Source organism: Panthera pardus, unplaced genomic scaffold (assembly GCF_024362965.1).
Source record: "Panthera pardus isolate Hobbes unplaced genomic scaffold, ASM2436296v1 HiC_scaffold_6, whole genome shotgun sequence".
Taxonomy (NCBI): domain Eukaryota; kingdom Metazoa; phylum Chordata; class Mammalia; order Carnivora; family Felidae; genus Panthera; species Panthera pardus.
The window spans coordinates 46,190,635-46,262,723 of record NW_026526991.1 but is presented as its reverse complement, the minus strand read 5'-3'; positions in this window follow the sequence as shown (position 1 = coordinate 46,262,723).

Sequence of the window (72,089 nt, the reverse complement as noted above, 5' to 3'; positions counted from 1 at the left end):
AATCTCAATTGAGTCCTGTATAGGTGGAAACACCCAAGGCCATAGATAAATTGCATATAAATTGGAATAAAAAATAAGTATATAAGCATGTAGATTAAAAAGGAACAAATAAAGTCGTTTACCTAGAACCACATGGACTAATGCAAAAGCTCAGGAAGCTAATCAGACAGAAAATAAGCATACAGAGATTAATAGTTTTCCATCAAACAAACAAAAAAATATTAGGTAAAAGATTCCATTTAAAAAAGCAGTAATGCCTTTATCAAAGTATAAATATATAACCGAGTAACAAGTTATGACATAACCTATAAAACTTTACTGCAGTGTCTAAAACAAAAACTTACTAAGTGGAAAATAAACCATATTTATACGTAGGAATGCTCAATATCGTAAATGTCTTAATAATCCAAAGTAGCCTATAAATTAAGTGACATCTCAATCAAAATCTCCACCAGATATTTCATGGAACTTGATAAAATGGTTTTATTTATTTATTTTTTCAAATTTTTATTTAAATTCTAGTTAGTTAACATACAGTGCAATATTGGTTTCGGGAGTAGAATTCAGTGATTCGTCACGTACGTACAATGTATGTGATTTCATGAAGTGATTTTAAAATTCATGTGGAGGAACAAAGGCTTAAGAATAACCAGGAAAATCTTGAAAAGGCAAGAAGCAACTGAATGATGCGTTCATCTTAACACCAAAACAGAGTATAGAACTAAAATTAAAATAGTGACAGAGCGGGAATAGTACAAGACAACATGGATTAATCATATATAGCTGAGTGAAGTTCTGAACTTTCCCCTGTGGAAATGTGGAAAATCCAGAACTTCACTCAAGCATGGGTGGTAATTTAACATGTGATATAGGCCAGCATTTAAAACCAGTGGGAACTGATGAGCTCAATCAATGTTCTAGGAAAATGAAAATGTATAGAAGAAGAGTCCTGCTTCAAATCATTAAATGAAATAAATTTTGGCCGGTCTATAAACCTAAATAAAAATATTAAGGTATTAGTAATGAATATGGTCAAATGTGTTTATGGTGGTGGGGAGAGGAAGGGCTTGAGTAGCAAAACACAAAAAACAAAAGCTAAAGGAAAAGGTTGACAAGCTTAAATTCAAACTAAAAGTAAAGAATGATTATTACTTTGGAAGCTAGTATTTACAGCCTGTATAACATAATCAATTAATATCCGGGAAAATGTGAATATGTTATATAATTTACATAACATATATACCCTTCAAAATTAATAAACCAAAAACAAAACAACTCAGCAGAAAAATAGGTGAGAAATATAAACAGATAATAAGAGACCAATAAACATAAAAATATGTTCTACTTTGCTAAAAGAAAAATGGATTAAGATAAAATGATTTATCAGTTTTTGATCTTTATAGATAGGCAAAATGTTAAAGTTTAATAATATCAACTGTCAACTAGAGTGTAAATCAATACATGCTTTTTGCATTGCAGATGGGAATGTGAGTTGGCATAGCCCTTTTGGTGGACAACTTGGGAGACTGTTAAAATTGAAAATGTGAAAACCCTAGCTTTGTTTATAAAATGGAAAATTGGAAAAAGATGAATGGCCATTACAGTGAGCAGTGGAACTATGGAATTAAGCAGATTTTTATATACTAGCATGACAAAAGTCTTAAGCTGTGACTAGGTAAACAATAAAGACAAACGATCAAAACAAGAAAAAAAAAAGATTGCAAATTAGTACATTGCAATGTGCTATTTTGGGAAAAATCCAATGAAAAACAAAACTGTATAATGTTACAGATGTAAATATAGAGGAAAATTCTAAATGGCTGCTCATGAACTTCATAATAATGTTATTTCCACGGAGGCTGAAAGGGGACCAGGACATGGGAGAGAGCCAAATAGGGAGAGACTATATCCTGGGATGTCTGGGACAGTTCACATTTATTCCTGTTTTAATCATCGGTTGACTTACCTATACTCAAGTTGTTTTTCCTTTCATACCTTTAATCCTAGATTACACTTTTGGAATAATAACAATAGTAAACAATGTTCATTAAATCGTGCCAGGCATTATTCTAAAAAGTACTCCAGATTAATTTATGTACCTTTCTTATGGAGATTGTGTTTTCCAAGGTGGTTACAGTATCTCATTCCATATGCTCTTACAACGTAACACTTACAGCCATCCCATTGAGAAGTGGGATCTGTATTTCTTTCCCTTGAACATGAATGAGTCTGTGACTACAGTGGAAGAGACACAATGCAGCTTCCAAAAGGAGGTCATAAAATGTGACACAGATTTCACCTGGCACTCTTGAGATATGTGCTCTTGAAATTTGGCTACCATGCTGTGAGGAAGTCCAGGGTACAGGAAGAGGCTACCACCAGCTGTTGCAGCTAAAACGTCAGCCGATCAGAATCAATTATGCATTGTTTCACAATAAATCATGCCAAAATGTAGCAGCCTAGAAGAGCAACAATCATTTTATTATCTTTTATGGTTTTGGACATTGGCTCAAATTACTCTGTGGTTCTTACTCAAGATCTCTCATGCAGTTGCAGCCAGACAGTGCCTGAGCTAAAGACATCTCACAGGTTTCCTCACTTGCATATCTGGCACTGAATGGTGGCTCATTTAAGGCCGTCTTCTAGATTACCTACATGTCAAGGCTTCCTATGTGACAGGGATCTAAGAGTGAGCATCCCACAGGAAAGCCAGGCAGAAACTGTATAGCTATTTATGACCCATTCTTGGAAGTCACATAGCTCCGCTTGTGTCATACTTGAGGCAGTTAAAGAGTTCTTCCCAAGGACAAGGAGAAGAGATATAGATTCCAACTCTTAGACAGGAAGTGGCAAAATCACACTGTAAGAACATGTGAGATGGGAGATGCTATTCCAGCAATCTTTGGAAAATACGATTCGCCACAGCCCTCAACAGTGCTATTATCATCCCCATTTTACAAACAAGAAAAATGAGGCACAAAAAAAGTAAGCTAACTTGTTCACCAGCACATACACATGGAATGTATTAGAGCTAAGATTTGAATTCAGGCTGATTCCAGGACATAAATTCTTGACCTTTATTCTATGCCATGCTGCTCCTCTCTAATGAAAGTATATTCTTGTGTGTGTCTTTGAGACAACTTAATTTTTCATCTGGAGATAGTGTATACAAAACATTTATAAGTGGCGTTGGTACTCATACTTTTTAATGAATATTAGTTAGTTCCTAGCTGGGAAATGGAGATGCTTGCTATATATAAGTATATGTGGGAGATGGGGGGAGAGGCATGAAGAGGCAGAGGGATGCTCCAAGTAAAGAAGAATGGTCTTAAATTGGTTTCAAGAACAGAGGAGTTTTGATTCCTTCATGCAACTCTTCAGGAGGCTGACATTCCCCTTAGTAGAGCCAGAACCACCTTTGGGCATACTGGCCAGAGAAGAGGAGATGGACATTTTTGAAACACCTATGTTGTGCCAGGCACTGAGGTAGCTGCTGAACATTTATCTACCTCAATCAAGAGGAGAAATGGGAGGCTTCTAACAACAAAGATATTCTGATAGTGTATGCACAGCTTAACTTCAAGAAAAAGAAAATCGGGGGATTTTATATTTCATTGATCCTACCGGCAAGAATTAACATCTTTAAAATTTTTAAGTTATTTTTATTAGTGAACTATAGTTGACACGCAGTGATCTGTTAGTTTCACATAGCGGTTCAACAACTCTATACATTACTCAGGGCTCGCCGCAGTAAATGTGGTCACCATCTGTCACCATACAATATTATTGCGCTATTAGTGACTGAATTCCCTGTGTTGTACTTTTTTCCCCTGACTTATTTTATAACCAAATTCATGCCTCTTAATCCCCTTCACCTGTTTTGCCTATCACTCTCCTCTCCTTCCTTCTGGCAGGCACCAGTTTGTTCTTTGTGTTGATTAAATCTGTTTCTGTTTTTGTTTTGTTTATTTATTTTGTTCTTTAAGTTTCACAGATAAGTGAAATCATATGGTACTTGTCTTTCTCTGTCTGCATCTGACTTATACCATTTAACATAATACCCTCTAGTTCCATCCATGTTTTTGCAGATGACAAGGAGTCATTCTTTTTTATGGCTCAGTGGTATTTCATTGTGTGTATGTATGTGTGTATATGTAATCACCATATATGTGTATATATATGTACATACATTTATATATATATATATATATATATTCATATATATCACATTTTATTCATCTATTGGTTGACATATCAAGTAAGGGATTAATAGCCAAAGTATCTAAAGAACTTATTTCAACACCCAAAAAACAAATAATCCAATGAAAAATGGACAGAGAACCTGAGTAGGTATTTTTCCGAAGGACACATTACAGATGGCCAACAGACATATGAAAAGATGCTCAACGTCACTACTCATCAGGGAAATGCAAATCAAAACCACAACGAGATGTTACCTCACACTAGTCAGAATGGCTAGTATCAAAAAGACAAGAAATAGCAAGTGTTGACAAGGATGTGGAGGAAAAGGAACCCTCATGGACTATTGGTGGAATATAAATTGGTGCAACTACTGTAGAAAGCAGTATGGAGGTTCCTCAAAAAATTAAAAATAGAACTACCCTACGACCCAGCAATTGCACCACTAGGTATTTACTGCCCCCCCCCACATGAAAACACTAATTTTAAAAGGTATATGCAACCCTATGTTTATTGCAACATTATTCATAATAACAAAGATATGGAATATCAACATCTTTTAATGACTTTACAGCACTTTATTTGTGCCACTATAATTATAGTGTTGTTTTTTTTTTTTTTAATTTAGCATTTATATATAGCTTGATCTCCAACAGGGCCAAAAAAAAAAAAAAAGGTTTATTCATCTTCATGTCGCTTACAGCGTCTTGAATATAGTTGAGGCTGGATTGAAAGAAATTAAAACATTGAATAAAATGCTTGGTTTTGAGCATAAACTTGCATGTTCAATTAATATATCATTTCTGCTGCAGAAGAGCAAATTCTAAGTTATACAATTGCATCCTGCCAATAACAAGCTTATTTAAGAAGACTTGAATCTCAATTCGTAGCACTGGCTGGAAATTTATGGCATATTCTGCATTACCAGATGTACGGAAGTGTCATCTTTTGATAATTTACTCAAACTTGTAGAGACACAATTCCTGGCACACTGAAGTCTTTTTTTTAATTTTTTATTATTTTTTTGTTTGTTTATTTTTGAGAGCAAGAGAGACAGAGCACTAGCAGGGGAGGGACAGAGAGAGAAGGAGACACAGAATCTGAAGCAGGTTCCAGGCTCTGAGCTGTCAGCACAGAGCCCGATGATGCGGGGCTCGAACTCACAAACCATGAGATTGTGACCTGAGCCGAAGTCAGAGGATCAACCGACTGAGCCACCCAGGCGCCCCTCTGGCACACTAAAATCTTAATGCAGTGCTAGGTGTGTTAGATTCTTACCCTTTCTTTTTCTTTTGCTTTCTCTTTCTTTGTTTCTTTCTTTGTTTCTTTGTTTCTTTCTTTCTTGCTTTCTTCTTTCTTTCTTTCTTCTCTTTCTTTCTTTCTTTCTTTCTTTCTTCTTTCTTTCTTTCTTTCTTCCTTCCCTCCTTCCTTTCCTTCCTTCCTTTCTTCCTTTCTTTCTTTCTTTCTTTCTTTCTTTCTTTCTTTCTTTCTTTCTTCCTTCCTTCCTTATAAAAATTCTTACTGACAATGAGTATGAACTCCAATTAAAAACAAAAAAAGATTGAGGTGTTGCAACAAGGGCTGAGTTACCAAAAATCTTTCCATGGGATTTGTACAAACACTTATCTCTACTAAGACTAGTTTCCACACTGTCGAAACAAGTAATAGCACTAAGTCTAGCATCCATTCTTTGGTGCTGAATTCAAACACAGTGTGAAATCTAGGATGATTTCCTCATCTCTCTTACCAGTGAAATAGTATGTGGGCCATTTAAAACAGGTAATGATCTTCATCTTGGCCAATATAATTAAGTAGCAACTGTGCAGAATTATTATATTCTCCAGTTAATTTTATGGGTGTATTGCTTAGCTGAAATAATCAACAATGATTTTAATGAATTTTTAACAAGTGAAAGAAATGTGGTAGAATGAAAATAGCACCAAGTTGGAGATCCAAAAATTTGCCAGTTCTGGTATTCCTCTACCAACGACTCCCAATGCAGCCTTAAAATGTTGCTTAATTATGCTATTTTCTAATGTATAGAGAGAATATGTGCTTTCACAAGTTTTTTGAAATTATCTTTAATCCACTTTAATGAGGTAAATAAAAATTCACCAAATTTAACTGTACAAATCTGTTTGACAAATGCATGTAGAAGACATTTAACAACCAACACAAACAAAATGCAGAACATTTTCATGGTCCCCAAAAAGTTCATTTGTGCCCTTTTCCAGTAGATCCACTCAAAGCCCCTAGCACAGAATTTTACTTATTAGGATTTTGTTTAGAATTTTTGCAACTATTGGGATGCCAGGGTAGCTCAGTTGGTTGAGCGGCTGACTTTTGATTTTGGTTCACTCATGGCCCCAGGGTTGTGGGATCGAGCTCCGTGTTGGGCTCCATGCTGAGCATGGAGCCTGCTCAGGATTTTCTGCTTCTCTCTCTCTCTCTCCCTAAAATAAAATTTAAAAAATTTAAAAAATAAAAGAAATTTTGCATCAATGATCTTGAAAGAGATCGGTTTATAATTTTGTTTCTTGTAATATTCTTGTCAGTTTTGGTCCTTAGGCTATGCCGGGCTTATTAAAAGAGTTCAGCTACATTAAAATTAAGAACTTATATTTTTCAAAAGATATCAGAAAGAGAATGAAAAGAAAAACTACAGGATGGGAGATAACACTTTCCACATATATAACTAATAAGGGACTTAAACCCTGAACAGAGAACTTTTGCAAATCAATAATAAAAACAAAATGAAATGGGATTATGGAGGAAAAATTGTGAGTAGGCAGACCACAAAACAGAAAATCCTATGACCAATAAACACATGATAAAATAATAAACTTCATTAACTTTCTGGAAACAATGAAGTTTAAACTAAACTAAGATACCAACTACTGCATATATCCTCCAGATTGGAAAAATATTTTTAAACTCTGAAAATATCAAGTATTAACAAAGATATGGAATAACAGAAATTCCCCTTCATTGTTGGCAGGTAGGTACAGGAATTGATACAACTATTTTGAGACGTTAGCAACATGATCTATTAAATGTAAACATATCCATGCTTCATAACTCAGAAATTCCAATCCGGAGTGTATAGCATAGAGGAATAACATTATATGTGCACCAGAAAATATGTATAAGCATCGGCTTTAATGTAAACAAACTGAAAATAACACAAATATCCATCAACAGTAGAATGAATAAATACACTTGTGGTAAAATGCCAAACAAATGAATATTATAACGTAAAAAAAAAAATGTCAACAAATTAAAGCAATACACAATAATGGAGATGAAATTAACTAATATAATGTTTAATGAAAGAAGAAATTCTCAAACTAATGGGCAATGGATATGTGGAGTGAGACTTCAAAGGTACTTGTGATGGTTTATTTCCAAGCTTTGATCATTCCACGAATGCTCACTTAGTAACTGTGCGTCATGATGTACATTGTAATGTATTTTTCTGCACATATGCTATATTTTACATCTTTAAATGTTTATAAACATTTTGAAGTGAAAATAATTCCCATTACACAGGTCTTTATGGAAGCAGATATTGACTATCACTTTCTGAAATTCCAAGATTTCATAACAAATATGATTGTGTCTGAGAATCTAGGTTTTCAGCTATTTGTGGTAATATTCAATGATTTTTTTTGCACACGACATTGTTATATCATGATTTAAGTGACAGTAAACTTAAAACACGATGTAATTTAGAGTTCTTTAAAAGACTTGCACATTTAAAAGTGAAAGACAATAGACTTGGTAAAACTCCAAATGTATGAATAATAGTTCATGATATCATTGTTATCTCAATTACAATCGACTTAGCTCATCTATTATGAGAGAAATACTCATTATTATTTCATAAATATAAGTTAATTAGATAAATTAACCATTAGGGAAAGGATGTTTTCTATAACTCAATAAAATATGAGACAGATTAATCTTATTAGTCTGAGAGAGGCCACTATGTAATTTTAGCCATTTATTCTAGAATATTTTGTGTTTTTTGGCAGTAGATGACTAGGAATGTAAGTAAAGAGAGACATTTTTACAGTTCTATTCAGTCAAAATAAAATTGTTTCTCCCCCCTTAGAATTGACTAAATGATTAGTGATATATATGTATTGAGATGTGTTTCTGTATAGTTCAGTGTGCTTTTTTGGAAAGATGAGAAATATTGCAGAAAAAACATCAACTTTGGAATTATGTAGAATTGAGTCTGGGCAAGTTACTTCATTTTTCTGAGCCTCAGCTTCTGTATCTATAAAAAGGGGAATAATACTAGGAAACTTCCAGGTTTGCTGTGGGTATTTACCCTGAAAAAAATAATTAATGGCATATGGTAGACATACAATGAATGTCAGGTACCCACTTTCCAGTTAAGATCTTTTCCAAACCTATGACTCTATATCTAATTTAAATGTAAATCTATTTAAAATTTAGTATATTTATATTATGTAAAAATCTTTCACCCAATCTTGTTTTAGAAATATTAAAAATAAGGAATACCATATTGAAGAGAAACTCATAATGTTACAGTCAGTATTTTTGCAAATAAAATACATTGACATACATTGATCAGTGGTATATATTGATTACCATGTTCTTCCCTCAGGGTATTTAGGAAAAAGGCAAAAATCTGTCTTGAGAAAATCTGATGAGCCTCAAGTCTAGGACTAACAGTGATATGTAGAAAAAACAAACCAAAAAATCCCCACAAAAATCAGCACAGTTTCTAACGTAATGATTCCACCGACTAACTACATGACCCTGTATTGGTCATGTGTCTTCTTTGAATATTACATTTCTTAACTGTAAAATGACACTAATACCTGCCTTGCCTCTTTCACAAAGTTCTTATAAGGACCCAAAGGGAAGAGAGTAAAAACAACACCTGATTAAGAATCTAAAGACCTTCGATTTAATTAAAGGAATAAAAGATATCTGGTAATATTGGACAAGAGGAAAAAAGGGGGCACTCATTTTAAATATCCAATGAATCTCCTTCTGAAAAGTCTTTTCTAAAATACAGGAATAATAATACTAATATGAAAGATCAAACCCTTTGTATCAGCAAACCTTCCAGATTTCAGAGCAGAAAAGCAAGCCTGACCCTGGGAAATTCACAAAGTCTCTCTGAACCTGAGTGTTTCATCTGCAAAATAAAAGGACTTGAATAAAATTTCTCCAAAGTTCTTTCTAATTCAAACTTTCTATGATTTCACTTGAGGAAAAGATTTAGTAATTGGATAAAGACCTGCACTTTACATCAGCATAATAAGGTCTCTTTGTGAACCAGAAGGCAGGATAAAATAAGTGAGTGAAACAGAACCTGAAATATTAAGCTAGTTTAATCAGAATTAGAGATTTTAATGATTGCATATCCACAAAACATCTGTGCAAAGTTTCTCTCTAAATGAAACAATCTACGTGAAAGGCTTTTGGAAACTGTAAGATGCTATGCATCATCATCCTCTTCTTTACTTGAGCCCAGAGACTTGGCAGAAGTAGCCTGACATACATTTCATATATTTCAGCTATGACCAATCACCCAGGGTGGCCATGGTGGGGAGAGAGGAAGAGGAAAGAGGAAGAGGATTTGCTTTCCCGGTTTCTAACATCCCCCTTGTTCCCTGAGCATGTAGGTATGTGATATAATACATGCATTTTCCCCCAAGTGTTAAGAGATAGGTATTTCTTAATAGCTAGATAGAAAAATAGTTAGGTCTTTGGTGTATTTAAGGTTAAGGAAATAGATGCTCATTTCTTGATTTGAGACAGTTTTAGACAAAGCAGGTGGGATAGCATGTATTTTGCCACTGTGTCCAATATTTTGCATATACCAGCTTATTTCTTTTCTAAAATAAGCTATGATTTGTATAATTGGGAAGTGCTTGAAAATAAGAATTGCGAGTTACGAGTCACTGCAATGATGTTAGACAACCTGGCAGTATTACTTGCATTTGGCCGTGAGAGACGCCGAGGGGTTGAGACAGAGGTAGGGCAAGAACTAGACCTCCAGGGCTGTCTGCAGAATGCCAAATCTCTGGGAAAGAGTCGTAGAAGGATAATTTGGAAGATGCCTGAAGACGGACAAACCTAGCTGCATAGAAACCTAAAAAATCTTAGTAGATGAATTTGTGCTGTCTTAAAATCTTATGACCTGGCTCAATAGCATATTGTAAATTGCTTGTTTAAATTGAATGCTAATTTGCAAGAACCTTTTGGGAAATCATTTTGACCGATTATGAACTAGATTGTTAAGAAGGAAAGCTGGGCTAGCTCTCGCCTGAGGTTGTATTTTCATCTGCTCTCATCTTGCTCCTAAGAGGATAATTGGATAAATAGTGCATCTTGGCCTGCAGATAGGGGGTGGAGTGGGGATTGGAGAAAATTTTGCCTTTACTTTTTTCCCTCTCTGATTTCTAGCCATTATAGGCTTGGCTAAGCCATTAGTCAAACTCCCTCATGGTACAAGAGGGATAATGTCAATGTGAAAAGCTTCAGAGCCAATAAATAACATATTTATTTCCCTACAGTTTTCCCAAAACTAACTGCTCAGCTCAGCTCAGCTCAGGATAGAGGATTTGCAGCATGACAAACAGGTTTTTCTCAAACTCAATTTGAGAATTTCCCATGTACCCTCTGATAATTATAAAAGGAAATCAACTCGTATGCTGGAAGGCACATGATTAAACAGTAATGTTCAGAGCTTCTGTGGCCTGGAGAGGTTTTAATGGCATTACACACAGCGAGTGCCATAGTCCAGCCCAAATGCAAAAGGGAGATTAAATTGCTGAGTGGGGGAGGAGGGTTGTTTTCAGTTGGAACCGCAAGCAAAAAATCTCTTTCTGCTGTAAGAACTTCAGTCCTTCACAAAGGCACGGAAGAGAAGGGTGAACAGCCAGTTATATGGTAGCACAAAGAATTACATCGTGATTCCTGGAAAAAACAAGAAAGGTCCAAGAAGCATCAGTGACAAGGTTTTGAAGCAAGAGGTGGACATTCCCACACAGAGTAGGTAGGGAGAAAAGGGGAACCTAAAAAGCAGACCTAAGAAGACTGAATCAAGGTGATTGAGAAACAATGCTATCAGAACCCACTGCGTTCTTAAGATGGCTTATTGTGCGCTAAGAGTACATATGTAGCAAGGTAAAAAAAAATTTTTTTTTAATTGTTATCTTAATAGTAAGAACTGGGGGGTGGGGGGAAGAACAGAAAATTACTCATATGGAGAGAATTGCCTTTGTTAAGAAAATAAATCACATGGTAACTCACTTTGGGTGTGGAAGGTGAAGCCTTACCAGCAGCTGGAAGCCGGCAGCTGAGCACAGGGAACCACTTTGCACAAGAAGTTTTAGGAATTTGTGATCCTGGGAATCGTGAGCGGGTAAGGAAAAGGTTTTAGAGGTGAGCCTGAGAAGACTAGACCACATGGTAGGAAACTAGGGCGAAAAGGGGTCCAGTAAGAACCCCTGCAGGGACATGGAAGATTTCCAAAGACCTATTGAGAACAGAGATGCTAATAATCAATTTAAAGTTATTTGAGGCTTCTCAGGCTCCATTATCCTGAGCCTTTGATACAGTCTGCTAAACACATTTCCTTGTGCAGGAGGTGTGTGTGTGTTGGGCAGGAAGATACAGGACTCGGATGGGGAAGCAGGGTAACACAGAGAGTGGAGCAGGGCAGAACAGTGAACACAGGACCTCAGAGCCAAGAGGACTGGGTGCAATGTAAGTGCATTCTCCCTAGACTTCCGGCACCCCAAAGAATCTCTGGGGCAGTGACAGTTTTCACCTCAAGTATCCCAGTCTCTTTTCCCTGCACAGCAAGCGTGCAGGTACCACTCCTGGTGCAACTCTAAACTGGGGGTGGGGTGGGGTGGAAGTGGGTGGATAAATGCCTCAATCTTCCTTTGTCTCCTCTGGAGAGAGCATTTATTTTTATGTTTCTTAGAAAGCACGAATGGGGGACGGGGAGAGAGAGAATCCCAAAAAGGTTCCATGGTGTCAGTGTAGAGCCCAGCTCAGGGCTCGATCTCATGAACCGTGAGATCATGACCTGAGCCAAAATCAAGAGTTGGACACTTGACTGACTGATCCACCCAGGAGCCTTGGAGAGAACATTTTGAAATATGTTTCACGTAGTTTCTGAATGAGTCCCCTTGAGACTGAGTACTGTTTGCCCACAGTGTTAATATACGCTCTTTATCATACTCTTTGGCTTATCTTCTTTCCTTGTTTCACTTTCCCCAAGTCTGTACTTGTGCTTCCTGCCATGAACTGTCATGAATACCTGCACTTGAATTGTTATTTTCTTCTCAAATTTTATTTAAGTTCTAATTAGTTCACATACAGTGCAATATTGGTTTCAGGAGTAGAATTCAGTGATTCATCACTTACATGCAACACCCAGTGCTCATCATAACAAGTGCCCTCCTTAATGCCCATCACCCATCTAGCCCATCTCCCACCCCCTTCCCTCCAACAACCCTCAGTTGGTTCTCTATGTTAAGAGTCTTTTGTGGTTTATTTCCCTCTCTTCTCTTGTTTTTCCCCCTCTCATATGTTCATCTGTTTTGTTTCTTTTTTTTCTTCCAGGAATAGAATTTAGTGATTCATCACTTACATATAGCTCTCAGTGCTCATCCCCAAAAGTGTCCTCCTTAATACCCATCACCAATTTAGCCCATCCCCTCCACCCACCTCCCCTCCAGTATCCCTCAGTTTGTTCTCTGTGTATAAGAGTCTATTATGGTTGTCTCCCTCTCTGTTTTTAATTTATTTTAGCTTCCCTTCCCTTATGTTCATCTGTTTTGTTTCTTAAATTCCACATATGAATGAAATTATAAGATATTTCCTTTTCTCTGATTTATTTCACTTAGCGTAAGACACTCTAGTTCCAGCAACATTGTTGCAAATGGCATGATTTCATTCTTTTTGATTGCTGAGTAATATTCCATTGTATATATACACAACATCTTCTTTATCCATTCATCAGTTGATGGACATTTGGGCTCTTTCCATACTTTGGCTATTGTTGATAGTGCTGCTATAAACATTGGGGTGCATGTGCCCCTTCAAATCAGCACACCTGTATCTTTTGGACAAATACCTAGTAGTGCAATTGCTGGGTCATAGGGTAGCTCTATTTTTAATTTTTTGAGGAACCTCCATTGTGTTTTCCAGAGTGGCTGCACCAGTTTGCCTTCCCACCAGTAGCTGCACTTGAATTCTTAACTCAGTGTCCATTTTGGGGGGAAACAAAAGTAAGACACCTTCCCACCCTTGTCCCCAGGTACACTCTGTTAATCTCAGACACAACCACTTCTACCAGTTTCTTTTTTTCCAAAAGCATCCTTTGCTTAGGTAAACATTTACATATATATATGTGTGTGTGTATATATGTACCTATCTCAATTATCCAAAGTAGAGGAAACAATTCCATATCCTAGGCAACAGTTTAAGGGATCTTTTATAAAAGGTACATCTCTATTTAAAAGAGAATACATCATATAATATCAGTCACATTTAAAAATCATGCATAATGCATATCAGTTAGTTTGAATTGTGTTGCCAGGGAGTACTCAAGGGCTCATCATTCGTTAGTGGCTTGCCATCCACCACACTTACCTTACATTGGTGCCTTCGTATTTTGTTGCATGAACACACAAAATACAGGACCTCCAAGCAAAGTAGTTCCTATAACTTAAGTAATAATTTCAAATATTTAAATATTTGTTGTAAAAATAACCCCCTGAAAATTAACATAAAGTTGTCTTAAACTTAACAAAATTTGACGTTAATGGTGCTACGTCTTAAAATTATTTTAGCGTTCAAATGTTCTGTTTGTTGTGTTGGCTTTCCATGTGCCAAACTAGCAGAATTAAGTTAATTCTTGGTAACTTAACTATTTCTTCTGTTGGGACATGTGGTTTTCTCCAACATATGGATGTAATATTAACTATTACACTTAATACTTCTTACTGTTAAATTGGAAGAGATTTGTCTCTTCTGATGCTAATTTGACCTACTACTGCTTGCCTAGAGTGGAAGATAAATCTTTCTAAAGGCTTATTAAACTATGACTAATATGCTGTGATGACTTACAAATACACACACACACACACACACACACACACACACACACACATTTCCATGGGAACTCACAGTGGAATGGGTATCAATTGAACCAGCAATGCAAGAATAACAACTAGTGGATTTATCTTTTATTCTTCAGTTATATAGACACTATTTGCATTCAATGCAATTATATTTAGATGATTGAGTATCATAAAAACTACTTTTCACCTTAGAATGACTCAACTTATTTTAGAAGGGGATGTACAAAATCAGCTATGTGATCATTATTTCTTGGCTTCTTTGCATTCTTGCAAAATACTTCTGTATCTTCAGATATATCTTCATTCAGTTTTTAAATGCCAAGCATAACATAATAGCTGCATTCAGAAATAAGTATTAGGACCTCTTTTTAGTGTCCTGCCTATCACAGTCAAACATCTCAAACCATGTATTATTTTCCATCCAGAAAGGCTTTTTGGCCCTGCCTCTCTAATTAGCAATTTTAGTGGCATCCCTTCTTCACCCTCCCACTAATATATTCTGTGCACTGATTTCACCCCAGCCTTCCTTATCAAAGCTCACTCTTGAGAAATGAATCTGGGCCTAATTCACTCCACTATATAACTTAGTGATATCACTTGTTTTTCTGGAGAATTGGGAGCTGTGGGGGAAAATTCTATTTCGGACAAAAAAAATAGGAAGCTTGCAGCAAATTTTAAATTTATGTGTAATTGTTTTATTGAGTAGCTTCAACATGGATTTATAACATGAAATGTTTTTCTTTTTCTCCAGTCACTGTTTTCAATTGTGCTCTGTCAAATGTCACTTCCCTATTCCTTAAGGACATCTTGGAAGTATGCCAGACCTTTCACTAAAAGTCTAGGTCTGTTTAAGACTCTCATCTCATATGGGCTTAAATCACATTTGCTACTCCTCCTACCCACACCTCCTCTGTCTCCCCAGTAGATCAGGCGTTTGGCTAAAAGATTTGGAGTCAGGAGAAAGAATGACCTGATCCTGGTTAATTCCTTCTCTTCCCAATTTCAAAGCTCAGTTCTTCCAATTTGGGAGACCGGCGGGGCGGGGGGGGGGGGGGGTGAGGGGGGGTGGGGAAAGGAAGGCAAAGATCTTTGGAGTACTTGGTCACCTGCTGGTAGTGGGGATGCAGCCAAGGTCTCAGGCAGGCTCAGGTCAATTCTGTGTGCTCTTCCAACATAAGGGTCTCCACGGAAATTCCATGCATGGCTCTCTTGGGAAGGATTTCATTTTCTCTCAGCCTCCTCAGCCACTGGAACCCTCAAAGAGGGGAAATCTTGTCTCCTTTTAGTCTCTCCTGCGTAGTCCATGTCCCAGTGCTCCTCAGCATGGTACGTCTCCTCACTCCCTCCCTGATAGCATTGGAGAACTCGAATGGGGGTGATTCTATCCTCTTCTAAAGCATACCACACCACCATCTGTTATTGCTTCTCAGCTGTCAAATATTCTCTCCAGTCTTCTGCTTTTGCAGAAAATATGCTGGCACCAATAATGATTTTTACATATATCCACAAGTTTCAGGGAAAATTCATCAGACCCTCCTCCCAGGACCTCCCCTACTATGCTCTGCTGTTGCCCAATGGCATCACCAAGGTAGGACTGCAGTAAGAAATGAGATTCTTGTCTTCCCATCTCAGACAACTTCTGACTGTATTTACAGAGCTTCAAAGACACCTCCCATGGTATCTTTTGTGGTAGGCTGAATTCTCAGGTGACCCCCAGGATTCCTGCCTCTTGTACATATGCCCTATGGATACTCTCCCCTTGAGTGGACAAAACTGATAAGTATAATGGAATATTACTCCTTGGATAGGTTATTAATTAGTTGATTTCAAGGTCATCCAAAGGGAGATGTCTGGATGGGCCTGATACAATCAGATTAGCACCTAAAAAGAACTGGGCTTTCTCTTCCTGAAGGCAGAGAGATTGGAAGTGTGAGAGGGTCAATGTCAAGGGCCATGTGAAACCAGAATGGTCTAGAAGCTGAAAGTAGATCCAGGAACACAGCAAGCAAGACAGAAAGACAATAGGGACCTCAATCCTACAAGCATACAGAAATGAATTCTACAAACTTTCTGAGGAAGCTTGAAAGCAAATTTTCCCTAGTTGAGACTCCAGATGAGAACACAGTCTGGCTGGCACCTTGATTTCAGTCTCAGGAGACTGAGCAGAGGATTCAGCTAACTTGTAGCCTGGGAAACTTAAAGATAATATATGTATGTTGTTTTAAGCCATTAAGTTTGTGGCTATTAAGCCATTTGTTATGCAGAAATAAAAAAGTTGTATACCCTCTCTTTTCCCTTTCTGTTTCTCTTACACCATCTTGAATTGGGAGCTCAGTGCTAGGATTATATCTAGAAGATAGCAGGGCCAGTTTGGCAATCTTATGGCAGGGCTAGAAATGTCTGGCTTAATTTCTTGATGACTTTCTTCAGAATGGCAGAGATGGGAGATGATAAATACTTTTTTTTTTTTTATCCCCAGATAGGAGTCCTAATCACAAATCCAGAGCATCAACATATTCAATACATACTATTGTTTGATTAAACATGCATTATTGGCTATCTTAGTAGCTTTCTTATACTGTTCAATTCTACTGAAGGTGTGTATACACGTGTGCATGCACCTGTGTGTGTGAAACTTAATACAAAATTAATACATGGAAAAACATCTTTTACATTGCAGGGTAGCATGCATTGAGGCAATTAAAAACTCACAACATTTGGGGCGCCTGGGTGGCTCAGTCGGTTAAGCGTCCGACTTCAACTCAGGTCGTGATCTCGCGGTCTGTGAGTTCGAGCCCCGCCTCGGGCTCTGGGCTGATGGCTCAGAGCCTGGAGCCTGCTTCCGATTCTGTGTCTCCCTCCCTCTCTGCCCCTCCCCTGTTCATGCTCTGTCTCAAAAATAAATAAACGTTAAAAAAAATTAAAAAAAAAAACTCACAACATTCATTCAATATTTGTTGAGAAGCCCCTCTGTGCCAAGTCTTTGAACTTGCTGTTAAATATATATAATTGGTAACAAATTGAGTCTCAAGGACCCAATTCATTCAAGAAATATTTATTGAGCAACGGAGATAAAATCTGAGTGAAGAATAGTCCTCATCTCCTAGGGGTTGACAGAATACTGGAGATGGTCAAATACCTAAATAAATATTCCAAATTCAATGACAAAAGTGGGCACACAATCAATGTTTAAAGACTACTTCGTAGGAAACTATGTCTAAGCCAGGCAACGTATGCAAAATTCTGTGTATGTGGATTTATTTATGAGACAAGAATCCATTACTTTATCGTATTTTCTAACACATCCATAAACAAGTTCACAAGGGAGGAGTGTCCTAACATATGCAAAGACAAAGAAACAACACAATATATTGCCTGGTCCAGTGAATGGATTGACATGAGTTAACTAATAGGGTGTGTGTAGAGCACTCTGGCAACTTTTCATTATTAATGCTTGGGGGAAGGTCATAAATATGTAAAAACAATAAAACCCTGAGATGAGAGCCAAGCAAAAGATTTATTAAGCAATGTTTCCTAAATTTAGGATGAGCAATATCACACAGGTAAAAAGACCACTCACTTTCATAAAAGCAAGGGGGAGGGCAGGGAAGCAACTCTCTTAGTACAAATTTGGTACAAAAGAACCACCACGCTTTTGTTTTTTGTTTTGTTTTGTTTTGTTTTTGAGGTAGAGAGAGATAGAGAGAGTGTGAGCAGGGGAGGGGCAGAGGGAAAGAGAGAGAGAATCTTAAGCAGTCTCCATGCCTAGTGTGGAGCTTGATGCTGCCCAATGGGGGCTCAATCCCACCTCCATGAGATCATGACCTGAGCCAAAATCAAGAATCAGACACCTCACTGACTGAGCCACTCATGGGCCCGAACCACACTTTAACCAGTAGAAACTCCTTTTGATGCATCACTTTGATTATTTTAATTTTTATTTCACTAAATTTTGAAAACTGGACTTGGACCCAACTTGAATGACAATTCTTTACCTTTTCATATTTTCATTTATTTTATTTGTTGATTTGATACAAATTTATGCTGCAAAAAATAAAGGAATCTAAAACAGGAGAGGTTAAGAGGGTTGGATTCAGTCTTTTCAAGCATGCTATGAATGTTTTATAACATGCTTGCAGAACCTCAAACTGCATTTCTGGACCAAGTCTCTAAAGACAAAAAAATGTTCTAACAGCATTTGAAGGTGTATTTCCATCATTCACCCCAAAAAGTTCTGCTCATTTTATACTCCTGATATTACAGCAATGCTATTATCACTGATACTTTTGCATCAAATTCCAGTTAGCACTTTCTAGATGCAATTGATTTGCAACAGCATGGTTTTGTCTAATGATACAACAGTTAAGTTCTTCTGCTTTACTTCTAAGCCCCCTTCTTTACTTGTAGTGGATATACTCTAACACTCTTCTTTACTTGTAGTGAGTATTATTCACCCAGGGGAATAATCTAATATTGCACTTATTTCTATATTAGCTATCCCACTGGATAAAAATATTAGATATCATTCGAACAAGGACCAAAAAGCAATGTGAAAAGCTTATCTTAGGTATTTGATTTATCATTTATCATTCTTAAAACATTATAATTATATATAATAAAATAAATTATAATATAAATTTCAATCTACATTTTAAGTTTTTAAACATGATCATATATACATAATAATAAATTAAATTATAATATATAAATTATAACATATATTTTTAAATTATTTAAAATTATGATTACATTATGCATAATAATAAATTGTATGGCATATACATATGCTATTATATACATACGCATATAATGCATAATACCGAATTATTTATATGTATATATATAGATATATATATATCACAGAGTTATTGTAACAATCTTATAAGATAATATATTCAAAGTGCCTAACAGTGCAAACCACATAACAGGTATCCAATAAATGGATTATATAATTATATAAATAATTATAGATTATGTAATTATAAATAAAATTAAATATAATTATAAAACTATAATTATTTTTAATATAGTTATATAGTTAAAATTACAAGTTTTAATTATATTTTCTTTTTTTATTTTAGAGAGAGAGAGAGCATGAATCAGGGAGAGGGGGGTGAGGGGGAGGGAAAGAGAATCTTACATGGGGCTTGATAGCACTACTGTGAGATCCTGGCCTAAGCCAAAATCAAGAGTCGAATGCTTAACCAACTGAGCCACCCAGGTGCCCTGAGTTATAGTTATCATTCCTAAAAATTATTTTAAAATTCCGTCTTCACATATTTGTGAAACCAACTAATTCTCCTCCCAATTACTAACTTTCCTTCAACTCTCAAAATATTCTGAACCTATGCATATTAACCTTTCCAGAGATTATTTTAATAGTGACCAGAGATTCAAAATAAATGTAATAAATATGTAATTTGAGGCATGAAACAATTTTTAAGAAATCAGCCTTCCTAAAGAATGCCCTGGAAATATCTTCACTCGTGCTCTGCCCTACTTCATGGGTAGTTTAGACCAGTATGCATGACCAACAAGGCGGTTTCTTGAATCTCCCCATTGTATGTCTGCTGCTTGACTGCATAATCAGAGAAATTTTATACACCATGCTACTTTATATATATTTGCATGGGCCTAAGATTAGCAATCCTGGCACAGGACTCAGAGATGCCCAATAACTGCATAATCATGATTTCCGGAGTGAAGACTTATCTCACTAGGCTGTCCAATTCCGTCAATTCCATCAAGTTTCCAGGCCTGATCAAGATAATTATGACACCACCCTCTCCTCCCAACCATTCTATTCTCATATTAAGGTAACATTTTGAAAGTGTTGCTCTGAGTCTGATTTTGTTCCTCATTCAAATATCTCATTTACTTGTGTGGAAATTCACTGATCAGGTCAATATTCTCTCAGATTTTGACATCTTTCCATACGTCAACCTCAAGACAGTTTCCTTTCTAGTGGAGAGCATTACTTTGCCACCCACTGGGCAAAAAAGTGGTGGCAGAATGTTAGGTGCATTTATACATTTCATAAGGTGCTCTCTACTGGCTACAGACTTATAGTTCATGAAATTAAATACTAGGGGAAAGAGCAATTTTTCCCTTTTTCTTCCATAAATTCTGTGCTTTCCAAACCAGAGAAACTCCTAGATATATCTTATGAAGGAAGAGTTGCATCACCAAACCAGCCAGCCTTATGTGGTAGTATTACAGAAATCAGAGTCTGCTGTTGTGTGTGGCATCTGTCAGAATACCGTTGATCTCTATTTGGGGCAAAAAGGTTGTTATCATTTTTGTGTGTAGTGTTTCAAAGCACTTATTTTATAGAAGCAGTGACTTGAACCACCCAAAGTTATTGTATCAGAGTTATTGTGCCAAGCTTATAATACCAAGTGCCTAACACAGTGCAAGACATGTAACAGGTGCTCAGTAGATGGATGCTGAATAATGAAAGCTTAGCCTATTTGGCCAGGCAGAAGTCTGTCTCATAATAAGTCTTGTTTCCACTGTGCCAAGCTAAGGGTATCTTTGCTCTTTATCACAGAAAGACTTCAGTATATATTGTGAATTGGTCACTCTTCCATCATATGTGTTGTCTAAAAGCTACTGGAATACAATGGGTGTGCAGGATACTGCACACATTTAAAGTATACAATTTGGGGCACCTGGGTGGCTCAGTTGGTTAAGCAACCAGCTCTTGATTTCGGCTCAGGTTGTGATCTCACAGTCATGGGATCGAGCCCTGCATAAGGCTCCACAGCACTGAGCATGGAACCTGCTTGGGATTCTCTCTCTCCCTCTCTCTCTGCCCTTACCCCACTCATGCACGTGTATGCATGCACTCTCTCAAAATAAATAAACTCGAACAAATAAAAATAAATCAAATGGCTTTCAAAAAATAAAGTATAAAATTTGATGAATTTTAACACACGTATTCATTTAACCTATGAAACCATCACCACAGTCAAGATAATGAACAAATCAATTATCCCTACATTGTTACCTTGTGTCTTTGTGATCCAACCTCTCCTTTGCTTTCCTACTTTCCTGGGTAATCACTGATTTGCTTTGTCACTAAAACGAGGTTCACATTTCTTAGACCTTTACATGAATGGTCTCCAGAACTTGAGAGCCTCAGGCCTACACTTTCAATGAACTGAATTCTATCAAAAATTACAGGAGCGTGGAAGAGGACCACAAGCCTCAGGTGAGACCACACTCCTGGCAACACTTCCAACGCAGTCAGTGAGAGGCTGAAAAGAGGACCCAGCTAGTCCACACTCAGACTTGAGGTCCATGTCTGACCTCAAGAAGCTAGGAGATAATAAAAATGCATTATTTTAGGCTGCTTAATTTCTGGTAATTTGTTATATAGCAATAGAAAACTGACACACCGTCTGTCCCATCACATTCTAATTAGAAGTTTTTCATTAAAGGATCTGAGAGCACTTTTATGATAGCCTTCCCAAACTGCAGCTAGAAATGTTAACTGCAAATCTCTTTTATAATGGCATTGGTCTGCCGAGATACGGTAGCTGCCCTTTCATTGTTCACAGTATCTTTCCAGGGTATGTGATCATTCTGATGACTGATCACATCTCTGCATATGTTAGCCAAAGAAAGATGAACTGGAAAGCGTTTTTGTTTGAAGACTGGCACTGAGGATAAAAAGAATGATAGGTATCAGAACTCTCTCTTTCTTTGAATCTCCTCCTCTTTTGTTCCCTCTCTTAGCTCCAAATGAAATTGAAAATTCAATGTGAAGCCAAAAAACATCAGTAAGATGTATTTGACAGTTTTGATTGATGTTTCCCACTGCAGGTGAATTCTATATTTTTACACGCCTGCTTTGTCTGAGAGAGCTTGGGCATGGATACCTGCACTTAGGCTGGCCTAGAGGTTAATATTCTAAGGTTGTGATATTGATATCAATACTGCTATTTTGTAGCCATTCTGTCATTTTCATGCATGCCTTTTAATTTTTTTGTGTGTACTATTTTGGTTAAAAGAATAAACTTTAGAGTCAGCTGGCCTGAGTTCCATCCCTAAATCTCACAGTTATGTGTCATATGCTTCTGTGTAAGTCAGCTAAGCTCCCCGAGCACCAGTTATTTATCTGTCAAATAGACACAAGAACTACCATTAAGTGTAATCAGGAAGATTAAAAGAGATAGGGTCTGACATGCATTTAACAGTGACTGGAATATGGCTATTCATGTTATTCATATGGTAAAATTTTAATAGCAAAATCTTAAGGTAAGCTTATTAAAAATCTGCACGCTAGTAAATTCATTTTAAGAAATATCAAACACTTATTAACTACTTACCTATTATTTGCAAAGTTTTATGTAAGGGAAGGACAAAACTCTAGGCTGGACAGAGCAGTATTTCTTAATCATAGGTCCTAACATCACACACACACACACACAGACACACACACACACACACACATCCCTGTACCATTTCTTATGAAGTATATTATAGGTGATATTTTATTGATTTATTCACTCCATATAAGCACCACAATAATAGTTGTATTTGACTATTTAGGACTGTCGTATGCAATTTTACATCATCTCATTTAACCAGGTATAGGCCAAGTAAGTTCAATTATTATCCCTAACTGTCCAAGTGATTGAAAACATAGGGAAAAGAGGCTTTGGAAAAGGCACAGAGCCAGAGATGTATATTAAGAATGGAAAGTTGAAGAAATCGTGACTATAAAACTTCAAGATAAGAAACTGACATCTCCTCTCCCATATATAAGTGAAGGGCTAGGGCATAAATCCCAGAGCCCTGTTTGAACCACAGTCTGTCTGACCCAAAGATTGTGCACTTACTACTACCTTGTATTAAAATGCAGTCAGCCGTTAGGCCTGGTTCTATTGGTAGTGAAGTTAACAAGCTCCAGTGTTTGAACACTATCATTTAACCCATGATGTGAAAAATGTGATACAACCTAACATGCCCTTGTTAGGTCTGATAGTAAGTATATGCCTAGGGAAAAATAATCACTGTAGTTTTTGTTTGCTTGTTTGTTTGTTTGTTTGTTTTTTGAGAGAGACAGAGTGCAAGCAGGGAGGGGCAGAGAGAGAGACACACACACAGAATCATAAGCTGGCTCCAGGCCCTGAGCTCTCAGCACAGAGCCCGATGTGGGGCTCGAACCACAAACTGCAAGAACATGACCTGAACCAAAGTCAGATGCTTAACTGACTGAGCCACCCAGGTGCCCCAAACCACCATAGTTTTGACTGACATCTGAATCTAGATTTGGATGCTCTGTTCTTTCTGTCTGTGTGGATTCAGTGAGAGATCATGGTAGAAAGCAAAGATGAGACGAAGCCTGTTTCTAGAAAGCAAGTTTATAAAGGAAGATTGAAAAATAAATGCTTATTTGGGAGACACTCTTGGTTTCTGCAGTTTCCAATATTCTGTTCACAGTTGTCCCACTAGTTTTGTGCTTTAGGGAAATATTATAAAATCCTCAAGACCAAAAAATACATGCTGATCTTTCCAGTCAGCCAATTGCTTCACCAAATAAAACAGAAGTTCTTCAAAAATGTTCTGCCACTTTGGAGTACCATTTAAGTTCAGGCTTGGATATTCAGTTCCTAAGAAGGGAAGAAGGGGATAGTTGCTGAGTGAATATAGGCTTGTGACCGGGCATTGCATTCTCTTCTTCTGTAATGTAGGTCCTCTTTGGCATCTTTTCCCAAAAAGTGCAGTTAAAAATTTCCTCCATCAGAGGATGTGGAGAAACGGGAACCTCTTGCACTGTTGGTGGGAATGCAAACTGGTGCAGCCGCTCTGGAAAACAGTGTGGATGTTCCTCCAAAAATTAAAAATAGATCTATCTTATGACCCAGCAATAGCACTGCTAGGAATCTACCCAAGGGATACAAGAGTGCTGATGCATAGGGGCACTTGTGCCCCAGTGTTTATAGCAGCACTTTCAACAATAGCCAAATTATGGAAAGAGCCTAAATGTCCATCAACTGATGAATGGATAAAGAAATTGTGGCTTATATACACAATGGAATACTACTTGGATACAATGGAATAATACTATGTATATTACTACGTACAATGTATACTATGTAGAATACAATGGAATAATACTATGAGAAAGAATGAAATCTGGCCTTTTGTAGCAACATGGATGGACCTGGAGAGTATCATGCTAAGTGCAATAAGTCATACAGAGAAAGACAGATAGCATATGTCTTCACTCTTATGTGGATCCCGAGAAACTTAACAGAAGACCATGGGGGAGAGGAAGGAAAAAAAAAGTTAGAGAGGGAGGCAAACCATAAGAGACTCCTAAAAACTGAGAACAAACTGAGGGTCAATAGAGGGTGGGAGGGTGGGGAGGGTGGGTGATAGGTATTGAGGTGGGCACTTTTTGGGATGAGCACTGGGTGTTGTATGGAAACCAATTTGACAATAAATTTCATATTAAAACAAAACAAAACAAAACAAAACAAAACAAAACAAAACAAAACAAAACTTCCTCCATCAGGTAACACTCAGAAACCATGAGCTTCTGGAACTCGGTAGCAAATGCTTCAGCTGCCTTAGTGTCCAAACTCACAGCCTCTCCATGTCTCATAACTCCATGGGTGCCACTTCTCTTAAAGTTATCAAACCATCCCCTGCTTGCCTTGAAGCCTTCTTTGTTTTCTGTTGATGTGCCTGGCCATTTATTTATGAGGTCGGTGTACAAGGTCTTTGCCTTCTTGCAGATAAAGTTCTCAGTCACAGTATCACCTGCTCGTTACTCCTCGTTTATCCAAAGCAGGAGCACCTTTTCTACATCTTCCAAAACACATGGCCATTGCTTTGATATTCTCATGACTCCTTTTGCTGCATCTAGCCCCCTTATTTCTTCTTTCTGCTTTAATATTGTGCAAATGGTCAACATAGACTTCTTATAAAACCTTGAAATTTTGGCCACTCACATACGTCATTCATACTTCTTGATGATTTCCTTCTTAACTTCCACTGTAATCATCTCCTTCTTCTTACCGCCCTTCTTTTAGTCCTTTTTCTGCATGGGGGCCATTGTGTATGCTCACACTGATGTTAACTACAATACAGTATTAATATACTCTTGTCATATACTGTATTTAATGTAACTGGTGATGAGGTATCAGAAGAAAGAAAGGGTCTATATCTGCAGACAGCCTGACCTAGAATGAAGCATAGCATTCTTAAGCTTACTCTTGACGGAAAAGCAAAGGACTGTCCATAGGTGCTTTGAAGTGACAAAAAGTACACTAGTGCCAGTTGTGGGCATCTTCCAATGTTCTGAAAAATCACTGATTTCTGCCAAACACCGTGGCCTGAGACTGAGCAGCCAGGCATAGGAGATGATTACCCACAATCCTGCAGTGAGAGAGAGAGAGAGAAGACCCATTGGTTCAGTGGTGATCATGTGACATTCGGCGTCATGTGCTACTTGTATTGCAAGACATTGCTCATTTATCAAGTTAAAATTTATTAGAAATGTTTGCTCATCTTGTGGAACACTCGCAGAACAAGTTACTCACAAGCCAAGGTTTTACTGTATATTCTAACTATGCTGTCTTCAGGCAATAGCTACCTGCATTTCATTGCCATCCTATATTGCATCAAGAAGGGTCTGAATCTTTTCTCCAAAATCCTCATTCTCTTCTTTATAAGATACCTCCATGGTGTATTTCTGTCATAATCATGAATAATTGCATTCTTCCATTCAGCTTCTTACATGTATGATTAATGTCAACCACACGAACTTCCCTTGTAGCCTCTGCCTCTAATGTCATTTTCTATTTGATAGGCCTAACCTCCGTTGACAAAATGGCAGGATTACATTCAAGCTGGATCTAAACAACAACAAAAACAATATGTGTCTCAAAAAATTGTACCAAAAAATCCCACCCTATAATCCTGAGTGTTTCCTGTGGTTAGGATGTTTTTTTCACTTCTAAAACAATTTAAACATTTTCCTCTAAATATATTTTTTCAGTATTTTGTTTAGTCCATTTATGAATAAATAGATAAATGTATATACCTATACTGAACATACCTCTTAGTATACATATGTTTCCAATTCCAAACTCTGGTCTTCATAGACAATGTGAGTATTAATTATAGTGTCTCAGAATGTCCTATGATTTAATTTAGTCATCCTTCAGTGCAAATAAATGGTACTTATTCATTTATACTTTTTTACCTAATGACCACAATGACCACATCTTGAAATCTTCAGACATCCATCTTCAAAAGTTTATTGATCCTAAAAGAGATAAAACCCATGACCCTGGCCTCTCTGGATTTGAACTGAGGAAAGGGGAAGGTATGGAGCTTGTTCTGTGGGTTTGCATTTTATCATAGTCTTTGTATAAATTTTCCCATTTAAAAATCTAGGGGCACCTGGGTGGCTCAGTTGGTTAAGTGTCTGATGTTGGCTCAGGTCATGATCTCATGGTTCATGAGTTCGAGCCCCCGTCGGGCTCTGTGCTGACAGCTCAGAGCCTGGAGCCTGCTTTGGCTTCTGTGTTGCCCTCTCTCTCTGCTCCTCCCCCACTCATGCTCTGTCTCTGTCTCTCTCAAAAATAAATAAACACTAAAAAAAAAATAAAAAAAAATAAAAATCTAAACTATTTTGTGAAGTAAGTGTAATAGGTAGGGAACTCAGACCACAAAGTTGACAGTGCAAGAAACACACATTTCTAATTCATTCCTATCTAATCTTAATTTGTAACTTTGGCCCCCATTCTGTGAAGTGAAAGCAACTTAATTTCACCTATATTAAGGATGACAACTTTAATTTTTCCCAGAGTTGGCAGCTAAGTCTGGAAGACTTTATGAGTGTCATGGTAAGGGACATAGTGGGGAGGCATCTGATCCTCAGTTTTCATCTTATATCCATTCTGATATTACCTGAGGCAGCTACTTTCTTCAGGCTTTATATCTGTGTTATCCAATATGGCAGCCAGTGGCTACAAGTGGCTATTGACTACTTGAAATGTAGCCAGTCAATTTTAAAATGGTCTGTAAGTGTGAAATACAGAAAAATAAAGAATATTACATTTCAAAAATACAGTACCAAAAAAGTCTACCATTTATTATATTTAATTGAAAGTATGTTGGTATTATTTTGGATATATTTGGCTAAAGAAAATATATTATTATTAAAATTAACTTCACCTGTTTATTTTTACTTTTTCAATATGGCTCCTAGAAACTTTAAAATTATATCGGTGGATTGCATTATTTCTATTAGGAGTGCTACTCTAAGACGTCTCCCTTTTGGCTAGCAAAGTCATTTCTATTGCTGTTACGTGCATTGTTTTGCAGACCTGTGGACTTACTGTTATGAAAAAGTTAACTGAGTTTACTCTGACTCAGTTAACACAGTGTTGCTTAGATAGTCTCAGATACAAAGTTCTGTAGGACTTTATTTCATTTTCTCTAAAAATTAAAATCACCATTTTCATTCTAGGAACATCTTTAAAGTTTCTTTCTGCAAGGCTCTGACAGACACTTGTGGGCTCGTTCTGTGGAAATTTAGAAATGATAATCCATGCTCTGTTCCTGACTGCCAGGAAAACATCAATTTGCATCACAAGTGAACAGGGACTTCCCATGAATTTCAAAACAAAACAAAACAAAAAATTGTAGGGTCTCTCTGACGGGCATAATCTATTACAAGCTCAGTTGCTATTTGAGCTGTTTAGTTTTTCAAAGAAAACAATCATTCATTCAAAGTTCCTTAAGTAGGGGTTCATAGAAGTTTATAAAATGCTTTAAACTGCTAGGGGTACCTGGCTGAACAAAAAGCCAAAATCACAATGAACCAAGTTGCTCTTTTTATTATTATTATTATTATTATTATTATTATTATTATTGTAAGAACACTTAAAATGAGATCTATCCTTTTGACCAACTTTTATGTGTATCATACAGAATTTATTAACTATAGGTGCACAATGCTGTACAGCTGATTTCTAGAACTTATTCATCTTGCATAACTGAAACTCTATGCCTCTTGAAAAGCAACTCCCCAAATTCCCCCTCTTTTCAGAACCTGGCAACAACTACTGTTTCTATAAGTTTGACTACCATAAAGATTTTTTTAAATATATATTTAGAGTGCAAGCAGGGGAGGGTCAGAGAGAGAGGGGGACAGAGGGTCAGCACTGACAGCAGTGAGCCCAATGTGGGGCTCAAACTCACAAACCATGAGATCATGACCTGAGCTGAAGTCAGATGCTTAACTGACTGAGTCACCCAGGTGCCCCCGAGTTTGACTATTTTAGATATCTCATATAAGTGGAACCATGCAGTATTTGTCCTTCTGTGACTGGCTTATTTCACTTAGCATAATGCTCTAAAGTTTCATCCACGTTGTTGTATATGGAAGGATTTCCTTTTGTAAGGCTGAATAATATTCCATTGTATATATACTGCATTTTTTTTATCCTTTCATCCATCAGTGAACATGGGATTCTGTTCAAGAATCTGATTTCACTTGTTTTGAATAAATACCCAGAAGTGGGATTGCTGGATCATATGGTCTTTCTATTTTTTACTTTTTCTAAGATTCACAAATGTCAACTCAAAATGGATTTCAGACTTAAACAGAGGACCTAAAATTGAACACTCCTAGAAGAAAACATCAAGGAAACTCTTCTGGAAATCAGTCTTGGCAATGGTTTTCTCCATACAACACCAGAGGCAAAACAAAAGCAAAAACAGGCAAGTGAGACCACACCAAATAAAAAGTTTCTGTATATAGCAAAAGAAAACAGTTAACAGAATGAAAAGGCAACCTACAAAATGGGAGAAAATAATATCAAACCATGTATCTGATAAACATAAGGAAAAACATAAGGAATATATAAGGAACTCCTTCAATTCAGTAGCAAAAAGAAAAATCACCCACAAATATCACTATTTTAAAAAATGGGCAAAGGACCCGGGATTCAAGCAGATATCTCTCCAAAGAAGAGATACAAATGGTCAACACGTCCATTAAAAGATGAACAAAATCACCCGAGGGGAGGGCAAAACATCCTGACAGAACAGGAAACAGAGAAGAGGAGAAAATAGACCCAAGTGAGTAATTTATTTGCTCTCTTTTCTATGGAGGAAAACCTTGGAGGTTTGGGAAAGATTTCGGGAACACTTCTGTCTCTATCCTTTGAGTCCATCAGAACTTGGAAATAGGTGGGGGGGAAAAGATAGAAGCTGGTGAGGAAGCAATAATGAAGGTGTTTCTCCCTGAGTCTTGCTACGACTTGCAGAAAGCAGTGTCAGATAAAGAAGAGGGCTAGTTGAGGCTTTACACTGCCAATTACAGGCTTGCTGCTACAGCAAACCGCTGAGAGTAGCAGAGGCAAGGTTATTTTGGCAGAACAACCACTCATGATCACCCAGGAAGGAAAACGTGACTTCCTTGTGATGAATTCCGATGGCGGTTACAGGCTCTAGCCCTCAGAAAGACAGTTCCTTCCCTTCACGTGATGACACACATGGTGTGCTAATTAGCGACCAAAGATCTAATCCCCATCCCCCATCCTCCAGACAGACACAGGCTCAGAAGGGACATCGGCTGGGCAGGCGTTATTAGGCTAAGGGTCGTTTTCCAAAGCAGTCAAAACAGAGAGGGCCAGAGGGCCAGTATAAAATACATCCAAGAGAAAACAGCTGCCAAGATCAAAATAAGAAAAGCCCAACTTGTTATCAGATCCAATGAGGGCAATCCCAGGTACCATGCCGGCGAGAAGCTCAAATGCCCAAGAGCCAATGAAATATAAGAACAAAATCAGAAGTAAGGGATGAGTGGGCACAAGGTCATTTTCATTTAACAAATAAGCAAAACTATAATATATATATATATACATATATATATATGTATATATATATATATTTAATATATAAATATGAATATAGATTTATATAGTCTGTTATGTGCCAAGTAAAATCACAGGCAAAATGCAGTAATGACCAATACATGGTGCTTGCCTTCAAGACACTTACAGTCTAGTCAAGAGGGTAACAAATAAATCACAGAGTGATTTGTCTTATGGGAGTGCACAAGCATGGCCCCTAACTTGGTTTTAAGAGCCAGAGAAGATTTCCAGAGTGTATAACATCCAGGGTTATATCTAAATGATGAGTTCAATCAGGCAGGTAAGATGGCTTGTCAGGGACAGGGGAGGAAAGGCAATGGAGAGAACAGGGTTCCAGGCTAAGGGCAGTAGATATGGAGGCTTGGGATCAAGAATCAATACAAAGGAATACAAAGAAGCTAGAAGCCTGAAAGTGAGAGCTGAAGGCAGAGAGGGTAACAATTATACCATGTTGAGGAGTTTGGACTTTATCCTGGTGGCATAAGTAAGCATCCCAAGTATTTGGTTTTAGGCAACACTGAAATACAGACATAGACTTCTGGGAGGCAAGACTGAAGGGCAAGGTAACAAGAGTAAGGGGCTCCATCAGTGACATATGCCAGAGATGATAGTAACCAGAACTAGGATGGTGGCAGTGGGTATGGAGAAAAGTGGATGGGTTCTGAAATACAGAGCAAGAATCAGGACATATTTGATGATTGGATGCAACATTGAGGGGGCCCGTAGGATTTGGAGTTGGGCAAGGGACTGAGGCTCTAGGATGTTTTCTGCAAATAGAGACGGACTCGTCTTAGCTCCATCTTCCAGGCACCTGTGGGGGTCAGCCTCCAGGGTAAAGACAGAGTCTCTGAAGACTCCTGGTTCTTTGAACAAAGCTGCTCTGAGTGTGAGGGAACATCAGAGGCAAGTTGGGGCTTCTCTGTTCTGATTTGTGACAATAACCTCTGGAGATGAATGACACAGAAGCAATCACAAATATAGTCCTCTCAAAGGCAGACCAGATCTTGGCCCAGCTGAAGGCGAGGCAACATAAAAGCCATTTAAAAGGAACTCTATGGAGCTTGGTTTTGTATTATAAAGACTATTTTTATATTTCAAGGACTATGTATCAGATTAAACTTCTAAAACCTAATAATGGCAGGTAGTACAAGACTGGGTGTAGCAGATCTAAGAGGAGAAGACTGTTTGTCAAACACTAGTACCAGTGTCTTAATAGGCCCTAGTATATTTTATGAACAGCAAACAGGAAGCAATCATCCTAGAAATTGCAAATTTACTAGAAGCATACTTAACCGCAGGCAATATCCAGTCAAGATATCCAATCTGAGATTACGGTTTTCCATTATTTTTATAAAATAAAAACTTAAAGTCTTTCCTAATCATACCTGTAAATTGAATATTGGATGCTGTAAAATATCTATAAAAGACCTAAAATATCTATATCTATTATCCCCTATAACAAAATATTACATTCAATCTGATATTCAAGATCCCATTCAAATATGCTGACTTTGTACTTTCCACATAAATGTATCTAAGAATCTTAGAGTGGAATAACCTTACAGATTTCAGAAAGCACAATTTAAATGAAAAAGAAAAACTTAGTTTTAGGAACCATTTGGCCCCACTTACTAATCATAACAAGCCACATAAAAATTGAGAAGCTAATGTTAATAGAATTTTTTAATTTTAAAATTATATTTTGATATTTGATACATATGTAACAACTAAATTTGTTCTCTCTGAGTACTTTTGGCTTGTAATTCAATCTATCCTTCTGTAAAATATTGTTTTTCTTCCCTCCCAAATCTTACACTTCCAAAATAGATGTTCACTTTTTACTCAAGATAAAAACACAAAATTTATATTCAAATAATTTAATATATGTATTAAAATCCAAATTATTTTCCACATCAAGTACACAAGGAAATGTTTATAGGATAGCATCTATAGGATACATAGACAAATTAACTATAAATTTTGTGAAATTCCCCAACTTACCCATATTGGATAAAGTATAATAAGTTAACTGTGTTTACATATTTTCATATGTGGAGTCACTATTTTATAAATTATAGTTTTTATATTATCTTTAGATTGAGGATAACAAATCAAAATTCTAAAGAAAGACTCCATAAGCTTTCTGTGGACATAATTCTTACTTTTCTAAAGCCTTGAGATGATATTTAGAAACAAAAGTGCCTTCCAGAAGAAAAATTTGGGGAAAAGAGACAGGCCATGATGTCAGAAATAAAGGGCCATTGGGAGAAAGTTGGAAATGGGCAGGAAGCATGTTGAAGGAAACTAACATGGTAGCAGGGCTTGTTCTGATGGGAGCGGTCAGATAGTTGAGTGTCCACGTGGTTTAGCAAGGCCAGAGGTGATGCAAGCAAATGCTAGGACCAAGAAATACAAATGTAATCTGAGCAGTGGGGGTCCATATAGCAAGAATTCTAAAAGAAAATTAATCAGGGGATAATCAAATCACAACAGGTCCTGAATTGGGATTGGCAGTTGAGAGGCAGAGCCTAACCCTCCAGCAGAGGTGACTGAGAAGGACTTGCCTGGGGAATCAAGAACCTGCCAAGCAGGCCAGGGTTTTGGAAAGAACTTTCATAATAAAGAACACTAGAATTAGGAAATAAAAAATAAGCATCAGGAAAATTGGGGTACAGTCACAGTTCTTTAAAATGGAAAATAGAAAAATTCTCATATACATAAAGATTCATGCCTCAACTAACCCTACCACAGGCAACACAAGTGATTGAAGACAAAATTAATCCGAAGTCTCACCAGATTCTCTCACCTGTCCTGAATCCCTTCTGCTCCATCACACCCTCCATGATATTGCCATTCCCCACAGACTCTTCCTCTGGAATTTCTCTTAATAAATCTCCTACTTCCCATGCCTCACTACTACTCTTCTAGTTGTCTCTTATAATTTTTTATTTGCTTTAGATTTTTCCCCATTCACTCCGATTTCTACACTGATCCTAAGTTCCTTTTCTAAACCATACATCTGTTTGCCCCATTCCCTTGATCAAAAACCCTCAACAATTCCCCATTGGTAATTTTCAACATTATTTTCCAGCCAACTGACATGGTAGATAAAATTGAAATGCATGATGACACGATTCCATGGGTGTAACATGATTTTGAAAAAACCAAAAATATTTTTTAGGGAAGTAAAACCAATTTTATATTGTACTTTTGTTTGGGCCTTAAGCATTCACAAAATCATTTTGCAAGTGTTTTAGTAGTAAGTGGAGCCATTAGCAATCCATTCATGTATTCATCCGACAAATGCTTATAAATGCCTCCTACTACTCAGGTAGTGCAATAGCGAACCACGCAGACAAACCTCACACTCAAGGAACTCATAGTCTAGTGGAGGAGGCACAAACTGATACACTGAATAAATAATTACTTATTTTTAATATAATTATTTACATTATAGTTGTTAAAGGTGCTGTTAAGGGGAAGCATGGCATGTTAGATTACCACATAAAAAGGAAACTCCCCCTCTATATCTCAGGAGGGAGGTTGGGAGAAACTGTCCTGATGAAATGATATCTTAACTGTGATATGAAGCACGTGTAGGAGTCAGTCCCAGAAGATGAAAGAAACTGAGTAAGAGTTCCCAGGAAATCTGGAATTCAGACATGCATGCTTGCGGCCTAGCAAGCAAGAGAGAAAATGTCTTAAGATGTAAGCTACAGAGGCACGAAAGCTTCTGGAGCAAGCAATGGATAAATTACAGTGTCTTAGGACAGACATAAGTAACTACAGAAGAACCAAGTTTGGTGTCTGTCAGGGGATGGGGACACATCAGTACCTGAGTTCAGTTTACAAGATGTTCAGTTTCAAGGCACACTGAGATATTCAACTACAAATGCCAAGTAGGAATGGAACTCAGAAGAGATACAAAATTCAGTTTAGAGATAGAAAGTTAGGTTTCATTGGAATCAAGATGGTGTTAAAGTCATCTTAGATTAATTCACCTAGAAATGAACACAGAAGGAGAAGAGGAGCACACAGTAAAGGAGCCGTTAGGAATTCTAACATTAAAAGATGAGGAGAGAGGACTGAAAAGCTCAAGAGTTGGAAGCTATGATGTCATAGAATCCAAAGGAAGTGAATGACTGAAGAAGTTGAGAGTAGTTTACTGGGTCAGAAGACATGAATAGTCAAATGAGGTGAAGACTACATGTGTCCATGGAGTGGATGATCTCTCTCCTCTATAAAACTGCTACTCAGAACTGTGTTGTCAAGTTAAGGAGAACCAGAAGAAAATTCAACTGACCTCCAACTCCCAGAGGACTGCAAGGAAAAACCTTGAGTCTGAGAAGAAGGGGAAGAGGTATTTATTCATGGGAGATTATGATAATAAACTGTCCCCTCCTCCTGCCCCCCTAAAATTTCCTTAGACAGTCGGTTAGAAAAATTGTTTATGGGATTCTGTGAGGCCTAATATAAAGGTGAATTCTTCTAGGAAGGGTCTGCACTTTCTTCAGCCTAGGGCCATGAGCACTACAATTTTAGAGTAAAAGTATGACTTGAGGTTTTTGTTTTGGGTTTTTGTGGGATTTTTTTTTGATCAGCTAGGACTAAGAGTAGCTTCAAGGGACAGATAAAGTAAATCAGATGACACTGTAAATCTGAAAAGAACAAAAGAGAATTTACAGGAATGGAAAACATAATACTTGTATTTTTTTTTAATTATGGAAGAGATTAACAGTGGATGAGATATCATTGAAGAGATACTTGGAAAGCTGGAAGGTAGTTCAGCATGCCATAGAGAAAGACAAAGAAATGTTAAAAAAAAAAGAGGCTAAAAAGTGAAAAATATTGAGAAGTTTAACATAAGTTCAATGATAATTCTAGAAGGAGAGGGCAGAGATAATAACAAAACATGCAATTTTGAAGAGATCAGGCCTGATTATTTTCCAAAACTGATGAAAAACACACATTTGAGAATCTCAAGCAAAATAAGTAAAAGAAAATCCACATTAGAAACAACCTAATGAACATTTATAATATTAAAGCTAGACAGAGGATCTTAAAAGCCACCAGATTACATTTAGAAGGTAAACATGGCCTGAAATTTTCCACTGCAATATTGGAGGCCAGAGAATCATGTAATAATATCACTGATATACTGAGAGAACGTAGCTGCCAAAATAAATTTTTGTGCTCAGAGACTAAAATGAAATCAAGATACTTCCAGATAAATAAGAAGAGACAGCTTGCCACCACAAGACCATTTTACTAGGGGAAATTCTAAAGCAAGAATTTTAGGAAGAAAGTGACCCCAGACAGAAAATTTGAGATACAAGAAAGAATGAAAAACACATAACACTGTAAATTAATGAGTAAATCTAGATGAACATCAACTGTTTTAAAAAATACAAATACAATCTTATAAGGTTAAATGTAAGAATTAAATTACACAAAAACAGTTGCATATAAGAATGTAGGGTAAGTTTAACTGTTCAAAGCCTTTTAAAATTATTTTTATACCAGAGAAAGGTAAAGATATTGATTAAATTTAGCCTTTAGTTTTCTTTAGTTTCAAAGGTAACTACTAAATAATAGAAAAGATACATAACTTCTAAACTAATTAAGGGGAAAATGTCTGAGAAAATATCTTAATTGCAAAAGAAGGCAAGCAAAGAGGAAAAAAAAACAGGAAAAGCTATGGGCAAATAGACTATAGATTAAGATAGTAGATGTAAACCCAGATATATCATTAAACAACCAGGCATAGAGTCAGTGCAATTGACTTAATGATATAGGTTTAAAAGTTTGTCAGATAAAAAGAGAGCATCTCAAACATATGGACATAGAAAAGTTGAAAGTAAAGAAATCATGAAATATACCAGGCAAACTTTTTTAAAGTTGATATTTATCAAAGAACAGATAAAAGCAAAAAGCATCACAAGATACAGAGGACCTCTTTATAATAATAAGTGGTACAATTCATCAGGGAGATAATATCATTTTAAATTTGCATGCCATAGACTCAAAACACATGATAAAAAAATTGACAACACATAAAAATAAATTTTAAAATCCTGAGCATAGAGCATGTGGCAATAACGTTTTCCAAAAATGGATGCAACAATCTAGTTATCCCACATCAAGAGATGGAGTCCATTTCTTCACCCCCTCGAGTCTGGGTAGGTCCTGTCACTGCTTTGATCAATATAATATGTAGAAGCAATTCTGTGCAAGTTTGGGACATTACCTTTAACTGATTGAATAGTCTCCACACCCTCGTGTGTGTGTGTATGTGTGTGTGTGTGTGTGTGTGTGTGTGTGTGTGTATGTATATATATATATATATACATACACACACACACATATATATATGTGTGTGTGTGTGTGTGTATGTATATACACACACACACACACACACACACACACACACACACACATACACACACACACATGGGAGAGAGAGAGAGAGAGAGAAGGGGAAAGGGGAAAGAAATAAGAATGTGGAGAAAGTATGCATAAGCAACCTGTCTAAAAGCCTGGATATGATGGTGAGAGAAAGATGGAGCCATAACCTGAGGGAGTTGTAAAAGTGAAAAGGAAGTTTGTATGTTTTTGTTTGTTTGGTTTGGTTGGTTTAAGATGGCTGCTATTAAATGTGTTTAAAATGTTTGAACAGGGGCGCCTGGGTGGCGCAGTCGGTTAAGCGTCCGACTTCAGCCAGGTCACGATCTCGCGGTCTGTGAGTTCGAGCCCCGCGTCGGGCTCTGGGCTGATGGCTCGGAGCCTGGAGCCTGTTTCCGATTCTGTGTCTCCCTCTCTCTCTGCCCCTCCCCCATTCATGCTCTGTCTCTCTCTGTCCCAAAAATAAATAAAAAATGTTGAAAAAAAAAATTTAAAAAAAAAAATAAAAATAAATAAATAAAATGTTTGAACACTGTCAGGAAGGATCCAGAAGTAATACAGAAACTGAAGAGATAGGAAAAGTGTTTACCTAAGAATTGACACCACTCAGATGAGGCCAGAGGGGTTGGGAGTTAGCACTCACGGAGGGAGAATTCTTTCGCAATGACAAGAGGGCTTTCAAGTTCCCCTCAGCTTGAGTAAATTTGTTCCTGACTATGGGCTCCCTGACCTTCCTTTTCTTAGAGTATTTACTTTAGAAAGCTTGCAGGTATAATTTCTTTCTGTGACCCCTTGAGATGTAAATTTTCTACAACCCAGGAATGTCTGGGAAGCATTGTTCTGAAAAGTAATTGTCAAGAAAGATAAGGCTCCTATCACCCAGTCTCTGTTGGGGGTGGAAGCCTAACTTCAGTAAGTTAAACAATCGGCAGACACAGATGGTCTAATCATATTGACCATCCTCTTTCTTAATGACCCAAAGAACTTTCCTACCCACTCAGCCCAGTGCGTAAAAACTCTCACACTTTTGTTTCAGTGGAGTTGAGTTCAATTTCTCCCCATATTGCAATAGTCTTGAATAAAGTCTTGCCTGCTGTTTTTAACAAGTGGCCAGTGTAATTTCTATTTGACACCTGCAATAAGAGAGGAGAAAGGAAAGGTGCAGAAGCACTGGGATTTGCAGATACAGTGTCAGGAATTTGAAGGAGTTCCCTATGGTGGCCTTGATTTATGACATAAATATGAGGCAGGGTTACCTTAAGGAACGGAAAAGAGAAGGAAAGAGGACAAAGGTGGTTGATGGCTTGAGGAAATGAGAGATGATCTGAAATCGTCATTGGGGAGAAGTGAGGGAGTCAACTGGAGAAATGCAGTGAGAATGATGGGAAATACTGAAGGCCCAGTTGAGGCTGGTAGCAGTGGAGGATGCTGACATGACTCTGACATCTGTCATTTTATAAGGAAAAAACCCCTGAAATGTAGCTAATTTAACTTTGAATATTTGGACTTTATCATTAAATCTTATTCATGATTGTTTTCCTCGTACTCTGCCTCCTCACGTAATATTAGTGTACTTTAGGGGAGTAAAAATAAACCACATTTTACCACAACACATGTTTTGAATCCCTCCTGGTTTTTTAACAGGAAGTTCAATATCCGCAGGATCTTCTTCTTTGAACATTCCACCAAATTCCAAAGGATACTACATGGAACCTACTTGTAAGTCACTTTCCCTGAGAATTCTAGGGGATGGGCCTTGGAAACTTTCTCACATATGATTACTGTCCCTGCCATCTTTCTGTTCAATTGACTGCAGTTGGTCTTTTTTACACAGGTTACCGGGTCAGCTGCTGATAACTTCCTCTGGACAGAAACACTTATATGTCCTTCTTCCTCCTCTCCTGGCAGTAAGAAGATGGCCACTTCTCATGACTAGTTTTTTCATAGAGATTTGCCCCCAGCAGAGCCTGAGGCCCAGGGGACTAGTTGATTCTCTTACCTCAGCCTCTTCTTCCTAGAACACAGGGAAACTCCAGGTACTAGGGAGCAGCATGAAGGGGAATGAGTCTTCCAGTATCCCTGGAAGCCCAGGGCTCAGTTGGGTCTACTCTGATAGACTTCCTCCTCCCTTGTGATCATTGTCTCTTAAAGATCTCAAAGTCTCTCTTCCTCTAGTCCAGCTTCTTTTTTTAAAAAGTTTTTTTTTTAATGTTTATTTTATTTTTGAGACAGGGAGAGACAGCATGAACAGGGGAGGGTCAGAGAGAGAGGGAGACACAGAATCTGAAACAGGCTCCAGGCTCTGAGCTGTCAGCACAGAGCGTGACGCGGGGCTTGAACTCGCGGACGAGATCATGACCTGAGCCGAAGTCAGATGCTTAACCAACTGAGCCACCCAGGCGCCCCAGTCCAGCTTCTTTAAGAGACCCTTACCCCTAGTCTATGACACAAATGTGTATATATATATGAACTCCAAAGTGGACTCAAACATTTAATTAATGGGCTCATGGATTGTATGCATAAGAAGGAATATAACTGAATATCTCTCTCCATATCATTGAAAAATCTAAGATAGTAACAAGCTTCTAGAATATCACTTGACCAAGAGCTGGTTGACTAGGAGCATACAGATGGCCTCTTAGGAACAGGTTTGCTTAATTTCACAGCCTCAGTTCTATCCCATGGACCACGATTTACCGATACTTGGTCTATAGGTTCTATGAAGTCTACATCCCACCAAAATTCTATGTTGAAGCTTTCACCTCCCTTGTAACTGTATTTGAAAATAGGGCCTGTGAGGAGGTAAAAAGGTTAAATGAGGCTGTGAAGGTGGAGCCCTAATTTGATAAGACTTGTGCCCTTATAAGAAGAGAAAAGACACTAGAGCTTTCTCCCTACTATATGAGGAAACAGAGACAAAGCAGCCATCTGGAACCCAAGGAGGGAGCTCTCACTAGACACTAACCCTGTTGGTACCCTGATCTTCGACTTCCAGTTTCCAGAACTGTGAAAAAATAAATTTCTATTGTTTAAGCCACTCAGTCTATGGTATCTTATTATGGCAGTCTGAGCTGACTAAAACAATAGGATAAAATCAAGACTACTTCATATGGAATTCAAGTCTGTCCCCAGCCAACTTTTCCCCAACTTTGATGTCTTATACAAAATGTACAGTCCTGCTTATTCCTCTACATCCCTCCCTACTCCAACTTTTAATCACCTTTTAAGACCCCACTCTCTGAGAGATAGATGACCATTATATGGATTAAATTGTGTTTCATCAAAGGACATGTTCAAGACCTAATTCCCTGCTACCTGTAAACATGACCTTATTTTGGAAATAGGGTCTTTGCAGATATAACAAAGTTAAAATAAGATCATACTGGTTTAGGGTCAGACATAATCAAATGAGTAATGCCCTTGTAAGAAGAGGGAAATTTGGACATAGACACCAAGAAAGAATGCCAGATGATAATGAAGGTACAAATTGGAATTATGTCTCTACAAGGCAAGGAACAGTGAGAACTGCCAGCAAACACCAGAAGCTAGGAAAGAGGCATGGAACAGATTTTTCTTCTCAGTTGCCCATCCTGTAGACACCTTGATTTCAGACTTGCAGCTTCCAGAACAGTGAGAGAATAAATTTCTGTTGTTTTGAGCTACCCAGTTTATGATACTTTTCTTTATGGCAGCCCTAGGAAACAAATACAATAGACCATCTTTCCCCTTTTTATGATCTTAATGGAATTCATTGCTCCCTATATTTGTCATATAGGACCTTATAATTCCCTCATTCTTGGAACACATATTGAAGGACTATTGTATACACAAAGCACCATGCTGAACATTGAGAGTATAGCAGAGACTAGGACAAAGATACTGATTTCATAAAATCTAATTGAAGAGACAGATAAAAAAAAATTCCAGGAAACAGACAAAAATAGGTGCACATTACAATAAAAATAAAAAATAGATAGATGATAGATAAATAAATATGAAAAGCAACACAAAGAGGGAGTTTAAAGTGGAGAATTTAAGGCAACCAAAATCTAAGGAGGTGACTTTTAAGCCAGGGGAGAGGTTCTCTGTAGAGCAAATAGCAAGCAGCAGTGTTCTGAGTGAGGAAAGCATTTAGCTCCTTGTGGAAACTGACAGAGCCCAGACTGGGAGGGGCAGTGCTATGAGATGAGAGATAGACAATGGCCAGGACCTGCAGGGCTTCATTATGGTGTTCTAATTGCACTGGTTGCTCTGAATTATATGGGGACGGGGATGCCTGGAATGAAGTGCGAGGAGTAGATTAGAGGTTGTGGTAGTAATCCAAGAGAGACAACTGTCTTAGATAGGGACAATGGCAAGGGAGAGATGTGGATAGATTCTAGATAAACTTTGGAGTAGAAGCAGCAGGAATTGCTGATGGAACAGTGCATACCATTATCCTAACATTCAGTGCTTTATATTTAGTTTGTCACTTAGTTTCTCTCTTCCCTCTTAGACTTCATGGCTTTGATGGCAGATATTGTCAGAGTAATCTTTGAATTTCTAACATCTAGCCCAAACTCTGTATTCATTTGTTGAAATAATTAAAAAAATCCCTTGCTTTGCATCACGTAGACACAATTTATGTCCATAAGATCCAGGTTAAGCCAGGTGTACAACCATAAAATTCAGTTGATCCAGTTCACTATGGATTGATAGTGGTTGTGTTCTGAAATAATTGTGTCCAGGTTCTAAACGGATGGCTCTGTTCCTACTTTGTTTTGGGGGAAGAGACCAAAGGGGATCTGAAATGACTGTAAACTTTATTTTCATTTATTTTGAAATCATTGTAGATTTTAGTCATCTCTGAAGTACTTTGCGTTTCCCACAAGCGATGATTTGTATTATGGGGACCTTAATTCAGCTGCTCTGTAGGTGGTCTCTTCTGGGAGTTCCTCCTGGTTAGTTCATCAGCGGGTACCGCCTCCTCATTAAAGCAAAGGGTATGTTGCAGGGTCAATGTTAATAGCCTCTTCAGCAAGATCTTAGCTGGAGAGCGTAAAACTGCATTAACTGATCAGCATCTCTTTCCTCTTACCCATTTGGGATGATCTCTAATGATCAAGAGTGGTCAAGACCTCAAGACCATGGTGCTATAGCTATAGCATTCTGCATGTAGCATTAGAACAGTCGCTGGGCTTTTGCTGTGGTTCCTAATAAACTAGAAAGATACCCAAAGCCTTAACATGTGGAACATATTAATCACTGAGTATGAGGTGAACTGTTAAGAGGTCTCTTCCTGGTTTTACTTAATTTAGTGCAGAAGTCACACCAGGCAGTTTATTGGGCAGATGCCAGGTACCACTATGTTGTTTCTGTTTCCCAAAACAACTTTAATAATGACAATAGAATATTTTTAGAAGCTCAAAATTGTACCCAAAAATATTCTATATTTGTATTTCTTTTGAAAATAAAAAATGGAATCTAACAACATGGGAGCTGCACATGTCCTGTTTGAAAGGTCAGTGGACACCTGTCCTTTTGTACAGACCTGTAGCCCTGCAGGTTCACTTCGCTCATTGACATCCTTTGCTTGGGACCTCTATGCTTTTGTGCTTGTGACCCTTGGTCTAGGGTCACTGCAGTCATCAGGAGCATCGGAAGCCTTGGTAAGCAATGTAGGGCCCTCCAGGGTCATGGGTGAAAGACAGAGGAGGGCAAATAGCCTGGGCCAGAACATGGGACACCAAGGTCCTCAACTTCACAAAGAGCATGCTTCTCATTATTCCTGCTGTTTTAAGGTGAGCAGCTGGGAGTTACCGTTCTCTCCAGAGACACCACAGGAGACAAGTTCAGAACAGCTGCCACGCTACAACTATTTTCAGTCTCACCTTCTAGTTTCTTGCTGAAAGTATGCTCAGAAAGGCAAAACAACAACAACAAAAATGTCCTTGACATATTTCACAATATGATTCAGAGCACAAACATTCAGAAACGTTAGAACAGACAGAATAAACAGAAAGTGTTTATTCACTTTTCTGCAGGCACTGGAGTTTTATTTATTTGGTTAATTGTTTTCTAAATAGATTAAATAGTCACATGAGTTAGCATATCAAAACAAGAATTTTGATGGGAAAATTTCCCACAGGAAACTTCAGAACCTAAAATGAAACTTTCAGAACCTTTCTTGACATAATATCTAAATAAATTTAACACTAGGTGATTCAGGAAAATGTATTTCATGGTCAATAGACAAGCAGATTTCATTTTATTATTAAGGATTAGCACCCCTCAATTCAATTGAAAACTCCCAAGGAATTAAAAATGCTTTATGAATCACATCACATTTTCACAGCATATAAACTAAATAATCTCTAGTTTAAGTGGCTCTCAAAGTGAAATTTAAAAATTGTCATCCTTGCTATAGTAAGTCTTTACTTTTATAAGGATATAAATGGTATAAATAATAATTTCAGTAATATTTCTAAGTCTCACTAAAGGATGGCAAATGCCCATTTCTCTCCTTTCCCATCCTCTCTCATCCTCTCTCAGTATGGGGGAGAAAAGCAGACAGATAAAGTGACACATACACAGTCAAGGAAAGAAAGAGTTACAATGAGCAACAGATGATTAGCTAGATACAGAGAGAAGGGTGGAGAGGGTAATGGAAGATGGGTAGGGGAGAGAGGGAGAGAGATATCATCAGAGGAACCAGATAGGACTAGTGTTCTCTGGACCTTCCAGAACCCAAAATCCAGAATCAAAAAGAAACAAGTGCAAGCCAACAAAGTCCCTTCCTTCTGTGTTTGGATTAATCAGTGGGTTTTAAATACTAGTTCTCTGGGTTGCCAAGTCTTAATGCAACTCTACCATTAGTAGAGTTAGGCAAAGTGATTACCTGGGTAAGTTTAGAGCATTAAACACCCTTAATCTTCCCCATCCATTCCATAGCCAGAACTATTAATGACGAACAGAATTGACTAATTTTAGTTTTACTCCTACTCTGTCCCGATTACATTTTAACCTGGGCCAATTAGGTCATGTACATAAAGCCAGATGACAAGGCATTCTAGTCTGAGATTTGTTCCTCATGGAGTAGATCTATCAGACCTGACTTTCATGGAAAAGTCCTACTTATCCAGATAATCTTTCTTTGATGACACAGGAGGACCATTCTTTGGCCAAAGATAAATATGTAGCTGGATTCTCTTTCTGAAATCTCCGTATGGGAAATGCCTGAAACTAGGAAAGCCCAAATGATAGGTTCTATTCTGATATAGCTTCGTGGAGAAAACTGGGCACAGTCCACACACTGATCATTCAGTGTGTGTGATCATATATATGATGTAGTATCTCTGACGGTCCCAGATATGTCACAGCGAGCCAGCTTACGTGTTGAGTGCTCCTCCGGGCCACAGTTTGCACTAGGGCTTTCCCATGTTAACCAAGCACAGACAGCTGCATTCGCATAGAACTGAGTCATAGTGAGGGTTGATGGCTGCCGATGAGGCGGTGATTCACACTGTCAAACACTCATACTGTGAACAGAAAGGATATCATGTACCCTCTGCAAGAGAAGCTCCTGTGCACAGAAGTTGTTTCAAGTGGTGCATCAGTAAGGAGAGCATGACTGACAAACAGGAAAATAAACAGGAAGTATCCCAATAATTCACAAATCGTATAACAGGGTCACAAACCCTTGTCCCAAACGTTGGCATTAAAATGTTTTAAAGCTCAGAATTGTGTAGGTTTCAGAAAGGTATTAAAGCTCATAAATTGTGTATCATATAACCTCCCACCAGGGTAAGAAGCAAGACTCTGTAATCAAAAACAAATTCTGCAGCAAAATACGTGAATATTTATACTAAGTGGGATAAATAAACAACATAAATAGGCTCTGTCAGGTTAGGTCTGGTTTTACCTTCAAATGAGTTAGAGAAAAGGTTTTCAGTTTTTGAGCTTTATGGATTTTGGAAATGGACATAAAAGGTTGTAGGTATGTATTCTTTCCTTCAAAATAAATTACTAGTTTGAGGATAAAGATGCAACAGACTCTTTACCTCTAGCACTTTTATTACTGCTTCGTTTCCACAGTTGCCTTCCACACTTAACTCTGCCACCTGGCAGAGCCCCTGGGGGCACTACATATTAATGCCCTAGGTGAAAGAATTCATTTGTTCATTTTGTAAGTGTGACTGACTTATTGAACACCTACTGTGAGCTCGAGTGGATCACGCTAGGAACACACTGGGAATAGTGACTCAGCTATTCTAAATTCTAAATTTCTAAATTCTACATTTCATAGTTTACCAAGGCTACTGAAATTTTAAAAAAAGGAAATATTTGTCTATTTTCTTCTACTCGAAGGATTCTGATGGTGGAATCTTCTTAAGTTAGTATTTTTGAGCCACCTAAGAAAATACCACCATTGAATGAGGTCATATGAAATTAATCCTGAGTAGCAAGTAATAGTTGAGAAAAAGTCTGTTCTTGAATCATCTGGGTTTTTTAATTCATTTAATTATTTTTATTGAGAGACTGGTTCTCTCCTCACCACTCATTCTTTGTTTTGTATTGTGAAACACAAAAACATTAATCCAAATAATCCAAAATAATAATTTTATTAATTAAATTATTTATTAATTTAATCCAATGATTGTTATTCATTATCCAAACAAATGAAAAATACAGCAAATTATTTATTATGCCACCCAAGTTAAAGCTTGGTTTAATTAATTGAAAATGGAAAAAATACTATTTCATGATGCACAGATTTAATTTGACACACTGGGACTAATGATTACTATTTAAGAATCTGTTTGAATTATTTTATTTTTATTCCAGTGTATTGCTTCCAATATTCTACTCTTGTATAATGGCTGTATTTCACTTCTAAATATTAAAGTGGTTATCCAAAAGATTTTCAGCAGCCTTCCAGATTTGAAATTTCTCTGGTTTGATAAAGACAAGCCAGAAAATAATTTGAATAGGAAATTTGAAAGATGGGACTATAACACAAGATCATGTCAAAACAGAAATAAATTATACTAGTGCTATAATTTGGCATTAAAATAAAGGATATGAAAACCATGGCTCTGCACTTATGGAAAATAAATCCAATATTTTTAGTTTTGTGCCAATACCATATCTGGAACAAAGCTTTCAACCATGTTGGAGTATGATTTACACCTTCATAATTTTCTGTATCTTATCCCAGCAGCCTATAGGAAAATCTACCGCATGAATTACAAGCGGACACTCTACACCTTTCATTTAACATGAGCAAAAGTGATAAATACAAATGCTGCTGATTTTCACATTTCTCACGAGAATTATTGACCCCACAGATAAATAATAGTGCAAAGCTTTAAGCCAGTTGCCAAAGCATGTACTTGATTATAATAATCTGACATGCTGTACATTGTGGAGAAACAGGCCAAAAAATTATGCATGCTTGGACAGAATCTTATCACCATATGAAAATTAAAACTGAATGCAGTTAAATTCTACCAGCTGACTGCAAGAATCACAAGATGTTAGGGCACCCATTTGTAGTGCAGTCCATTTTACCACAATTCAAATATTAGGTTTGTTGGCTATTTAGCTCCATAGGGAAGTTAGGCTCCCACAGGAAACAGATCATTACAAAAACCTCACAGACCTTACAAAAAACTAAAAATCTTAGATTTGCTCTATCACTCACATCTGACTATATAATATTTATTAAAACAGCTCCTTACTTTTAAGAGAGAATTCTGCTTGAGTCAGATTATCTCCATATCTTAAGCTATAGTTTGTGTATCTTTTCTCAAATGTTAGAAAATTTTTAAGTTGTTCACTCACAGATTCCATCTGCTTTATATATGGTTGTTTATTCAATATTTTTACTATTGCTAATCATACTAGCAATGCTAGTCAGATGATGATGAGTATAAGCTCACTTTTATATCCTGTCAATCAATAGCCTTGTTGAATATATCCATATAGCACATATAAGACATTTCATAAAATTTGCACTGGCATAATTCCTTGCTAAAAGAATCTGATTAGTTCTGTACTCTTGCATTTCACCTGCATGACATATAATCAAAATATTGTATATTCTACTCTAATTTTCAAAATTGGTCATTTTATATAAAGACAAAATTTTATAAAAATATAACTTAATGATTGAATATATAATTACCTGCTTCAGTATGAGGATACTAAAAACAATATCTAAAACTCAATTCTTAAAGTATTTATGCCTCAAATTGTATTTTTTTTTGTGTGGCAGATTATTAAGAGGGAAAAGCAATCTATATCAAGTTTTTCTTATCTTGCTTCAGACCTTGAACAGACTAGGAAAGAAAACTCAAAGGCCACTTGACTCTTTGGGTCCTGTTTTCCTTTCCTGAGTTTTCTATATCCTTGGATATGAACCCAAATGGCCAGATCATTTTCTTACCAAAGTCATTCCTTTCTACGTGATCACTGCTGAAATCTGTGCATGTCTGGGAAGTGAACAAAAAAAAAAAAAAAATGAAGTAAAGATTAAACCCCTAATTCCAGTTGAATAAAGTACCTTGTGACAATTAGCCAAATAATTCAAGCAAATGTGTGGTTTCAGTTTTGCATAAGTCAGCAACCAAAGAGCCAGAGGGAAAATAGAATTTAGTCTTGTAAGCTTGAGATTCAATACTGCTACAGATTCCAGCACTGTATTCCACCAGTCTGCCTGACGTTTATTACAGGGCTGAAGAGGGGATATTCCTCTATGTGTATTTCCCTTCTTCTAGCCTTTTGTTTTCTTAACTATTCCACTGTAATGCTTCTTCAAAGCGTGGATTGTTTTTACACACCCAATATGCTGTCTGAACTGCTTTTCCTTGAGCAGTATTGACATCCAGTGGAGACTCAGAATAATTACAGGTGTGTCAAAATCCCCGAGGACTCTAGCCCAGAATGGGTGTCTGATTTGAGAAAGATATCACACAATTCAACAACAAAAAATAAGTTTTTCCATTCACACAACTGAAATAGAATGAAAGGAACAATAGCTTTAAAGGCAGCAAATGCATAGGAGAAAACATTTGTGACCAGGGATTAGGAAAAGAGTTCTTTGATATGACACCACATTGAACATCAAAATTTTAAACTTTTCGTCTGCAAAAGAAACTGTTAAGAGAATAGAGAGACAAACTATAGAATAAGAGAAAATATTTGCAAATTACATATTTAACAAAGTGATTGTGTCCAGAGAATATAAAGAGCTCTCAAAATTCAACAGTAGACATTTGCTTCCACTGAAGATGAAGTAACAAGATCTGGACTCACATTCCTGGCTAAACCAACCCAAATGGAATTAACCAAATAGATGATACATTGGTGTTTGAGATACTGGACATCGGGCATTAAAGGGCATTGATCCCAAGAGAAGAGAGACAAACAAGTGAGCCCGGTTTACTGCCTTGGGAGAGTTTCCAGTCTGCAGTGCAGGGAGGGGGAACCCCGGCATAACTCAATGAACTCCGTGTTGAGGAGCCTAGAGTCTGGGGAGGTGCAGACAGCTAGATTTCACAAGCCAGGTCAAGAACAGACTCTGCCTTATTCTTATTTTTCATTGTATTCCCAGCCACCCACATGAGGACTACATAGTGAATGTTCAAAAGATATTGGATGGATCAATAAATGAGTGCTAGGAACAATAGTCTCCAAGTGACAGTAAGTTTTTTTTTAAGTTGATTTATCTATTTTTGAGAAAGAGAGAGAGTGAGTGGAGGAGGGGCAGAGAGAAAGGGAGACAGAATCTCAAGCAGGTTCTGCACTGTCAGCATGGAGCCTGATGGGGGGCTTAAACTTATAAACCGTGACATCATGACCTGAGCCGAAACCAAGAGTAGGACACTCAACTGACTGAGCCACCCAGGCGCCCAGAGAGCAAGTTTTAAAGGCAAAATTTGTGAATGAAATGAAGAAAGCATTCCTCCATGCTTGGAAGGACCAGTTGGTTTCTATTAACTATAAAAGTCCTAACCTAATGTCTCACTGGTTTGACTTGTTTTTGCGTGTGTTCAGCAGCTATCCATCACATGCTGTGCACCAACTCTGCTCATGATATTTTAAATATTCAACAAAAATAGAACTTCAGTGGAGCACTCTGGAATGAAAACATGAACTGGCTTTGGAACATTTGTTTCTGAAGTCCGGGCGGTGCTGTGGTTCAGTGTTCTGTGTGTCTTACGAGTTCCTGAGGTTGTCTCTGCTGATTCAGGGCAGGGCTACATGGCAACTTTTTGGCCCAGTAAAGCACATCCTGCTGAAAGCTTCCTTGACTCTTACCTAATACTTTTACCTTAACACATTAGCGTTTCTAAAGTTCCCTGAAAAGATATGCTTCATTTAAATGGCCAGTTTTTGAAACGCATCAACACTAGAAACTTAATACCAAAACTTTCCAGTTATTTCTCAAAAAGATTATCATATGAAGGCTTTGGAAAGTCTAAGGTGATCTAATAATTTTATTCTACTTCCTCTTGGGCACATTGCCATATCACATAAGCTTGGACAACTAACACTTTTGTTTGCCATCTTCTACAAGCAGTTCACATCTGTGAATGCTAGATGTCTACAGTTAACTCTAGTCTGTTCTGGGAGTGGGTGTGGGGAGGAGTATATTTGTAAAATGATATACACAGCAATGGGAACTTATGTTTTATATTCATATTTCTTCTGTGTATGACAAATATATACATCTTTAGATACAATTTGGGAATTGACTGGGAATGGTGAAATGAATCAAAGTTCCTAAGAACTCTGTCATTCTTTTCATTAAAATACCTGTAGAATCATCCAAGAGACAAGTAACCTCAGCAATTGCCAAAACAAATGGAAATGAGAATGTTCCTCTTTGTGATCAATAGGATCACAGCATCACTGGAAGCCAACCTGAGCTACAAATATTATCTCAGGAAGGACATATGCCAGAAGCCACAGGGCCTCATCCCAGTCCTCTATAGCATAAGCTTCAACAACATGTGTGAGACAAAAAAAAAAAAAGAACTACCCTACCACCCAGCAATTGCACTATTAGATACTTACCCAAAGGACACAAAAATACTGGTTTGAAGGGATACATGAACCCTAATGTTTATAGCAGCATTATCAACAATAGCCAAATTATGGAGAGAGCCCAAATGTCCATCAACCGATGAATGGATAAAGAAAATATGGGGTATATATATGTGTGTGTGTGTGTATACACATACACACACACACACACACATACATACATACATACATACATACATACATACATACAATGGAATATTAATCGGCAATTAGAAAGAATGAAATCTTGCCATTTGCAGTGACATGGATAGAGCTAGAATGTGTTATGCTAAGTGAAATAATCAGAGAAAGACAAATACCATATTACTTCACTCAAATGTGGAATTTAAGAAACAAAACAGACAAACATATGGGAAGAGGGGGGAAGAGAGAGAGGGAAACAAACGACAAGAGACTTAATGATAGAGAACAAACTATGGGTTGATGGAGGGAGGTCGGTGGGGGATGTGCTAGATGGATGATAGGCACTAAGGAAGGCACTTGTTGTGATGAGCATTGAGTGTTGTATGTAAGTTATTAATCACTGAATTCTACTCCTGAAACCAATATTTCACTGTACGTTAACTAAAATTTAAAAAAAAATAGTATAGGCATTCCTATGGGGAAACATATCAGCAAATTGATAGATTCCATGAATATACACAGGACATATGACAAGAAACAATAATATAAGAGAAGATGACAGATGTGGAAAGTAGTATAGCACTCTAACTAAAATTAATACCCATTTCGGAAGGAAAAGGTATCCGGACAGATAGTCAAGGGTATAATTGAAAAAACTTTTCAGAATTAAAAAATAAAACTGAAATCAGATATTGAAAAGGCTTACTATTTCTTAATCAAAATCAATAACAGTAAAGTAACCAAAATCTGGTACAATCTTTAAATTTCAAGAAAAATGAAAGACTTTTTCAAGCTTCCAAGTATAAAAATAAGATTACATTGAAAGAAGCCCAAGTTAGGAAATTCTCAGACTTCTCTCTTGTAACACACAATGCCAGAAGATGATGGGGCGATTACTTCACAGCACTGACAGGGAAAGGTTTATTCAGGAATACTTTATCAGCCAAGCTGTCACTCACACATGAAAGTCAAGAGAGACATACTCTTTGTTCTGTGCACCTGACCACTCTGTCTTCAGGGATCATTGTGGGTATTGTCCAGACCTCACGGGCCCTGAAAAAAAGTTCTTGAAAAGGATAAAAAATGATTGTCAATAACATTAACTTTAGGGATAAGCAAATGAGAGAAATGGGACATGAACTCACTGAAGGGAGAAGGATGATGCTAATAAGAGGCAACACAATCAAATCTCATAGCCAAATTAGGACATAACATGTACACATACAAAATGAGAGAGTCAAACCTTCATATGGAACTACTAAAGATTGACAAAAGGGAGAAAGCAAATGGTTAAAATTCTTCTATAAGCTGAAGTAAAAAAATATTGTATTTGATTAAGTAACTTTAAATTCATGATTTTTTTTTAGAGGGAACAGGTGAGGATGATAGACAACCTTTTTTTTTAATGTTTTTTTTTTAATATTTTTTTCAACGTTTTTTATTTATTTTTGGGACAAAGAGAGACAGAGCATGAACGGGGGAGGGGCAGAGAGAGAGGGAGACACAGAATCGAAACAGGCTCCAGGCTCCGAGCCATCAGCCCAGAGCCTGACGCGGGGCTCGAACTCACGGACCGCGAGATCGTGACCTGGCTGAAGTCGGACGCTTAACCGACTGCGCCACCCAGGCGCCCCTTTAATGTTTATTTTTGAGAGAGAGAGAGAGAGAGAGCGAGCATGTGCGTGCGAGTGGGGAACGGGCAGAGAGAGAGGGAGACACAGAATCCAAAGCAAGCTCCAGGCTCTGAGCTGTCAGCACAGAGCCAGATGCAGGGCTCAAACTCATGGATTGAGATCATGACATGAGCCAAAGGTAGATGCCTAACCAACTAAGCCACCGATGTGCCCCCCAAAACTCATGATTTCTAATATTGATAGGATTTATGAAATGTCAGCTCTGTTAGGAGCACTACTGAAAACTGTGACATTTGCCTCCTGTATCTTACCTAAATATTAATCTTTAATCCTTTCATTAATTCAATAAGCATATGTTGAATACTGACTGTGCCAAACCCTGTTCTAGATTTCAGGGCACACTTGAGCCTTTACCTCTCCTGACTCCAGACATGAGAAGGGCTACTAATTTGTTGGGTCAAGTTCAAGCACATCATTGCTTCCCAGAGTTAAAGTTAGTTGGCCAAGATGGTCAAATTCTTTGTGTCTATGTGATGGAGCTGTTTTTAACTGAGTCTTTCTTTGAAATGTTTATTAAAATGAAAATCCATTGGTAGGTAAGATGAGACTGGGATGGACTACAATGTAGGAGGAGACTCTGGCATGAGAAGGACCAGCAGGACCAGGGTGGAGTCAGGGAACAGGAAAAGGAGGCTTTGGTGAGCCATTCTGAGCATAAGGGAGAAAGGTTCTTACATTTTGGGTTCTTTAGGATTGGTATTTCCTTGCCTTTTCTCACCATCAGAATGGTAAGACAAGTCTAGGGGAAAGAGGCCAAGGGGGCCGCTTGCCTGTTTCACATCTAGGCCACTTAGGACTGAGTTTTATTTTATTTTATTTTATTTTATTTTATTTTATTTTATTTTATTTTATTTTGGTATTTGTGTATTTATTTATGTGTTTATTTAAAACTGTGTCAGATGGGTTTTTCTTTATTCAAGTATAATTAGCATACAGTTGTTACATTAAAATGATTCAATAATTCTATAGATTTCTCAGTGCTCATCACAATAAGTGTATTCTTAATTTCGTTCATCTATTTCACCCATCCCCCCACATAACTCTCCTACTGACTCTTTTTTTTTTTTTTTTTTACAATATTGTGGTTCCTTTAATCCAGTTCAGTTAAGAGAGCCATGATTTTTACATAAGGATTGCGGTCAAAATCCAAAAGTATTCTCAAGAATAACAAAAGTTTAATGGTACAAATCAGCTTTTTCAATTGATTAAAAGATATATCTAGTCAATATATCTAGTAGCAAACTTTATTTAATCTTGGTTAATTCAGCATTTCCAAACCAAAATTGAGCACACAACCTCTGTATGTGGAATGCCCATATACACAGGGAAACAGTAGGATTGTTGACATAACACTGATTTGGAGTAATAGAGTGACTTTTACGTGGAGCTGTTCTCACATCTCCATAAGGTAGCAGCAGTAATTATAGCTAACACATATAAATTGCTTGCTATATATGCCGGGCACCATTCACATGCTTTTTCACATAAGTCATTTAATCATCATACCATCACCACACAGGAGGTCTTGTTCTTATTCCTATTTAACAAATGAGGAAACTAAGGCACAGAGAGATCACATAACTTACCCAAGAGCATTCCGTTTGTAAAAGACAGACCCAGGATTTAAACTCAAGTAGACTAACTCCAGAATCCAGGCTCTCAGCACAACATTCAATTGCCTCCAGCCCAGGTATGAATGTCTTTCTATAGCACAGCTAATGGGTTGCCAAAGGGCCAGCAATGTATGTTCTAGCTCCTGGCCGTCTGCTCACCTCTTTTCAGCTTGAAGACACCATTCATATTAGACACTGGAAAAAATGACAAATATAATATAGTTCTAATCCTTAGATGAGTAACGATCAGGAAAGAAAAACAGACAAATAAAGCAATAAGTGCCACCCATTGTGATCCATACAGCAATAGAGGTGTATCTTCAGGTGTTTTTAATTATTTCACAACAGGATGGCAAAGCCACCAACCAATCAAAATGGGAGCTAACATGCAGAAGAATGAACCTGGACCACTTTCTTACACCATACACAAAAATAAAGTCAAAACGGATGAAAGAACTCAATGTAAGACAGGAAGCCATCAAAATCCTCGAGGAGAAAGCAGGCAAAAACCTCTTTGATCTTGGCTGCAGCAACTTCTTACTCAACATGTCTCCAGAGGCAAGGGAAACAAAAGCAAAAATGAACTACCGGGACCTCATCAAAATAAAAATCTTCTGCACAGCGAAGGAAACAATCAGCAAAACCAAAAGGCAACCTACAGAATTGGAGAAGATATTTGCAAATGACATATCAGATAAAGGCTTAGTACCCAAAATCTATGAAGAACTTATCAAACTCAACACCCAAAAAACAAAGAATCCAGTGAAGAAATGGGCTAAAGACATGAATAGACACTTCTCCAAAGAAGACATCCAGATGGCCAACCGACACATGAAAAAATGCTCAACATCATTCACCATCAGGGAAATACAAATCAAAACCACAATGAGATACCACCTTACACCAGTCAGAATGGCTAACATTAACAATTCAGGCAAAAACAGATGTTGGCAAGGATGTGCAGAAAGAGGATTTCTTTTGCCCTGCTGGTGGGAATGCAAACTGGTGCAGCCACTCTGGAAAAGAGTATGGAGCTTCCTCAAAAAGCTAAAAATAGAACTACCCTATCACCCAGCAATTGCACTACTAGGTATTTATCCAAGGGATACAGGTAGGGTGTTTCAAAGAGACATATGCACCCCCATGTTCATAGCAGCACTATCAACAATAGCCAATGTATGGAAAGAGACCAAATGTCCACTGATGGATGAATGGATAAAGAAGATGTGGTGTGTGTGTGTGTGTGTGTGTGTGTGTGTGTGTGTGTGTATACATACATACATACACAATGGAGTATTACTTGGCAATCAAAAAGAATGAAATCTTGCCATTTGCAACTACGTGGATGGAACTGGAGGGTATTATGCTAAGTGAAATTAGTCAGAGAAAGACAAAAATCATGACTTCACTCATATGAGGACTTTAAGAGACAAAACAGATGAACATAAATGAAGGGAAACAGAAATAATATAAAAACAGGGAGGGGGATGAAACATAAGAGATTTTTAAATATGGAGAACAAACTGAGGGTTATTGGAGCGGTTGTGGGAGGGGGAATGGGCTAAATGGGTAAGGGGCACTAAGGAATCTACTCCTGAAATCATTGTTGCACTATATGCTAACTAATTTGGATGTAAATTAAAAAAAAGAAAGAAAGAAAGAATGGGAGCTAGCTGTAGGGCCTCTGCAACATCCCAGAGGCTCCCTGCTGTACTGGTGTGCCCCCTTTCCTTCTGAATTATGGGGTGGTCTAGAGAGTCTTAAGGAGAGACCAAGGTAACCAGGGTTACCAGGGTGTTGGAACACTGTGGGCTCAGAGTAATGGATGTTTTCCAGCTATCACAGAAGCATTTCAATGTTTAAATAATTGATATTGCCACAGCAGGCATATTGTCTATAAGTCATGGGGTTGCCTGTCTATTGAACTCCTTGTAGCCCTCACTAAGGCTAACAACTGAAGCAGCATAGCTACTCTCACACTAGCTAAATTCAAGATATGGAATGAGGAAGTTGATTTTTCTCTCTCCTCCACCCTGCCAATGCTTCCAATCCAAAATCATGGATTTGTGGACATTATTACTTAGAAAGAGGCTACATTTTTTTTAGTTTTTTTTTTTTTTAAATGCCTTAGATGTATAAGAGAAAGACAAAAATGATGAGGTCCTTAAATAAATGGTTAGGTCTGGAGAGTGTTGCCATATCTTTCCTGAGATGACTTTCTTCATTCATCTGACATTTTTCTATCCTATCTCTCCCTGCCATGCATTAAAGATCTATTTTTTTCAATTCATCCTACATTTCTTGTTCTCTTTTCTCCCTTCTTAAGCCCAAGGCTTATTGTAATCCCCTATTTTCAGGAATGAACTAATTGATTTCCACAGTCATAGCAGCTGGCAGCTTTTATTTTTTATTATGTTTATTTTTGAGAGAGAGAGAGAGAGAGAGAGAGAGAGAGAGAGACAGAACACGAGCAGGGGAGGGTCAGAGAGAGAGGGAAACCCAGAATCTGAAGCAGGCTCCAGGTTCTGAGCTGTCAGCACGGAGCCCGATGAGGGGCTCAAACCCACAAACTGTGAGATCATGGCCTGAGCCAAAGTTGGATGCTCAACTGACTGAGCCACCCAGGAGCCCCAAGCAGATGGCAGCTTTTAAAAGCCTATAATAAAGACTCAACTCAAACTATCTGAAGCAAAATAAGAAAGTTTATTGACCTAAGTATCCAAGCCACAGAGATGTGAATCCAACTTCATGTGTGACTGGATCCAGGGGCTAGGATATTTTTAGAACTGACACTTTATCTCAGAGTGTGTCTCTTTCTGTCTCACAACAGACTTTCTCCATATGAGAGTCAATGTGGCAACATACAGCTTCAGGGTGATAACCTTACAACGTTGAGACCATTTAAAAAAATTCCAATAAACCCACTTAGAAAATTTTTAGGGAAAGACTATGACTGGACAGAATGAAAGCATATATTCAGTACAAATATATGTTTCATGTGGGAGAAAAGCATTTCTCCAAAAGAGAGAAAACTTACCAGAAAAAAAAATGTCGGGTAAAATTGAAAGTTTTCAACTCTATGGAACAGAGAGTGTCTTATGTAATTTTATGCCAAAATTTAGGTGTTTGATAAGCTTGTCTCCTATTAAGGAACCCCAGGTCCTCAAAGGGCAAGCAATCCTGAAGGAGTATGTAGAAAGATGGTTCCCATGTTGTACGAAGTGCTCCTAGGAGACTTTATATATGTGGAGATGCTTGAGAGATGAATAGTAGTTTGCTAGGTGAGCAGTAGGTAACAATCTAGGCAGAGGGAGGAGTCTATGAAAATTCAAAGAGGGATGAAATAGCAAAACCCGAGGGGAAACAATGTTTATCAGCTGGGTGGTGTATTCCTTCTTCACCATCCCATATAGCATTTGCGGTGGCTAGGCCAAAAGCAGAAAACTTTTGCATTCATCAAGAACAAGAACAGAAGAAGGAGCAAGGAGCAGTATCAGTCAGAATAGGCCAACTGCCATAGAAAGCAACCTGAAGATCCAGTCTTAATGCAATAAAAAATTTGTCCTGTGATGTAGTCCAATGAGGTGGGAAGGGGGACAGGAGAGGAGTCTCTGCTCCATACAGCCATCCAGCGACTCAGGAGTCTTTCAACTTGTAGTCCTGTTACTGTCTAGCACAGTGGTCCCCAAATCTGATGTGCAACAGAATCGCCTGTATTCTGGAGGGTTTGTTAATCCATGGATTGCCAGGCCCCACATCCAGAGTTTTTGATTTAGTAGGTCTCCGGTGTGTCCCCAGAATGCATCTGGAACAAGTTGCCAGGTGATGTGTATGTTAGTGGTCCACAGTGGACCCCAGTTTGAGAACCACTGCTGGAGAGCCTCCAGGAACCTCCTTCAGCATTCAGACAGCGGTGGAGGAAAAAGATGATGCTTAGGGAAGGCTCGACTGCTCTCTCTTAACTTCCTCAGCTCAGAGGTGGCAGACATCACTTCTGTTCACACTCTATTGTAGAGAACCAGTTCCCCAGCCCTACCTTGATACGGGAACTTTGAGAAATGTAGTCTAGCAATGTGTCAGAGAAAGGAGGAAAACACAATTTTATGAGCACTAGCAGTTAACGTCACAGAGCATAACTGAACTAAAAGCTTCAAATAAAACATGAAAGGCCGTCCTAAGGACAAACAGTGGTGATTTGACCCCTGGGTTATGACAGATTAAAACAATGTATTCGTTTGATGGAATTAGATTCAGAAAATATTCAGATATTGTTGTTCAGCTCTCTTATTCTTTCATTAAAAAAAATAAAGATTTAGAATTCTTCTGGACACGTGTACTAGTTTGTACATACACACACACACACACACACACACACACACACACACACAACTTTACTTTGCCTGAATTCTGGTTTGCCTTGTCTTTAGATTGGCGTTAGTTTGCTTCAATTCCTTTCCGGAAGTAGGCAGACTATAAGTTATGAAAAAAATACGCATATGTTTTAATAAAAGTTGTTTTCCATTGGGGGAGGGGCCAGCAAGTTTGTGAGCTTCGTTTCAGTTTGGGGTTTACAATTCAGTGAATGTTTTTGCTAAAATCATCTTTCCCTTTCACTAACTTAATGATAATTTGAAAAATGAAAATATCCTCTGCTGCTTATTATAGGAATCTGCTGCTCCGTATTATGCGTACCAATATTCTCTTCATCTGGTGCCTAATTCACAATGCAAAATAAATCATGTGGCAGTTACCTCCCAAGTTGCAAGTTGCCTTCACCTTTGGTTTAATTCTTCCAGCTGCCCTTCACTTGCTGAATTTTCTTTCAAACACAAAAGAACAGTAATTACGTCCTATTTTTAATTATGCATCCACTCTCAAGGGAAGAAAGGAATCTGATTGTTTCCATCCAGACTGAAATTCTTCATCCTTGCTCTGGACTTACTATACCTTGGACTAGTGCTGTGGTTGAATATGTGGCTTGGACTTAGCTCATTTGAAGTTTGGATTTTTTCTGGGATTGCAATTCCAAAATTACAAAGAACTGTGAGCAATAGACTTTTCACTATTTCTAATTATTTCATTGTCCTTTGCAGAAAGACTTAGTCAGAAGCCATAATTGCAGGGCTTATGAAATTTTATGAACATGCAATAAAATATCTTGGGAGACTCTGGTCAAATTTCAGGCTCCTGAGATATATTTAACTTCCATAGCCAATTTATCACATTAATCACTATGAAATAATTACTAGGGAGCATATTTTTGAAGTGTAGTATTTACTCACAAAACCAAGCCCATACTGGGGTGTTACAGAGGCCATTTCCACGATGGATTTATACACTAGCAAAATCAAGGAATAGTGTAGAATCTACTACCCATGTAAATAGCCAATCCCACATTTCCATTTCCCTTCCATTCCCAGTACCCAGTACTCAGCAATTGCCTTTTGAGAGGCAGCCTCCTGGAATGAAAAGAACCAGGGGCTTGGCCATTAAAAGACTCCAGATTCAAGCACTGTCTTAGCAACTTATTTGTTGTGGTCTTGTGTTATTAATTTAATCTTTCTAGATTTCAGTGTCATCATCTGGAAAATGGAAATTAGACAGTGAAAGAAGGAATCATCCTCACCACACAAGGAAGCACATTATAAAAATAACTTTTTAAAAATGTTTTAAATGTTTTTATTATTTTTAAATATAATTTATTGTAAAATTGGCTAACATACAGTGAATACAATGTGCTCTTGGTTTTGGGGGTAGATTCCCATGATTCATCACTTACATACAACACCCAGTGCTCATCTGTTATTTATTTTTGAGAGAGAGAGGAAGAGAGAGACAGAGTGTGAGCAGTAGGCTCTGATCTGTCAGCATAGAGCCTGATGCCGGGCTTGAACCCATGAACCATGAGATCATGACCTGAGTGGAAGTTGAATGCTTAACCGACTGAGCCATTGTAAAGATCTCTTTTACAGCTGTAAATCTGAGTTGTTTCCACTGACTCAGCACTGAGCCTAAGACAAACATTACAAAGTAGGCAAATTGCGGTCCCCTTGCTTGAGGCCTTCTTCCTTTGGCCAACCATCTCCTAATGCCAGTGTCTGCCCAGACTTACTCATCTCTTTCCTTTTATGCATGCCACTCAATCAATGTTCTAGTTAAGGGTTCGTCCCCCACACTGTTACCTTTTGAAAACAGACTTCCAAGGCGGACACTTACAGCCACAGCCATTGTCCACAGACTCTCTTTTGGACTGGCAGTGGCTTTCAAAACCTGGAAATTATTTTCTGTGCATGAAGAATTATCTCAGCCCTACCCACATGTGAACCCATCCTGGGTATTAAATATTGATTCTGTCAGATTTGCAGGTGCCCTCCTAACCACGTCGCAGAGTATAGAACAACCCTGGTATAAAATAAACAAGCTTCCTTACTCGTTTATTTGCTCTTGATCTAAGACAACTTTTCTTTCCAGTTTACTTATCTATAAATAAAAGTTATTGAGAAGCTACTGTGTGTTAGGAATTGTTCTAAGCACTTTACATCTTTGCATGTAGCCACTCAAATCATGTTCACAATAACGGCATGAGATAAGTAAGATTATTATCCTTATTTATAGATACAATCCAAGGGGCTTAAATAATTTGCCCCAAAATATATAATCAGTAAATTGCTGAAATTGAGACTTAACCCCAAACCCCTTGGCTCCTGAGCCCAAGAGCTTATCATACTTATAAGGTGCTTGGTTAATTGAAGCTATAATCATCCACAACAGAGAATGTCACAAATTCACTGATGGACAACATGACTTGGGAAATACTAGGTGCAGTAGGGGGAGCATGACTCAGGGCAAAAGAATTTAGATTTGAGTCCTCCTTGCATCTTATCACTATATGATCTTTGGCAAGCCACTTAAGGATTCCTAGGTTGTTTCCTGTCATGGACAAGAATACTCATTCCCAAATCACAATGTTGTTTTTGTTTGTTTGTTTGTTGTTGTTGTTTTTAATGTTTATTTATTTTTGAGAGAGCACAAATGGGAGAGGGAGACACAGAATCAGAAACAGGGTCCAGGCTCTGAGCTGTCAGCACAGAGCCCGACATGGGGCTTGAACTCACGAACCTCAAGATCATGACCTGAGCTAAAGTCAGACATTTAACTTACTGAGCCACCCAGGCGCCCCCACAATGTTGTTTGAAAAACAAATGAGATACTCTCTTAAAGAATGCCTGGCAGGGGCACCTGGGTGGCTCAGATGGTTAAGCATCCAACTTTGGCTCAGTCCAACTTTGGCTCAGGTCATGATCTCACAGTTCGTGGGTTCGAGCCCTGTGTCTGGCTCTGTGCTGATAGCTCAGAGCCTGGAGCCTGCTTCAGATTTTGTGTCTCCTTCTCTCTCTGCCCCTCCCCCACTCATGCTCTGTCTGTCTCAAAAATAAACACTAAAAAAATAAAGAATGCCCGGCGGTCATAACTGAATAAATATGGGAGTTTTCTTTAGAAGAACATTATTTCTATTTCCCAGCCTCCTTTTGTACTCCTTTGTAGCAACTATATCTTATCTTCTTCCACATCAGGGCCCTAAAACACTCCTTGAGAAAAAAATTCTTAATATAAGTACACTGTTTTTACAGACACATTCTTTTATTCTTTTTTGAAGTGTATAAAGAGACAGATTCGTCATTCTAAAATAATGACTCTGTGGAATTTCAAGCACTGTTTCATTCACATAAGTGAGCGAGTTAAGGCCAAAGGAAATTTCTCGGTGTCCTAGAAATCATAAATTATACCATGCAGATCACCCCCAAAGCATTGGGTGCCAACTGGTCTAACCAGTATTGCTTGCCACCTGATATATTTTTTAAAAAGAATATAAATGGCTTAGAGGTAAAATAGGGGCTCCAATGTTCTCCCATTAACTTCAATCCCTTTAGTCTGGCCTCTATCGTAGGTGAGTTAGCCACTCCTTCAGATTAACACCTTGCTAGAGCTTTGAGGAAAGTTTTAGTTGCTTGGATGAGCCACAAAGGACTGAAACGCCATCTGCTGTTTCCATTCATTCAATTCTATAAATAAAGAGAAAAGACCTTAGAATTACTGTTAAGGGGAAAAATAATAAACCCTTTGGGATCTTAACATTCAGTCAAGTTTAGCCCACCCAAAATCTTTTCAAAGTACTTAGGATGTGTTATATAGCACTGATTTATGGGTAACAATATTTAACTAGGCTATAACTAAAGCATCTATACAACAGACACACCCTCAAAGAAAACTATAGCAACAGGTTTATATTTGTGAGATAATCCAGATGATTTTTACCTCCATTAAAACCTGTCTTAGGAGGGGTGCCTGGGTGGCTCAGACAATTAAGCATCTGACTCTTGATCTCAGCTCAGGAGCTCAGATCATGATCTCATGGTTCTTGAGATCAAGCCCTGTTCCTCCCCACCCCCACCCTCCCATGCCCACCTCCCACTTTTGGGCTATGATCTGACAGCACGGAGCCTGCCTGGAATTTTCTCTCTCTCCATCTCTGCCCCTCCTCTGCTCACACATGCACTCTTCTCTCTCTCTCTCTCTCTCTCTCTCTCTCTCTCAAAATAAATACATAAACTTAAAAAAAACCTATCTTGGTGCTTAAATAGCTGTGTAAAAAGAATCTCTCAAATGGATCCCCACAGTAATATTGCTTGAACAGCTACCACTAGCGTAACATAGAATTGATAGGCAGGAATTTGAGGACTGAAGCTAGGATGTGAACATTTCCCATCCAAGTGAAGCTGTGGAACACTAGGCAGAATCACTATTTTGAGAGACAGTGTGTCTAAGTAACCACAGTGAAACGGACTCAGCAGGCATCAGCCATCACACATGTGAAAACTGCACCATTAGCAAAGCACCTGACTCTAGGAAGCACAAAACACCACCAATAAGGTCTGTACATCAGTGTAAATGGTCATATACACACACCTTGTGTTGCTCTGAGTTTGTTCAAGGGAAGTTAAGGGGCCTCAGTGCAGGTAAGAAGGTCAAGGTAAATGCTTGACCAACCAACTTTCTCTTGTGCTGTAATGCCAAGTTAATCACTCAGTTCCATTTATGTTTGTAGAGCCCAGAGCAAGAATGCAAAGGAAGGTCCAGATCTCCTGTGTCCAACAGTGAACAGTTAGAAACCAAGCTACCAGTCTCTTAGATAAAACGTGTTCTTTTTGGCTACCCTGACACATGAACCTTCAAAATGATCTGGAAGATAAGGTTTAAATTTTGAATTCTTGGATTCCTCCAAGTTCCATGGAAGAACCTGGTCTCCAGCCTGGAGTGGATTACCTTACTCCTCTTACACCATGAAAGGCCATACCTGCATGTTAGTGGTCACCTCAGCCCTTATGTGCAAACTCCATACACAGCCCTGAAAAGGTATCCATTGGCCAAATCTCAGCCTGTGGGAGCACACACTGGCAGCACAGGCCATCCGTGGGCGGACGGAGCAGGCAAGAGGCCCTCACAGGCTTGGACACTTTCTCAGAACCATTTGTACTGGGGGTTCTGGGGTCTGCCCTATATGGGACACAGTCTAGAAAGGCTGAAGACTTAACTCTGGGTGGCACATTTGCTTAACTGCTTTGAGGGGAGGGGCACGGCCAGAGGAGGGCGGAAGTGGGACCCGCTGAAGTCAGAGGGGAGGTTCCTTTAAAGTGGGAGAGGCCCATTATGTCCTTTTGCCTTTCCCGCCTGGGTCTACTTGGGGCCAGATCACAGTACTTGATTCATGCTTTCATCTGCAGCACAGGATAATACTATAATTCTTGGTTCATCCAGAGAATTCACAGAAGCGTGTGTGGTTTTAAGCGCAAGGATTTTATCTGGTTTGAAATCTGAACTACTTTACAAAGACTCTAAGGCCCAGGGACAATCCCAGGCTCAGTGACACTCCAAGGACATTCCAGGCAAGTAAGGTTCCAACAGCTAGTTGGACCACCTCAGCCCATCCATCTTTACTCCACCTGGAGTAAACATTTCTTGAACGTTTTAAGCTCTGGGTCAGAACCAACCTGGTTTCTCAGGATTTACGTTACACGTCTCACCAGAGCCTCTCCCCAACCCTTTTATTAATCAACTGGGAGACTAGATAGTTACTGTATCAATTGCTTCAGTTTTCCATTTGTCACATACACTTTCCCGGAGCCAAAGAATGTTTATTATTTTCTCCTTCACACCTTCAAATGCAGTGCCTTTCTTAAAATATGCTATTAGAGTTTGGTGAGTCACTGTTAAAGAGTGGATTAAAATATATTACATTTGTCTAGTCTTCTTTTATAAGCATTGCAATTATTTTCATTTTTTATTTTATTTATAGAGGAATTTGGAGGTTTTCAATCTAACTGTCTCACCTCTCATGGTGGAAACTGAGACCCAGAGAGGTTAGGATACCAGTGTAAAGTCACACCGTACAACCTGTGGTAGAACTGAGTCCATTCTAAAGTCCTGTATGTTTTGCTGGCTCCAGTCAGTTATAATTTTTATTGTATCACATGACTTGATTTAGAAGGAGATGGATAGAGGGAGGAGCCAAGATGGTGGAACAGCATGGAAGTTTTTTGTGTGTCTCATGTCCATGAAATACAGCCAGACCAACACTAACCCATTCTTCACACCTAGAAAACTGACTGGAGGATTAACACAACAATCTGCACAACCTGAACCACAGAATTCAGCAGGTACGCGGCGCAGAGAAGTGAACTTGGGCAGCGAGAGGCACAGGAAGGGAGGTGCTTTTGAGAGTGGAGAGAGGATGGAGACTGGGATGGGGGAGATATGGGAAAAGCACCCCTCCCCAAAAGCAGCTGGAGAGAAAGTGGAAAATTAGAAACAGCCGCAGGGACTAAACTAAAAAGGGAGAAAGGAGAAAGGAGAGGGTTTAAATTCCATTAAGACTGTAAACAAGGGGAGTGCAAAGGCTGCAATTCCGCAGCTTGATACCTGGCGGTGCTCTGGTGGGAAGGGCGAATCCCCAGGAGCAGAGTGGGGTCCAGGAGGATCTCAGGCCACATGGGGAAAAGCGGTTCCACTTCTGGAAGGACATTTGGTAGAGACTGTTGAAGCCACCTGGTCCCAGCAGACCCCGGAAAACAGCCACATTCGCTGTTGCTAGAACAAGGTCATTAAGGGTGAAGCCTGGTGCCAGGTGTGTGTTGTGATTTTCCATAATCCCTGAAACGCTGCTGCAACACTATCTCGCAAACTTTTTCTGAGGCGGGCTGGCACCTGGCCTTAGTCTTGGGGCACCGACAGCAGCAGGGTCCAGCGGGCATTCCTGGGTGCAGCCGGCATTCGGCCATTGCTCATTCGGCCATTGCTTGGTGAGACCCTTCCGCAGAGGGGCGGGACAGGTCAAAGCCGCAGTCCTTCGGAAGTAAGGGGCCGGGGAAAATAGCCACATCTGAGACAAAAACTCACGAGAGAAGTATTGCCTGGGGCCTGGTCACGGAGTGTGAAAAAGCAGGGAGTGGATGAAAGCTGAAGACAGAGGACGGGTGCACGATTGCTGATCCAGGAGAACAGATTGGGTAGCTAAGTGGCGCCATTTTTCACTGCCCCCGCGCATGCGCAAACACACCAATAAGCACCGCAACAATCCACTCCAGTGGGCTAGCAGCGCCATCTAGTGGAGAGCGGTGCTGTTACACTGAGCCCCGCCCAACCAGGCCAACTTCGATCCTCAAGGACACAAGTCTCACTGCCGGCTTAGTTATCAATTGTAAAGCACGGACTTTAAACTTTATAACACTATAAAACACTGACTTCTAGGGGAAAACGAAGTAATTTCAATCCTACTTCAGTCTGAAAATAGGTCCATCTATTCCATTTTCTTTTTTTTTTCTTTTCTCTTTACATTTCTTTTTCTTGAATACAGAAAGAGAAAGATTACATTTTTATTTTCAATTTTTACTAAAAATATTTTTTTAATTTTATTACTATATTTTTTACTTTTGTGTAAATTTTTTCAAATTCTACTTTACTTCCATCATTTTATTTTAGTCTACTTCAGTGTATTCACCTTTTCAAATTTTCAAACAATTGTCTTTTTTTTACTTTTTTCTTTTCTTTTTTTCTCTTTCTTTTCGTTTATTTTCTTTTTCTTGAATGCAGAAAGAGAAAAACTTCATTTTTACCTTCAATTTCTATTAAAAATATTTTTCTCTAATTTTTTTACTATATTTTTCCCTTTTATGTAAATTTTTTCAAAATCTATTTTACTTCCATTATTTTATTTTAGGCTACTACAGTGTATTCACTTTTTCAAATTTTCAAACGATTTCCTTTTTTCCTTTTTTCTCTATTTTTATTTCTTTTCTTTTTCTTGAATATAGAAAAAATTCATTTTTATTTTTAATTTTTAATAAAAATATTTTTCTTTAATTTTTTTTACTGTGTTCTTTACTTCTGTGTATATTTTTTCAAATTCTATTTTATCTCCATCATCTCATTTTAGTCTACTTAAATGTATTCAATTTTTCAAATTCTCAAACGATTTCCTTTTTTTTTCTTTCCCCCCCTTTTTTTTCTCTAATCTGTCAAACCACTTTCAATACCCAGACTAAAACACACCTAGGATATAGCATCATTTATTTGATTTGTGTGTGTGTGTTTAATTTTTTAATTTTAATATTTTTAAAATTTTAATATTTTTTAAATTTTAATTTTTTTAATTTTAATTTTTTAATTTTAATTTTTCTACCTCATTAATTCCTTTTCTCCCTTCAAAATGACAAAATGAGGGAATTCACCCCAAAAGAAAGAGCACGAAGAAATGACAGCCAGGGATTTAACCAACACAGATATAAGCAAGATGTCTGAACCAGAATTTAGAATCATGATAATAAGAATACTGGCTGGAGTCGAAAATAGATTAGAATCCCTTTCTGCAGAGATAAAAGAAGTAAAAAATAGCTGGAATGAAATTAAAAATGCTATCACTGAGCTGCAATCACGGATGGTTGCAGTGGTGGCAAGAATGGATGAGGCAGAACAGAGAATCAGTGATATAGAGGGCAAAGTTATAGAGAATAATGAAGCAGAAAAAAAGAGGGAGATTAAGGCAAAAGAGCATGATTTAAGAAATAGAGAAATCAGTGACTCATTAAAAAGGAATAACATCAGAATCATAGGGTTCCCAGAAAAGGAAGAGAGAGAAATAGGGGTAGAAGGGTTATGTGAGAAAATCATGGCAGAAAACATTCCTAAACGGGAAAGACACAGACACGAAAATCCAGGAAGAACAGAGGACGACCATTAGATTGAACAAAAACGACCATCAACAAGGCATATCATAGTCAAATTCACAAAATACTCAGGCAAGGAGAGAATCATGAAAGTAGCAAAGGAAAAAATGTCCCTAACCTACAAGGGAAGACAGATCAGGTTTGCAGCAGAACTATCTACAGAAATTTGGCAGGCCAGAAAGGAGTGGCAGGATATATTCAATGTGCTGAATCAGAAAAATATGCAGCCAAGAATTCTTTATCCAGCAAGGCTGTCATTCCAAATAGAAGGAGAAATAAAAAGTTTCCCAGACAAACAAAAATTAAAGGAGTTTTTGACCACTAAACCAGCCCTGCAAGAAATTTTAAGGGGGACTCTTTGAGGGGAGAAAAGATGAAAATATATACATATAAATACCAAAAGCAACAAAGATTAGAAAGGACCAGAGAACACCACCAGGAATTCCAACTCTACAAGCATCATAATGGCAATAAATTCATATCTTTCAGTACTCACTGTAAACATCAATGGACTCAATGCTCCAATCAAAAGACATAGAGTAACAGAATGGATAAGAAAACAAGATCCATCTATATGCTGCTTACAAGACACCCACTTTAGACCTAAAGACACCTTCAGATTGAAAATAAGGGGATGGAGAACCATCTATCATGCTAATGGTCAACAAAAGAAAGCCGAGTAGCCATACTTATATCAATCAACCTAGACTTTAAAATAAAGACTGTATCAAGAGATGCAGAAGGGCATTATATCATAATCAAGGGGTCTATCCACCAAGAAGACCTAACAATTGTAAACATTTATGCACCAAATGTAGTAGCATCAAAATATATAAATCAACTAATCACAAACATAAACTCATCGGTAGTAATACCATAATAGTAGGAGACTTCAACATCCCACTCACAGCAATGGGCAGATCATCTCATCAAAAAATCAACAAGGAAACAATGGCTTTGAATGACACACTGGACCAGATTGACCTAACAGATATATTCAGAACATTTCATCCTAAAGCAGTGGAATATACATTCTTCTCCAGTGCACATGGAATGTTCTCCAGAATAGACCATATACTGGGACACAAATCAGCTCTAAGTAAGTACAAAAAGATTGAGATCATACCGTGCATATTTTCAGACCACAATGCTATGAAACTTGAAATCAGCCACAAGAAAAACTTGGAAAGGTAACAAATACTTGGAGACTGAAGAACATCCTACTAAAAAATGAATGGGCTAACTAACCAAGCAGTTAAAGAGGAAATTAAAAAGTATATGGAAGTCAATGAAAATGATAACACCACAACCCAAAACCTCTGGGATGCAGCAAAGGCGGTCATAAGAGGAAAGTATATAGCAATCCAGGCCTTCCTAAAAAATGAAGAAAGATCTCAGATACACAACCTAACCTTATGCCTTAAGGAGCTGGAAAAAGAACAGCAAATAAAACCCCAAACCAGCAGAAGACAGGAAATAATAAAGATTAGGTCAGAAATTAATGCTATCAAAACCAAAAAAAAAAACAAAACAGTAGAACAGATCAATGAAACCAGAAGCTGGTTCTTTAAAAGAATTAACAAAATTGATAAACCACTAGCCAGTCTGATGAAAAAGAAAAAAGGAAAGGACCCAGATAAATAAAATCAAGAATGAAAAAGGAGAGATCACCACCAACACAGTAGAAATAAAAACAATAGTAAGAGAATATTATGAGCAATTATATGCCAATAAAATGGGCAATCTGGAAGAAATGGACAAATTCCTAGAAACATATACACTACCAAAACTGAAACAGGAAGAAAGAGAAAATTTGGACAGACCCATAACCAGTAAGGAAATTGAATTAGTAATCAAAAATCTGCCAAAAAACAAGAGTCCAGGGCCAAATGGCTTCCCAGGGGAATTCTACCAAACATTTAAGGAAGAGTTAAGACCTATTCTCTTGAAGCTGTTCAAAAAAATAGGAACAGAAGGAAAACTTCCAAACACTTTCTATGAAGCCAGCATTACCTTGATTCCAAAACCAGACAGAGACCCCACTAAAAAGGAAAACTACAGACCAATTACCCTGATGAACATGGATGCAAAAATCCTCAACAAGATATTAGCCAACCGACTCCAACAATACATTAAAAAAATTATTCACCACGACCACGTGGGATTTATACCTGGGATGCAGGGCTGGTTCAATATCCACAAAACAATTAACATGATTCATCACATCAATAAAAGAAAGGACCAGAACCATATGATCCTCTCAATAGATGCAGAGGAAGCATTTGACAAAATACAACATCCTTTCTTGATAAAAACCCTGAAGAAAGTAGGGGTAGAAGGAGCATAACTTGAGATCATAAAAGCCATATATGAACGACCCAAAGCTAATATTATCCTCAATGGGGAAAAACTGAGAGCTTTCCCCCTAAGGTCAGGAACAAGACAGGGATGTCCACTTTTGCCACTGTTATTCAACATAGCATTGGAAATTTTAGCCTCTGCAATCAGACAACCCAAAGAAATGAATGGTATCCAAATCAGCCAGGAGGAGGTTAAACTTTCACTCTTTGCAGATGACATGATACTGTATATGGAAAACCCAAAAGATTCCACCAAAAATCTGCTAGAATTGATTCATGAATTCAGCAAAGTTGCAGGATATAAAATGCACAGAAATCTGTTGCATTCCTATACACCAACAATGAAGTGACAGAAAGAGAAATTAAGGAATTGATTCCATTTATAGTTGCACCAAAACCCATAAAATACCTAGGAATAAATCTAACCAAAGAGGTGAAAAATCTATACACTGAAAACTATAGAAAGCTTATGAAAGAAATTGAAGAAGACACCAAAAAATGGGAAAAGATTCCATGCTCCTGGATAGGAATAACAAATATTGTTAAAATGTCAATACTACCCAAAGCAACCTACATATTCAATGCAATCTCTATCAAAATAACACCAGCATTCTTCACAGAGCTAGAACAAATAATCCTAAAATTTGTAGGGAACCAGAAAAGACTCCAAATAGCCAAAGCAATCTTGAAAAAGAAAACCAAAGCAGGAGGCATCACATTCCCAGACTTCAAGCTATACTACAAAGCTGTAATCATCAAGACTGTATGGTACGGGCACAAGAACAGACATTCAGATCAATGGAACAGAATAGAGAACCCAGAAATGGACCCACAAACGTATGGCCAACTAATCTTTGACAAAGCAGGAAAGAATATCCAGTGGAATAAAGACAGTCTCTTCAGCAAGTGGTGCTGGGAAAACTGGACAGCAACCCGCAGAAGAATGAACCTGGACCACTTTCTTACACCATACACAAAGATAAACTCATAATGGATGAAAGACCTCAATGTAAGACAGGAAGCCATCAAAATCCTCGAGGAGAAAGCAGGCAAAACCTCTTTGATCTTGGCCACAGCAACTTCTTACTCAACATGTCTCTGGAGGCAAGGGAAACAAAAGCAAAAAAATGAACTACTGGGACCTCATCAAAATAGAAAGCTTCTGCACAGCAAAGGAAACAATCAGCAAAACTAAAATGCAACCGGCAGAATGGGAGAAGATATTTGCAAATAATATATCAGATAAAGGGTTAGTACTCAAAATCTATAAAGAACTTATCAAACTCAACACCCAAAAAACAAAGAATCCAGTGAAGAAATGGGCAAAAGACATGAATAGACACTTCTCCAAAGAAGACATCCAGATGGCCAACTGACACATGAAAAAATGCTCAACATCACTCATCATCAGGGAAATACAAATCAAAACCACAATGAGATACCACCTTACAGCAGTCAGAAAGGCTAACATGAACAACTCAGGCAACAATAGATGTTGGCAAGGATGCAGAGAAAGAGGCTCTCTTTTGCATTGTTGGTGGCAATGCAAGCTGGTGCAGCCACTCTGGAAAATAGTATGGAGGTTCCTCAAAAAACTAAAAATAGAACTGCCCTATGACCCAACAATTGCACTACTAGGCATTTATCCACAAGATACAGGTGTGCTTTTTCGAAGGGACACATGCACCCCCACGTTTATAGCAGCACATCAATAATAGCCAAAGTAGGGAAAGAGCCCAAATGTCCATCGATGGATGAATGGATAAAGAAGATGTGGTATATATATATACAATGGAGTATTACTTGGCAATCAAAAAGGATGAAAAACAGGGATGGGGACAAAACAGAAGAGAATAATAAATATGGAGAGCAAACTGAGGGTTACTGGAGGGGTTGTGAGAGGGGGGATGGGCTAAATGGGTAAGAGGCACTAAGGAATCTACTCCTGAAATCATTGTTCCAGTATATGCTAACTAATTTGGATGTAAATTTTAAAAAATGAAAAATAAAATTAAAGAAAAAAAAAAAGAAGGAGACAGATGAAGAAAACTGGCCAGGGTAACCTGGACAATCTGGGGGAGTAGGCCACAGATCTTGGACTTTCACCATCTTACCATTTTTCCATTTTGTCTGTGCCTCTTAAGATGGATGTGGGAGATGGGGAAGAGGAAACGATCAATGGTTCTGTTCAGACATTTGAAAAATTGAAGAAAACAAAATCACCAGCTAACGTCCAAGAGACTAGTGCAGGCAATAACTCATTATGACTGAATGAGATTGCTTATTGCTGAAGTAAACAAATTTTCATATTTAAATGGTCTAACACAATGGAAGTTTAGTACCTGCTCATACCAGTCCCATGAGAGAGTTCCTTGTTGTGGATGATGTTTAGGAAACCAGGTTCCTTGTATCACGTGGGGTAGTCATCTCTCAGGATCTTTGAGAGCTCTTTAGGACTCAAAACTCACCTGCTTCCTAAACTCTCCAAGCTCCATTCCATTGGTGAGGATGTCCTGAGGCCACACCTGGATGTGTGCAAGGTGTGAGCTGGGAGGAGCTTGAGAGATGTTGCCAATGACAGGGCAGCCCTCTCCTCATGATGGCGCCATGCAATGGAAAGGGAGCCTGCATTTTTAGTAGACAACTGGTCACTTCTGCCCAACTAATAAACATCATCCTGAGAAAGCAGAATGTGACAAGATTTCAAACAGAAAAGCTTCTAATTAATGACTATGCTTTAGAGTTTTCAACCTTTCACTTAGGGACTCATACAAAGAATCAGTTAATTATTGTAGAACCCTGCCATGTAGAAAAAGATATCCTTGATCTCTGATCCAATATTTTCCCAGTATAGAAGCTAAAGGAAATGCTACTTTTATTAAAGTTTTTGTTTGTTTTGTTTTGTTTCTTACATGGATTCTGGAAAGCAACTAAGACCAAAGAATAATGAAGTGAAGATGAACATAATTGCAGTGCCCCAAATGTTCTTCAGGTCATTTAGAACAATGAGATTCAAGAATAATTAGCTTCAGTTCTGATAATGACTTATTTTTAATTTTTTATTCCTGAGTTTTATACATATAAAATGACAATACTAATCACTACTTAAACATTTTCTAATGTCTTAACCTTGTGATTTCAGTATAACAGAAACTGACAGAGAGGAAGGCTTTGATAAATTAGATTTTAATAGAGAAAAGAGATTGAGAATGGGAATGCCATAAGAAAATGAATTAACATCCAGTCAGAAGAAACATCAGAGTATACACCTGCAA